General features: G+C 48.6%; 1 protein-coding gene across 1 annotated transcript; it reads right to left on the reverse strand.

Moving 5' to 3' along the window:
* Positions 1–3,060: 3,060 nt before the first annotated feature.
* MMAA (metabolism of cobalamin associated A) lies at positions 3,061–11,960 on the reverse strand. The gene is made up of 6 exons (XM_056119089.1): positions 11,559–11,960; positions 7,287–7,409; positions 5,954–6,124; positions 4,590–4,675; positions 4,001–4,150; positions 3,061–3,385 (listed from the first exon to the last, which is right to left on the reverse strand). The coding sequence occupies exons 1-6, from the start codon at positions 11,929–11,931 to the stop codon at positions 3,098–3,100; spliced, it is 1,191 nt and encodes a 396-aa protein (XP_055975064.1). The 5' UTR covers positions 11,932–11,960; the 3' UTR covers positions 3,061–3,097.
* Positions 11,961–59,678: the final 47,718 nt, after the last annotated feature.

Below are 59,678 nucleotides of genomic sequence, written 5' to 3' on the forward strand. Positions count from 1 at the left end.
TGTTTTGTTTCATTTTTGGCTTTTTGGGTCACACCCGGTGATGCTCAGGGGTTACTCCTGGTGGTACTCGGGGGACCATATGGGATATCAACCTGGGTTGGCTGCGTGCAAGGCAAAGGCCCGCCCCACCGCTCTATTGCTCTGCCCACCATGGGTTCCATATGTTAATGAGACTTGGTACATAAGTCTAGTGGCTTTATTGTCATCTGAAGGTATCTGGAGATTCCTGTCCACACCTCAATCAGGTGAATGTTCTAGAGAGCTTTATGATGCCCCATGATTTCCTGTTTAATGAAGAGCACCATTATTTATCTGTTTTTCTTCACCATTTTTATTGCAGTACTGTGTCTGAGAAGTTTATCAGACTGTCACGCACACATCATTCTAACACTGCATCCACGCCAGAGCGCCTGCTTCTGTCCACCGAACTCCCAAGGACCCTCCCCTCCACCGCCACCAACCCCCAGGGAAATCTCAATGAAAAGCAATGCGTGACAGAGATTAAGCACTAAGCCTTACTCACAGAGTAGGTTGGCTGACTTACCTGAGCTTTCATCCCATCAAGAGACTGCAGTGGCTAAACCAAACGAACTGCCCTCGGGTCACCTACTCATCCAGATTTCAAGTAAAGATGGCTTTCCTGTCATCCTACGATATCTGGAAATTCCGTATCAAGGGTCTAATGACAACAGGAGAGGACAAAGGAGCTGAGTGCTTTCTGCGTCTGTTTTCACACCGAATGGTTCCGAGGAGAAGCTGGAGACCCCGCTCCTTGGGCGGGAGCCCCACCATTGTGTGCAGGAGGCCGGGCTCCATCCTGGCACCACCTGGTCCCTGAAGACTGCCAGAAGTGACTCCTAAGAACAGATCCAGGGGTATCCCCTGAACACTGCCCCCCCCCTAAAAAAAATCAAAATCAAACTGAAAAGAAATGCACAACCATGGAGGGGCTAAGAAAAGCCACAATTTCTCCACCTTCTTCACAAGGAAGCACATGTGTTCTACTGCAATTTACACTATCACACACGGCAGGCTTGTTGCTGCCTGTCCTGGCTCATGAAGGGGGGAAAGACCCCTTCTCTGGAAAATACAAAGAAGTTTTTCATTGGATAGGATGGTTCCCTGGAGGCCCTAGAAGGATGAGAATCGATTTACCCTTTTCAAGTTTCTCTTAACCCTCAATATGAAAGAGCTGGGCTGGGGAGGTAGTACAGTGGGTAGGGCACTTGCCTTGCATGCAGCCGACCAAGATTTGATCCCCGACACCCCACATGGTCTCCTGAGGCCACCAGGAGTGATCCCTGAGTTCAGAGCCAGGAGGAAGCCCTGAGCACTTCCGGATATGACCGAAAAATCAAAAAGAAAAAATACACACACACACACACACACACACACACACACACACACACGAAGCACTGTGCCACTAGGTAGGCTTATTTTTTAAATATAAAGGTATATTTGCTAAAACAATATTTGAGATTCAATTCCAGATAGGAATGGCAGTCAAAATGAAAGCTAATATACCAAGTAAAAAATTCCCTAGGGTTGGGTTCAGAATTGAGCATGTTAGAAATTTCTGAGACAGTGTTTTGTGCACTGCAGAAATTTTATGGTTAGGAATACTACTCAAATGTATCCGGGTATATTCACCATCCAAAGCATAAAAGGCATCTGAAGAATTATCACGGAACGACATCATCAAATACCCTCAGAGCATGAATGTGGCCAGGCCCCAGAAGACTAGACCAAGTGAGTCTCACAGGTTCTTGCACCCGCAACACAAACACTGAATAAATAACTGCCAACAGAGTGAGTCTCCCAAACTGTCTCTTTCAATCATCACCGGACCTCAAAAGTTAGCATGCAGGCCCCACTTTATTAGGGTAGAGGCTGACACTGAGAGGTTTTTAATCTGTCCAAGTGAACACAGTTCATAATCTTGGGATCCAGATGTAAAGTCTACCTACACCTGCCCTGAGTTCAGAAAACACATTGAAAACTTTTTTTTTTTTTTTTTTGCTTCTGGCCGTGCGGAGTGACTTACTCTTAGTTCTGTGTCCAGGGATTCCTCCTGGCAAGGCTCAGGTGACCGTATATGGTACAGGAGACTGTATGTGGCACAGGTGATCTAAACCGGGTCACCTGTATGCAAGGCCGGGGCTTGCCCCTCGGGCCCCAGGACCCAAGAGATCTGAACTGCCACTGAGAAAGCCCCGGAGGCGGCTTCTGAGAGCACCTTACAGAGTAAGACTTCTGAGTGTGTCTTACAGAACACAGTCAATGCTGAAGATGCTAGTACAAAGTCATAGTAAAGGAGGAGAGAGAAAGAAAACCCCGACACGACAGTCCAGGGGGGGTGTCGCTGGGATCACTCTCATCTCCCGGGGCTCTTGGCTGGGCTGCCTCCGGCCACATTAACGGCAGTAGATTCCTCCAGCTCTGTGTGGGGTTTCTTTCGAGGCGGGAGAGCGACAGCCTGTACCACGTCGCTATTGGCTCTGTGTGGTGAACCTGGATGCTCGGGGACGCCCTCCAGCCGCAGGTGCTGTGAGGGGGCAGCCGAACCGCTCTGTTCCTGGGGGCCCACTGTGCACTGCGCGGGCGCCAGGAAGCACCTCGGAAATGTGTCCATCTCTGCTTAGGTTTGCTCTGGAAAACCCAGAGAATGTGGAAATCACAAGTTTTTGCACCACACCGGCAGTGCTCAGGACTTACCCTGGCTCTGAGCTCAGGGATCACTCCTGGTGGTGCTGGGAACGGAACCCGGGTGGGCTGTGTGCAAAACAAACGCCTTCCCTTGCTGCACTATGGCTCGGGTCCCCAAGGACGCACAATTAAGGCACATTCGAGCCTCAGCGTGCCTGGCCTGACCGGAAGGGAAGGGAAGCAGGAGCAGAGGGTCCGGGCAGTTCCCCCGCATGCCGGTCCAGCCGCTGCCAGGCGCGGCCTCCTCCTCGCGTTGGAGCCGGGGATGCGAGAAAGGAGGCCAAGGACACAGGTGAGCCTCTTTGAAAAGCAGACGCATCCGAGGGACTTTTAATACTTTTACGGGCCGGGGACCCGAGCCGCAGTCTCTGCCCTGCAACGCTTTGGGGCCTCAGTCTCTGCTCTGGAACGCTTTCAGCAGGAGGTCGGCGGCCAGCCCGGGGGCCAGCGCGCCGCTGAGCACCCGCTGCTCCAGGAGCGGGATCTGGCGGCGCACGGCGTCGTGCGCGCGGAAGTGCTCCAGCACGCTCTCCTGGATGAGCCGCCACATCCACACCTTCTGCTGCCGCTGCCGCCGGGCTGCCAGCTCGCCGCTGGCCAGCATCAGCCTCCGGAACTCCTGCATCGTGTCCCACATCTCCGTGATGCCCTCCCCGCTGCGGGCCGAGATACGGATCACCTGTGGGGACGGCAAGAAAGGGGTGAGGAATCGAACGTGGATCGATCCAGTCGGTCTCGTGCAAAAAAAAAAAAAAAAAAAAAAAAAAGGAAAGGTCATTTGGCAGCGCTGGGGTTCCAGCCCAGGGCCACGCACACTCGTCTGGCTGGTGCGCTATCACTGAACCCGGGCTCCGGCCCCAGACTCATGCTGGGCATAGGGTAGGGATGGGGGTGTGGAACGGGCAGGGGGGTGGGGTGGGGGTTGTGGACCCGGCAAGCACCAACCCAGCTGTTTGTGGCCGTGGGAACTCACGTACAAGCTCGGCTAGTCCAGAGCCCAGCAGTTCCTCTTGATTTCGTGTGTGTATGTGCATGCTTTCACAGGCATCTGGGAGGGCGTGGGAGCTCAAGAGAGCAGGGGAGAGCAAAGCGAGGGAGGCTCCCCAGAGGGCTGCGTAGGGGAAGAGGGAAGCCAAGGGCCCCGCCCTGGTCCTCATGCCTGGGACAGCTGCATTTAAAGTCCTGACGACCGAAGACGCACTTGGGGCCACGACTGTTTTTCTGTAGCTGCCGTCCCCCTCCCAGACCCGTTCTCTGTCCTGCGCAGGGCGTCAGGAAGGGGCTGTCGACTAACCTTGGGGCTCCACACCTGGGAGCGCTTGCGGAGCAGTTTCAGGGCACTCACGTACTCGGCCTGGATCCTGCGAGCCGGCACGACCAAGTCCCCGTCGGACTTGGTGATGGCCACCAGATCGGCCATCTCCACGATGCCCCTCTTGATGCCCTGCGGGGAGGAGAGAGGAGACAGGAGGAAGCGAGGAGCGGGGGGCAGTGACGTTTTGGCACCCTCAGACACACCAGAGCCCCGGCTATGCTAAAGGCGTGGCTGGGAGCCGGTTGCTGAGCTTCTCGGCGGGAGTTTTCAGTGAGGCCGGGGATGGCAGTGACTTAACAAGAAGGACACACACTGTCGAGGGAGTACCAAAGCCACCTGAAATATTCCTGCCAGAGGGCGGGCAGTCTCTGGACACACCGGGGCCAGTGCAGCACGAGGACAAGGACACAGCGTGGCCAGCGGCAGCAGGACACTGGCCTTATGTGCCTCAGCCAATCCTGATGCTACTGACTCCACTGCTGTGGACCCTTCTTACCCAGAACACTGGGCACACGGGTTCTCAGGCCCGGCCTAGGTGTGGGGGCGGCCAGCTGGCCAGAGCAGTTACCTGCAGCTCGTCTCCTCCCGCGGGTGGCAGCAGCAGGACGAACATGTCAACCATGTCGGCCACGGCGATCTCCGACTGACCCACACCTGGGACGGAAGGTCATAACTAGAAGCCGAAAAAGACACGCGCGTGCGTGCAAACACACACGTGTGAGCATGCACTCGTGTGCATGCACTCAGATGCGTGTACACACACGTGAGCCCATGCATATACACACGTGCACTCATGCACTCAAACGTGTGCACGCGCACACACGTGCGCCCATGCACACACACACATGGTCACACACATCTACATGCACACACACGAGTGTGCACTCGTACCCATGCACTCACGTGTGCACAGACGTGTGCGCACATACGAGCAAACATCTCTGCACTCATACGCACCCACACACCTGTGCATGCACACACATGATGGACACACATGGACACACACATACACCCACACGTACACTCACACATGTGCAGGCATATATACACACACGTATACTCACACGTGTGCAGGCATAAATACACACACACACACACACACACACACACACTTTCTCACAAATCTCAACCCCGTCTAGAGGTCCTTAGAAATAGGGACTTTGAGCAAAACAGTGAAATCAAGAAGGTGGTGCTTGTGGAACCAGCCTGCTCTGCTCTTGGCTGGGTGGGACTTTTTCTCATCAGCGTTAGGATGAGGCCACGAGGCCACGGGGTCTGAAGCCTTCCCTGTGGCCCTGCTGTCCGTGGGCCAGATCCGTCCTGCCACACTCACTCACCGGGCTCACCCCGCTTTCCAACCCTGCCACTGAAGCCGAGACCCAACATCCCGCCTGATTCCCAAGACCCGGTATCATTCCCTGAGCCCTGCCAGGAGAAAGCCCTGCTTCCTAAACAGACAAACAAAAACAACAAAAAAGTGAATTTCTTGGGGTTTCCATTTCAGCAGTTTTGTTGTGTGTTAACTTTATGCTGGGAATATAAAGAGGAAATTCCACATGGTTGTCCTCAAGAGGCACCTGACTACATGAATTTCCTACAGAGCACTGCGGACATGTGAGAAGTGCCTCAGCAAAACTGGACTTGGGTTCCTGTTTGGAAATATTTCAAACCACCTATGACATTATCGTTCCCACGGGCTTTTCTCTTGCTTAAGGTTCTCTTTGGCGCCTGCAACACACCACCTGTCTTAAAGGTTCGCAGCTACTTGCCTTCCTGTGGAAGGACATCTGATCTCCAATAAATTCTGACCCCATCTCTCGCATGTCATGACGCCTTTCGTGACCACCTGCCACACGAGCAGAATCGGCCTCTCCGGAACACAGGCGCCGCGAGAGTGTTCTCCAGCTCTGACACGGGAAGGCCACCACTCACCGACAGTCTCGATGAGGATGATGTCGTAGCCCCCGCCCTCACATAGCAGGATAGCCTCGTTGGTGGTGCGCGTCACGCCCCCCAGAGTGCCGCTCGTGGGGGATGGCCTGATGTAGGCATTCATGTCTCTGGACAGCTCGGTCATCCGCGTCTTGTCACCCAGGAGTGACCCTGAAATGCACGGTTCGCACCTTTTCCTCAGGCAGGACCCCAACCTCCTGGCCAGTTCCCTAGGGGAGGGGTCTGACACCAGTTCTCCCCACCGCTCCAGACTCAGTTCCAGTGACTGAGCTCTTCCCCATCAAGAAGACCCCTCTGCCCCTTCATAAACTGAATTGTTCAAGTCCCTCCGAGCCTGAAACAGCTTTGCACAGCCAGGAACTCCACCGAGATGGCAGCCTCGCCTTACAGCCTGAGAACACACCTGACACATGTGTCCCATGTCAGCGCCTGTGAGACCCTGGCAGGGACCCAAGCCCTGCTTTCAGCCAGGCTGTGATTTCTCCCCACCTGTCTTGAGACTGCTGTGTTGGCGGTTGGTTTGGTGATGTCTGGATTTTCATGGGTTGCTGGGAGGAGAGTGCGACTGCCATTTGGAAGAGGATGGAGACCAGGGGTACAGCTAAGCACCCCTCAAGGGGCAGGAGGGCTGCCCACCGCAGAGACGGCTGGCAGAGCGTGCCTGAAGGCAGTGGCGAGGAGCCCTGGGCTCACGGCTGACAAGGAAGCCAGATCCTCAAGAACAGGGAAGTTGCCAGGGATGATGCAGAGAGCAGGAAGGTCACCCCTAGGCCTGACAGTCGAAGGGCTGGAGTCGGCTTCTCATCACCTTCAACCGCTGCTCCCTGTCCCCGCCTGCTCCCTAAGGGTCCTCACTCTCCTGGGCTACCCACTGTCACTGTCACTGTCCTCCCGTTGTTCATCGATTTGCTCAAGTGGGCCCAGTAATGTCTCCGTTATGAGACTTGTTACTGTGTTTGGCATATCGAATACTCCATGGAGAGCTTGCCAGGCTCTGCCGTGCGGGTGGGATACTCTCGGTAGGGCTATCTGAGTGGGACAGAGGAATCGAACCCGGGTCGGCCGCATGCAAGGCAAACGCCCTACTGGCTGGACTATTGCTCCAGCCTGGGCTACCCACACCTGGACCATATTCCCGGGTTCCAGGGCCCCAAAGCACCTCCTTCGCCTCGTGCCACCTGCCCCCTCACCCCGTCCCCTTCCTTCAATGGGGCAGGCCCAGAGGCCGGAAGCCACGTGGCCATGCAGGTTCCCATTCAAGGGGGGCAGGGAGCCGACTGCCCGCTGCATGGGGGGCTGCAGGGATACTCACCCCCACTGGTGCACGAGGAGGGGTCGACAGCCAGCACGGACAGCCGGTGGCCACGCTCCGTGAGCATCTTCCCAAAGTATTCTATGAAGGTGGATTTCCCGGCCCCCGGGGGCCCCGACAGTCCTGAAAAGACCCGCAAACTTATTACTAAGTCAGCACGGAAGGAGTTTCGCTAAGCTCTCGCTCTCCCTGTCTGTGAAAACCACCATTCGTACAGTCACATTCATAGGGAGGAAAAGGAGGGCAGGAAAGCCGAGACAGGTCTTTACCTAGTTCCCAAGGACTGGGGATGTAGGAGTGATTCTGAGGACCTGTTCCAAGCTGCGAGATGCAGGGCTGGAGAGAGCCCACCCTGGACCCGGTCACCGACACCTCTTAGTGTCCCCCGAGCACCGCCAAGGCTCACCCCTGAGCATGACTGTGTGGCCCAAAAGCCGAAAGAAAAAGTTATGAAATGTGCTTTTGCCTTTTGGAACTTGTGGGGGGCTGCCCACGTGGTCTCAGGGGGCCTGAGAGCCAATCTCAGCTACCCTTGGCACCAGGGCCAGAGGGTTCAAAGCCAGAGCCCCAGGATAAGCTGATGGTCGGTTCTGCAGTGCCGGGGGGCAGGGGGTGGTGGCACCCAGCAGAACTCAGAGCCACACCCTCTGGGGACAAACAGCGCTCGGGCTCCTGCCTCTGTGCCTGTCCTCTCTCCCGTCCCTACTTCTGCCCTCTCACTGGAAGCGAGGTCTTTGGGGCCAGTTTCAGCTTCTGACGCTGTTTATGTGCTGAATTTCTACCTCTGCCCACTCTCAGTGTGATGGGCTGGGATGCTACCCACTTTGTAACGTGTTTTTTGTTGTTGGTGGTTTTTTTTTTTTTTTTTTGCTTTTTGGGTCACATCCGGCGATGCACATGGGGTTACTCCTGGCTCCACACTCAAGAATTACTCCTGGTGGTGCTCGGGGGACCATATGGGATGCTGGGAATCTGGGTTGGCCGCATGCAAGGCCTACCACTGTGCTATCACTCCAGCCCCTGTAACGTTTCTCTTCCCGTTGCAACAGCAACTCCTAAGTCTAGAAGTTCTCAGTGACTGAGAAAATCACTTTCCATTTATGAAGCATAAATGAAAACCTTTTCCCCTCCAACTCACACAGAACTCGAATATAAAGCGAATCCTGAGACGGGAGATGGGAGGAAAAAAAGTGTCTTAAGGAAGAAAATTCCCCTCCTTGAAAAATTCTGGAAGGCTTGCTTGAGAAGAGCAGAGTCCGGAACTGGCAGGCAAGCATCTATTTCAAGCTCTGCCTCGTACCACGCGTGGCATCCCGGGCGAGTCACTTAGCCATTCTGTACCTGAGCGTGCTGTGCAATGGAGCATGGGAACAGTTCTGAGCTCGTCATGTAGTTGTAAGGCTGAGTTAATATCTGCACTATTTTTAGAACTGAGCAAGGCATAGGAAAGAATATATGAAGTATCTGATCAATAAGGCATATAAAACACAGGCACTTCGTTGTAACTAAATTCAAAGGCTTGGGCTAGCACACGCTTGACTCCCTGCTGTGCCTTGCAGGGTGGACCCGCCTTAAACATCTGAATGGTTGCTGAACAAACGTGTTGGTTTTTATTGATGGGTGTGATAAAAACAACAACAACAACAACAACAAAAACCCCCCAAAACAAAAAAACAAAAATGACCACAACAGACACAGGTTCAGTGTTAGGAGCCAGGAATTGAACCCAGAACCTCATCCATCGGGGCACACACTTTTCCACACAGCTACGTGTCCAGCTCACGGAAGGTCCAGCTCAGCTGGGCCTCCTGGGGTCAGGACGAGTGGACCAGCCTCATGCCACACGTTTGTGAGCTATGGGTGAGCTGCCTAATGAACTCCAGACGTTTCTGGAACGTTTCCTCATCAAAAGATTCTCTGGAGCCTAATAAGTAAATACTTGATCATAACTGGAATTTCTCTGTGGAGCCTGCTATTTTGTCTGTCTACAGAACATAAAGATTATTAACACCCGGTGTCGCGCTCTCCGAATGAACAGTCCCCCGGCGAGGGCAGAAGAGGAAGATGGGTGAAAAACATACACATCAGCTGGTGGGTGATTTGGGGGAATTATCTTGAAAGCATTTATATCCTGTTACTCTAAAACCCAGGGGGTTTTGGTCTCCACGATACTAATGGATATCCAAGGCGAAGGTAATACTGAGTCACTTGTGAAGTGTATTTACTCATTCCTTATGAAATCTCTGCGCTCTGTCACTGTTTCAAGCTGTTTTTCAGGGGAGAGTGATTGGAATGACCTAATCGGCCACCGTGAACGGCTCTCCTTCCGGCCAAAATGCACTTGCGGAATTCCTGCTGGTCGCACACAGCTACGCACATGTAAGTTGTTTTAGAAGAATGCACAAGATCAAAAACATAACCTGCTGATTTGCAATTACAGAAATAGGGAAAATTCCAAAATAAAAATCAAGTGAGCATCTAGTAGTATGAATGAAATGGTCTCTCTATAAAATGCCAGGTTTTTTTTTTTCAGAGTGGGGAGGTGGAGAGAGGTGAGGGTGAGAAGTAGAGAGATAGTATAGGGGTAAGACTTGCCTTGCATGTATCTGATGCCAGTTCTGTCCCCAGAACCTCATGGGCCCCAAGCTGCATCATATCCTTAGGCCCAGCTGTAAGTGACCAGCCCAGAATCACTGGGAGTGACCTCCTTACGCACTGAAAACTTCTTGGGAGCCGCCCCCCTCTCCAGAAAAACAAAGAAACAAACAAAAAGATAAAATACCTTTTATATTGAGATGCCTGGGCTTAGAGTCCAGCCACCCCCAGAAAGTCTAGCAAACAACATCTGAAAAAATGTGTGATTTGCCTTGGAAAGCACTAAGGAAGATAGCAGAAATAGAAAAATTTTTTATGGGGGGTTAGTGAGGGGGAGGAGTCACACCTGACGGCAGTATTCAAGGCGTCCCTCTGGCTCTGCACTCAGGGATCACTCCTGGGGGGGGGGGGCTCCAATGGGGTGGGCCACATGCAAAGCAAGTACCCCACTGTCTACTATCACTCCAGCCCCAAGCAGAAGTTTGGAATCAGGCAAAAATAACGAGAGCTGACAGATCCTCAACAACTGGCAACCCAACTAAGAATATGACTGAGAAAAATGAGTCAGCTGGTTACTAGTTCTATGCACGCTTCTATTCTGAGAACCCTGGCAGGATTCATGCCCAAAACACAAATTCTACATTCTTCTCTTCAAATACACAAGCCTTGGTTCAAATAAATGCTCAGAGCAATTACTTTCTACCCAAGGTTAAAAGATATTTAAAATCCATCTCTGGGGCCAGAGAGTTAGTACAGTGGGTAGGGCACCTACCTAGCACACAGCCAATCTGGGTTCAACCCACAGCATCCCGTGTGGTTCCCCCAAGCCTGCTGGGAGTGATCCCTAAATGCAGCACCAGGAATAAGCCCTGAGCTCTGCTGTGGGTGGACCGAAACCCAGACCAAACACACCCGCTACACAGTTCATCTCCAAAGTCTGAAGATATTTTAGAAAATAGCCCAACAGATTATAAACTATATAGACCTATTTATTAGTATTTATTTTTTGCTTCTGGGGTCACAAGCGGCGATGCACAGGGGTTACTCCTGGCTCAAGAACTCAGGAATTACTCCTGGAGGTGCTCGGGGGACCATATTGGATGCTGGGAATTGAACTGGGTCAGCTGGGTGCCAGGAAAACACCCTACCCGCTGTGCTATCTCTCCAGCCCCAAGATGTATTTTGTTTTGTTTTGTTTTGCTTTTTAGGTCACACCTGGCTATGCTCAGGGGTACTCCTGCACTCAGGAATTACTCCTGGGGGTGCTCGGGGGACCATATGGGATGCCAGGAATCGAACCAGGGTCGGCAGTGTGCAAGGCAAATGTCCTACCCGCTGTGCTATTGCTCCAGCCCCCCAAGATGTATTTTTAACTTTATTTATTTTGCTTTTTGGGTCACACCCGGAGATGCTCAGGGGTTATTCCTGACTCTGCACTCAGGAATCACTCCTGGCGGTGCTCAGGGGACCATACCGGACGCTGGGGTTCGGACCTGCTGCATGCAATGCAAATGCCCTCCCCGCTGTGCTATCGCTCCAGCCCCCACCCCCCAAGATGTACTTTTAAGGGCACATTTAGAAAAATATTGATTGATGTACACGCCTCTCTCCCCAGCATCCCTCCACCTCCCTCTCCTCCCAAAGCCCAACCCACCCCAACCCAAAGGACCCACTCACCCACTCGGAAGGCTAGCGGCTTTCCTTGATTCAACCGCTCCTGCTCTCGGTGGTGCTCCAGGACCCTCTGCAGCAGCGCCTGGGCCAGGGCCTTCTTGCGGCTGTGCGTGGACTCCACCAGCGTGATGGCCTCGGCCAGGCTGGCCCGCTGCCCCCCGATGAGGCCGGTGTAGAGCTTCTCCACCAGCCTGCGCTCCTGCTCCGAGAGGCTCCCGTGCAGTTCCTGCAGGCCGTGGTGCGCGCACAGCCAGCGTCGGGCGCCGCGGGGGTCGGGGCCACTCGCGGGGCGCGGGCAGGGAGGTCGGCAGGGGGGTCGCCAACAGCAGCTCAGCGAGCGCGGGGGCAGGCGGTGCAGCAGTCCCGGGAGGCTCATGCTGCCGCACGCGCTCCTGGGATCTGCACCTACGGGGGCGAGAGAAACGCGTGTGTGTGCGCGCCCCGACGGGGACGAAACCCGGGGGCCAGGGAGACGACAGGCGCGGCTGGCCGGACAGCTGGCAGGGCCCCGCGACCAGCCAGGTCAGTGCCCGGGCCGCCTGCTCTGCCCGGGCAGGCGCGGCCAACAGCAAACGTTTCATCCCACTGGACCGCAAACGCTCCAGGCAACGATGGGTAACGAGAAGGGTGGTCATCCTGTTTTGCTTTTCTCCTTTCCGTGGGCCTTCCCCAAATCCTGACCCTCCCGTTAGGTCCAACAGGCCTTAGTGTGAAGCTCAAAGATAAAAAAAAAAAAAAAAAAAACCAACAAAATCATGGTCAGAATCCTCGCCCGACCTCACCACCATACCGGGCTTTTTACACACTCTGGTGTCCTGGGCACTGGAAACATCTCTTGATTTAACATATCTATTTCTTTGTTTTTTTCTTTTTGGCTTTTTGGGTCACACCTGGCAATGCTCAGGGGTTACTCCTGGCTCTGCACTCAGGAATTATCCCTAGCGGTGCTCAGGGGACCATATGGGATGCTGGGAATCAAACCCGAATTGGCGGCGTGCAAGGCAAACACCCTACCTACTGTACTACTGCTCCAGCCTCTTCTTTAGGGCTCTTAGAACCATCTTTATCACCAGTAATCCTTTCTCCCAAGTTTTCTGAGGAAGGACTGAGAGGTGGCACTGACCACTGAACTGGGCTCGTCTAATCTTGGGCCACAGCACATCTGCGGAACAACCAGAATCCCCTATCACGCAGCGACTGAAAATCCGGGAAAAGGCTTCAAGGCCTGACTGCCCCTCTTAGCGATGCCCTGCTAACTGGAGTCATGGCACCCCACCGAGGCCAGAAGCAGGCACCAGAGAGATGGGAAGAGGCTGGCCCTGAGTGGACCCTGAGGCCAAGGACCAGAACACAACTGCCCTGCTCCCGGTGGAAAAATGATGGAGCCCTTTGGGCTTGGCTTGGTCAGGGGAGGGTCTGGGGTCACTGCAGGCAATGCTTAGGAACTATTTCTGCCACCACAGTGAAGAATGACCCCTGGCGTAACTTGGGGCACCCTCTGCGGTGCTGAGGATGAGACCGGGGCGATGCCTGCCAGGTAAGCACCTGCTCTCCTGTGCCCTCTCTCCAGCCCGACAGAAGCCCTCCCTGGGGATGTGATGGTGACGTGATGAGCTCTGTGTTCTCAGTGAACGATACCAGGAGCAGGGGTGAGAGGTCAAGGTCATTCTGACGCTAGAGGGGCCCGAGAGGAGACAAGGGGAATTTGAGCCTACGTGCGTAGTAAGGAGACGTCACTGGGGCTGGAGTGATAGCACAGTGGGTAGGGTGTTTGCCTTGCACGCGGCCAACCCAGGTTTGATTCCCAGCATCCCATATGGTCCCCTGTCTGAATCCTCTGGAACAGGGAGGCTGGCGCTCTGCCACATCGAACAGATACCAGAGCAACCGACCTGGACTTATTTCCCTTGCCACCCTCTGTCACCTGGGAGCTTATCAATCATGCCCGAGGATGTCCCTTCATTTTTCTCCCCAACTGTCTATGACCATGCTCTTAACTTATAGTTAAGTATTATGGCACTTTGGCTTGGCCCGTTCAATGCCAGGGTAGCTCACTGCTTGCCCTGGGTCCACCCAGTCCCTCGTTAGGACCTGCTTTGGGGGTGCTAGGAAGTAAGGGCAACTGAGGCTTAAGCCGAGAGAACAGATGCCCAGGAGTGAATATTATTCGGAGTCAATTAACTCCCAAGTTACAAAAGCATAGCATTTACTGTTTTCCTGTGTCTATACAAAAAGAACTTTACTCTGAGTCAACTCTGCAAAGGACTTAAGGAGAAGAGAAAAGTAATATTTATAAGTTAACAGAGTCTGATTAGGAGATCAAAGTGATCGACTGTTTGGGGAAGCAGAGCACAAAGAAAGAAGTTACAGATAAACACAGAGGAATGGGAGTGCCTCAGGAGCACTGTGAATGGGTGCAACCCAATAAGCTTAAGCTCCCTGTGGCAAGGCAGAAAGGACAAACCAATGTTATCCTACACTGAGAACTCATGGACAGTTGCACACATGTTACTGAACAGAAGGGAAAACTAGGAGTGAAGTGAGGGTGGCTGGTCACAGTTACTGCAGGGCCACTTGGTGGCTTCACTTCAATGAGTCACCTTAGACTCCCAGGGCAGCTCCCTGGCCCAGAGGGAAATAGGCCTCTGTCCCTGCATACCTCCAGAGAAGTGATTCAGTGACACTCTGGAGAAGCCTTACACAGAGACAGAGGAAGCACTTCCTGGGATCAAGAACTTTCTGTCAAATCCAGATCATCCTCTTCTGAGTTTGCCACAGAGAAGATGACTCCACCTCACATCTGCCACTAAATACCTCAGTGCAGGGAAAAGATTTTACCACAGGCCCTTTTGGTGGGGATGGGGGTTGGAGGGGAGGAGTCTGACCCACCCCAGCCGTGCTCAGGGCTTCCTCCTGGCTCTGTGCTCAGGGATCACTCCTGGAGGTGCTCAGGGGATTGAACCCTATGGCTGCGTCATCACTTCAGCCTACCACAGGCCCTTTAAACGAATAACTTTTGCCCTGGCCATCCGTTACTCTCTGACCAAGCTGGATTCAAAGATGAGTGGTCACATACTGAGAGAAAATGGGGTCATATCGCCTGCCATCCACCAAGTCTCTGAGCAATTCCAACGTACTGCGCAGGGGCCCAGCTGGGGACACAGCAGGGGTTGCAAGAGAAGCCAACTTCTTGCCCCTCGCCCAGAAGCAAATAACCTACCCAGGGCAGAGGGACACAGACAACTGAGGCAGAAAGAAGTCAGCCTGCTGCAGCGGAACGAATAAGACCAAAAGGAAGTGAGGAGGGGCTGGAGCGATAGCACAGCGGGTAGGGCGTTTGCCTTGCTTGCGGCCAACCCAGGTTCGATTCCCAGCATCCCATATGGTCCCCGAGCACCTCCAGAAGTAATTCCTGAGTAGAGAGCCAGGAGTAACCCCTGAGCATTGCCAGGTGTGACCCCCCAAAAAAAAACAAAAAAAAAAAAAGAAGAGAGGAGGCCACGGCGGCTGGGGTCTGGGTGGGACAGAACCTACTAACCTGACTACTGTGTGACAGGGGGTAGGGGGTTGGTGGCGACTCGGGGCAGAACTCATCATGTGAAGAACACAGATGATGGAGGAAGAGGGCCAGAGTCTGGGGAGAGGGGGACATTCAGTCAGAACGTTCATTCTAGGCTGAATGTTCCTACTCAGTGAGACGGGGGGCACGTGAGCAGTCAGTGGTAGGGGTGCCCTTTCAGGAGAGGGGATCTGAGGAAGAATCAGGGCTCTAGTTTCCACTAAAAACCCAGAGGGCGTCTGAACCCGCAGCCGTGCCCCTCCGTCTGAGGGTCAGGTCGGGTTGGGCTGAGGTGCAAATGTGACCACGGCCAGGCTCTGGGTGTCATGTGAACCTCCGAGGCCCTGTGAGATCACCAGAGAAGTGACCGGAGAGGCCTGAGGGAGCAGGAGGAATAAGTTTCTCCTGAGGTTTTTCAGAGAAGGAACATGTGATGTCAGAACTTTCGTTTTGTGGCCGACTGGCATGATGTGGGTTTTTGGTTTTCTGTTGTTTTTTTTTTTGTGGCGGGACCATGATTTTCTGTTGTTCTGTTTATTTTGGTGGGGGGGGGGGGGAGGCTGGTGTGATAGCACAGCAGGTAGGGCATTTGCCTCGGACGCGGCTGACCCAGGTTCGATTCCTCCGCCCCTCTTGGAGAGCCCGGCAAGCTCCCAAGAGTATCCCTCCCACATGGCAGAGCCTGGCAAGCTCCACGTGGCATATCCGATATGCCAAACACAGTAACAGGTCTCACAATGGAGACGTTACTGGCGCACGCTTGAGCAAATCGATGAACAACGGGAGGACAGTGCTATACACAGTGCTGTTTATTTTTTCAAGCAGCAGATGTTGCTGTGGCGGGCAGGATAACGGCTCTGCCCTTCTCCCTGGGTCCCGTTGTGAATATGCTACTTGACGAGGGCTGAAAGGGGATTCAATTACGGCCAGAGTTAAGGTTGCTAATCAGCTGATCTCAGGATAAAGAGATCATCCTGGATTATCCAGGTGAACCTGAGGGTGATCACCGAGGCCTTTTAAAACAGAAGGGGGGTGCGGAGCTATACTCCAGAGGGGAGGGCGTTTGCCTTGCACGAAGCCAATGGGTTCAGATTCCCTTGCCCCCCCCCACCCCGCCCGCATCCCATATGGTCCCGCCCAAGCAGCGCCAGGAGTAATTCCTGAGTGCAGAGTCAGGAGTAACCCCTGGGCATCGCCAGGTGTGACCCAAGAAGCCAATAAATTAAATTATAAAATAAAAACCAGAAGAGGGTTTGGCAATGCGACACGTTCTCTATACGTCTCCTTCTTGCCCTTCTCTGCACACTGCGGGTGAGGGGGGGGCCTGCAGGACCCGTCCTCCTCCCTCTGACTTATTTCTCTCAGTGCGACACCCCGAGGGTCCGTCCACGCTGCATGGAAACAAAAATCTCAGATTAAGGAGTCGGGGGGTGGGGATTGGTGTCAGGGATGAAGAGCGACGGGAAAGGGACTGGGGTGGAGAGTCTTGGCCGCTTTGATGGTGGGCTGTGGTATTGTAACTGTAACACTGCGACCTTGTCACACTGGCATTGCTCACAGGATTATAAACAAGCTACCGAACCCCTAATTAAAATTTTTTTTTTTTTTGCTTTTTGGGTCACACCTGGTGATGCACAGGAGTTACTCCTGGTTCATGCATTCAGGAATTACTCCTGGCGGTGCTCAGGGGACCATACGGGATGCTGGGAATCAACCCCCCCCCCCCCGGGTCGGCCACGTGCAAGGCAAATTGCTCTGCCTGCTATGCCATTGCTCCAGCCCCAATTTAAAAATTCTTGGAAAAAAAATTGTTTTTCAAATAAAACAGATTTATTTGAGAAATAAAGGGAGAGTAAAAGGAAGTGGAGAGGGAATACAGGCTTCTCCATTGCGGGAAGCAATAGTGCTCACCCCAAGTAGGGATGTGGACAAATGCACCCTGAAGTCTGTATCGCAAGCAGATGTGGGCCAGAGACACAACATAAAGTCAATTTTTTTTTCTTTTTGGGTCACACCTGGCGATGCTCAGGGGTTCCTCCGGGTTTTGCACTCAGGAATTATTCCTGGCGGTGCTCAGGGGACCATATGGGATGCTGGGAATCGAACCTGGGTTGGCCTCGTGCAAGGCAAATGCCCTACCTGCTGTGCTATCGCTCCAGCTCCAGTCATCTTTATTTAAAGATGCGCAAGAAAACTCCCCAGCAGCATCCAGGACTCAGTGGAAAGGGAGTAAGGCACTGATGTTAGCCCGGAGAGGCCCCGGTCAGACTCCCAAACACAGAACCCTGAAAAATTAAGTTTGTGTGGCTTAAGCTACTGGAGTCCCTTATAGCAAAATCCAATTGCAACCACAACACAGGCAGTTGCTATGCTGTAAAAAAGGCCTTTGAGAATGGGTTAGAAAGTTTAGAATTTTGATAGGAAACACCTAATAATGATTTATTACTTAGTTATCTGGGCCATACACTGTGCCTAGTTCATGCTGCATCTAGATTTCTTTTCCTCATAGGGAAAGCACACTTTAACCAGTACTTTATGTAAGTGGGTTTTGTGACCATCAATGTTCCACATATATTCACATGTCACGATCAAAATTTGACTCATCGTCAGCATTTATACTCACAAACCTAGTAAAAATGATGACTGGTGGAAAAAGGTCATCACGCATTAGTTAGTTGCGCTGCATACCCAAGATTCTACCGGAATCTCCTGCAATGCCTCATACTCCCAAACTCTGCCGTGTAAGTGGGACTATCACCACTTCTGAGCAGATTGGAGCTTTTATTTATTATTTATTTATTTACTTATTTATGCTTTTTGGGTCACACCCGGCGATGCACAGGGGATACTCCTGGCTCTGCACTCAGCAATTACCCCTGGCAGTGCGAGGGGAACCATATGGGATGCTGGGAATTGAACCCAGCCGGGTCGGCCGCGTGCAAGGCAAACGCCCTACCCGCTGTGCTATTGCTCCAGCCGCCCCCAGTCGATTCTTGGCACCACACAGTTCCCGAGAGCTGCCAGCAACGAAGCCTGAGCACAGAGCTGGGCATCTCCAGGGGCGGCACAAGCCTTCTCCCGAAACTGAGGTGTCCAGAAAGTCCATCTTCCACCGTGCTGCTCGACCAACCTCCCTGGGTCCACTGTCACCTCCTTACCCTACCTTCTGGCTGGCAACGGGGTCCCCCACCTGGCCGGCTTGCTTTCTGATTTGCTGATTTATAGACAGCACTCCACCAACCCGCGTCCCCCCTCCCGACTCACATCCCCCCCAAAGGAAGCAGCGCCAGCCTCCCTTCAGTCCTCAGAGTCCGGCAGGACATGGGGACCTTTCCAGAATTTCTTAAGGCCTCCAAGTATGGACCCCATCTACCTGATTTTGCTGAGCAAATCAATTCAAAAGAAAAGTTTGGGCAATAATCCTCATTGGTGCAGCCCACCTTCGACCCCCCCCCCCCCATTCTGAATCAAGGGACCTCTGACAGCAAAGCAACCTTCTGGAACAACACCAGAGAGACAGGGTTGCAAGGGCTCAAACCCAGCCGCCCTGGCTCACCTGGACGCGAAGGTGTCCACTTGAAGGAACGCGGGCATCCAGGCCTCACACAGAGGAGGTGAATAAAAATGAGCTAATGGATTAGAGACGGCTAGAACCCTTAGAACTGCGATTTCTCACAACTCAATGGCAGTCTCTCTCCAAAAACCCACACCAGCTCATCTTCCTCTCACTGCCAAAACCAAGTACCTACCCACATCGCTACATGCATATGTCTACGTTTTTAAATCCTGAAATCCCCCTCAACAACCTCCCCACCCTGAGGTTGGCTTTCATGGTCCCCCTCCATCCCCTGAGTTTTCTTTTTTCTTTTAATTAGTGAAACACCATGAGGTACAGTTGTTGACCTTACAAGTTTCTGTATTTGGATTTCAGTTATACAATGATGGTGTACCCATCCCTCCACCAGTGCCCATTCTCCACCACCACTAATCCCAGTATCCCTCCCACCCCCCATTCACCCCATCCCACGCTGCCTCTGTGTTCTCTGCCTTTTGTTCTCTCTCTCCTTTTGGGTGCTGAGGTTTGCAAAAGAGGCATTGAGTGGCAATCATGTTCGGTCTATAGTCTACTTTCAGCATGCATCTACCATCCTGGGAGGATCCTCCCAACACCCTTTACTTGGTGTTCCCTTCTCTGTCTGAGCTGCCCTTTCCCGTAGAATGTGCGGCTGGCCTTCAAGTCATGGAGTAAACCTCCTGTAACTTATCTTGACTATTCTAGGATGTTAGTCTCCTATGCCCCCGAGTTTTCTGGATGGCAAGAATGGCAGAGCCACAGCCGTGGCCTCTGGAAGAATGTCCACTATGAGTGGGCAGCACGCAGAAAGGAGCCCGCCAGGTCAGAGCCTCGGAACCAGCAGCAGAACACAGGAACGGGATTTTGTTAGTCTAGACGCACACGGAATCAGCTCTGGGCTGTTGGATAAAGAGGGACTGGTTGGCACCAGGGCCCCAAACTGTCCTTTCAGCTGTACATTTGTACAGCCAGAAATGCTGGTGCCAGGTGGTTTCTACCTTTGCTGTGCCAACCTTGTCAACAGGCGACCCAGCGATGGCTAAGAGGATAGAAAAGACCAGGTCTTTTAGCTGCTTGAAACGTATTTCAACTCCATAGTGAATTAACTCAACCTGGATAACTAAGGGCATAGGGTATCTACAACCACACTAATTTATCAGATCAACCAAGTTTTATGGTAGGCATTCCTGGTGCTCAGGGGTCACGCCTAGTGGTGCTCAGGGGTGCCATCTGCCATGCCCGGAATGGAAATGGGGCCAGCTGCATGCATGGCCGGTGCCTACACCTGTACAATCTTTCCAGCTATGTCCGTGCGTTTTTAAAAAATCGCCACAGTACCCCATTAACCTGGTATGGGCAACTTTATATCTCAGATATATGTCAAAACGCAGGAGAGATGAAGTCCATCAGAATGACATTTCTGCCATTTGGGATGGGTGTGGGGAGTTAGGGGAAGGACTGGCCACACCCAGTGTGTCTCACCTCACCTGGCCTTACCATCTTTCCAGCCTCATCCCTATTTTTTGATGGGGAAAAAAAGTCACCTACAAGGCCAAGAGTCATGTTAAACTGCTTCATAGTTTTTCATAATTTCTGAGAGTATGTTTTTTATCCTGCCCTTTACCAAAGCACTACCAAAATACAACAGGTCTATAGCATTTACAACCTTTAGCGAGACATCAAAGCACTTCCATGAGTATCAGCTTATTAACATAGGATGAAAACATCAAGTGAAGACAAATACTGAAGTGGGTTGGCAAGTCTGTCTCTTCCCATGCCAGAAGGTTGGGAAGAGCATCTGAAGGTCCACATCACAAGGCCCAGAACTCGTGGTTCGGTGGTGGGGTATCTATCTTGAGACCCTGTGTCCAATCCCCAGCCCTGCCCACTGTGCTGGACCACACTGCCTGGTGCGGCCAAAAGTGTGCATTCACGACAATAAAATGGGGCTAAAAGTGTGCATTTGTGACAACAGAGTTGGGGCAGGGTAAAGATTCTCACTGATTTCCCTCAAATATCTTTCGTTTGTTATTTATTTATTGGGCTAAGGGTGATGGTTTGGGTCACACCCGGGAATGCTCAGGGCTTACTCCTGGCTCTGTGATCGGGGGCCATATGGGGTGCCGGGGATTGAACCCGGGTCAGTCACATGCAAGGCAAGTGCCCCACCCACTGTACTTTCGCTCCAGCCCCCTTTTAAATCTACTTCCTCCTTTCCACTCTCATCCCCACATCTTTGAGCACGGTTTTCAAGTCTTGATAAAATCCACACGAAGAAATCCACTGGCAACAGTCAACACACATGCCTAATGATGGAACCAACGCCACACAGAATAAAATCCACCTTTACTACTTGAGCAACTCTGGCACCTTCTTGTCCTTCCTATGTTTTAAATCCAATCTGCAACCTGCCAGTGGGTTTGAATAAAAAAAAAAACTCCAGTCTATCTCTAGGATGATTATTATCTTCCATACACATCAAATGCAACTTAACTCTATAACTCTTCTACTTAAAATACTTAGGTAGTTCCTTTTGCCTGACCGACCTAAACAAAAACACCACCATGGTTTCCTGCGATTAGGCCCTCGCACTCCCGAGTACTCTTAGGCAGGGAACCTCTTACGCTCTTGAGCACTGCGCCTGGCCTTGGAACACACCAGCATATGGGTCAGTCATGGCTCTGGACATGATGTTTACCAGCTGGCCGAGGAGTTCTAGGAATTTCATACTGGCGGATGCTCCTATCCACTTCTCTAACTTCAACATATTCCTTTTATGACGTTGCTCTAATTATTCTGATCCACGGAGGTCCCGGGAAAAGGCCTTGGGGAAGCCCCGGAAGCATCACTGTGATGTACCTTCGAGATGTACCTTCTGGCGGGACTGCTCGCCTCCTTTTCCCGGTTCACATACTCCTTTTCTGCCTTCAAGAACCAACTCACATCTCCTCCACAAACAGTCTCTCTTCCGAGTTGTTCAGGGACCACTCTGACCTCTGCTAAGTACGTACTGGTCACCTCCTTCCACAATGGTGCTGATTGCACTGTGCTGCGATCATTTTTAAGGCGTCAGTCTCGCCAAGACCAGGCATTATCTCTGTCTCCACAGCCTCGTTTACTGCGCACAGAATAAAGGAATCCATGTGTGCTCTGATTTGGGGACGGGTCATTCAATCCATTTTGCTGATTACATAGTGAAGCACGTTCGAAAACACATTCCCCCCCCCCGCCTCCCCCCCCGGCCTGGGTTTTATAATAAATATATTATTTGTTTTTTAAAACTTTCTTTCCTTGAAGCCTGATTTCAATATATGGATGTTTCTCTTTGTTAAAATTTTGCTCAGCAGCAGCCGCCTGTCTGACTTGGGATATTTGTCTTGAAATTGATCCAAGGAATATTCTCAATTTCAATAACTACTCTGGCAAGAAAAATCGGGCAGGATTTCCAAAATCAATATGTTAGGTCAGTGTCTGCGGTGCAGTGCGCCTCACCCAGACCACGTGGTGCTGCACCAAGAGTTTCCATTTCTCAATGCTAATTTCTTTTGATTTGAAGATAAGCTGTCAGATGCCACTGATCCCTTTACCATCTCCCACCCCCCCCTGCAGAGAGCTCTCCTTTCTCCGGTTCGAATAATTTCAGGAAATTCGGGTAGAGTAAAAGACATTTTAAATAAGCCATTTGAAACTGAACTTTCAACTAGGCCACTGTGGTATCACAGAACACATAGTGAATTCATGCAGGAAACTTCTCTGCCCAATTTGTCTTTTATCCCTTTGCCAAAAAGACTCAGATGTCCCAATTTTTTTTTCTTTTTTTGGGTTTTGGGGCCACACCCAGTGCTCAGGGCTGATTCCTGGCTCTGCACTCAGGCCTCGCTCCTGCCAGTGCTCAGGGGCCCCCTGCAGTGTGCATGATAGAATCAGGTCAGCTATAAGCAAGGCAAATGCCTTACCCCATGAACTCTCTCTCTGGTCCCTTGTTTGTTTTTTAAATCTTTAAGGGGGGGGGGGGGGGGGAAGGGGGCCCACTCTCTGTGCTCACCCCCCAGGCTGCTCAGGGAACCCTACATAGTGCCAGGGATGGAAGTGGGATTAAACGTATGCAAAGCAGGCACCTTACCATCCCCCCCCCCCCCCCCCCCCCCCCCCCCCCCGGGACTATCTCTCAGGCCAGAGATGTCCCAATTTCTATTTTGAGGCGTCACTCTGCTAGGGAAGTCTCCATTTCTCCATATTACATCACCATGAGACATTTTCTTTTTTCATTCATTGCCACTGCAAATGCTCTAGTTCATCTTCCGAGCTAATCTCAGGAGCTCTGAATCCCGGCGGTCTCCACGCCTTCTCTTGGTGTGAACAGGAGCACATCACATCAGGATGAATGAAAGGGAGCGAGGACGAAACGGTGTGCAGATGAGCCTGGCACTGAGCAGGCACTAAAGGATGGCCAAGAACCTCCCTCTTCTTCCTCTTCTCTTCCTCTCCCCAGGCCTTGAATGACAGGATGACTCAGATTGAACCTTAACTATGATGTTATTAAAAACTCCAAGACCCGGGTTGGAGTGATATAGCACAGCAGGTAGGGCACTTGCTTTGCTGAGCCGGGTACAACTGGCTGAGCCGGGTTCAATTCCCAGCATCCCATATGGTCCCCCGAGCATCACCAGGAGTAATTCCTGAGTGCAGAACCTGGAGTAACCCCTGAACATTGCTGGGTGTAACCCCAAAGGCAAAAAAAAAAAAAAATCCCAGGCAGGTGGTTCCCAGGTGGGCAGGATCAGCTTGGACTGAAAATGTATGAGAAAGTGGCTGCCCTAGCTCTCTCTTTCGATGCCCTCCAAGTGTCGAAAGAGTTAAGTTAAAGGCTCAGACGTAAGGAGCATCACGTGCAGGGTGGTTTGGGCGGTTTGGCTCTGAAGCGTTTCGCAAGCCAGTTTTCGCACATTTACTACATGGCCTTCCCAGCCCTCCTCCTCGAGCTGGTGGTTCACTTTCCCAGCTGAGATTTCACTCCGTCCGAAGATGCCCGTCCTCTCCCAACCAGCTTCAACCCAGTTTTCTTAAATTCGATCAGTCCCAGAAAGTTTCCACTCTTCAAAAAATTTTGTTTTGGGGCGACACCTGGCTTACTTCTGAAGCTGCACTCAGAGATCTCTCCTGGACAGGTCAGGGGACTTTGATGGGGTGCCAGGGACTGAATCCGGATCAGGCGTGGACAAGGCAGATGCCCTACCCACTGCATTACTGCTCTGGCCCTATTTTTCACTTGTTAAATTCCAATTATCCGGGGGCTAGAAAGGCACGAGTGGCTAAGGCATTTGCCTTGCACACAGCCAAGCTGGGTCCAAACCCCAGCATCACACACGGCCCCCTGAGCCTCACGAAGCACAGTCCCTGAGCACAGAGCCAGGAGTAAGTGCTGAGCACAGTCAAGGGTGACCCCCAAACTAACAATTATCATAATAAATTCCAGTCAGTTTGAAAACTGAGGCCACACCCAGATATGACCATACCTGGCCCATAGGTGTGTGACTATGTAACTGAGACCGTTGTAAATACCATGAAAAAAGAAAACTTATTTTTAAATCAAATGGCTGAGAAGCCAGAGTGATAGTACAGCAATTAGGGTGCTTGCCTCGCACATGGCCAACTTGGGCTTTAACCAATCCCAGCATCCCACATGGTCCCCCCGAGCACTGCCAGGACTAATTCCTAAGTGCAGAGCTAGGAGTGACCCCTGAGCACAACTGGCATGTGATCCCAAATCCAAAACAAACAAACAAAAACCAAATGCCTGAGTCTTTGTTGGAGAAATCAGGCAAGCCCTGTTCCCATGTCCCCACACGGCACCAATCATATTCCCAGTACTTCCGGGGCCAAGCTTTTCAAGTTTAAGACACGTTCCAGTACAGCCACACTGATTTACATCACGCCTTATATCACCTGTTGTGTTTGTCTTCCTTCCAAATAGAATCTGGCCCTGAAAAGAATAGTCCTGAATTTTTTTTTCTTTTTGGGTCACACCTGTCGATGCACAGGGGTTATATTCCTGGCTCACGCACTCAGAAACTACTCCTGGCGGTGCTCGGGGGACCATATGGGATGCTGGGAATTGAACATGGGCTAGCCGCCTGCAAGGTAAATGCCCTATCTGCTGTGCTATAGCTCCAGCCCCAAGAACAGTCCTGAATTTTGCTTTTAAAAGTTACCTTGCACCCGACCAGGAGGATTACTCCATGGCTTTGAAGCCAGCCGCACACGCTAGGGGAAAAGGCAGTTCAGATAGAGAAGGGAGCACCAAATAAAGGGTGTTGGGAGGTTCCTCTCAGGATGGGAGATGCATGATGAGAGTAGACTATAGACCCAACATGATTACCACTCAATGTCTCTTTTGCAAACCCCAGCACTCAAAAGGAGAAAACAAAACGGAATGCCCTGCCACAGAGGTAGGGTGGGATGGGGGAGATGGGGGGGCGGGAGGGATACTGGGATCCGTGGTGGTGGAGAATGGGCACTGGTGGAGGGATGGGTATTTGATCATTGTATAACTGAAATCCAAGCACAAAAATTTCTCAGTCTACAACTGTACCTCATGGTGTTTCACTAATAAAAATTTAAGGGAAAAAAAGTCACCTTGCACCCGAAACGATATGAAGTATTTCCTATAATAATGAATAACCTGGACACCTTGGATGCCTGCCCGGTCCCCCTAGAGGGGATCAAGACTCTGCAAAGCTCTTCTGGCAATTGCTTCTCTACCGTCTGGGCAATGTGTTACCTGCTCTGTGGTGCAAAATACACGGAGGCGGGTCTGAAGCTGGGTAGCCTAAGAAGTGGTACCGTGCCAGGGGACTTCTGCCTTGCTTTTGTCTTTTCCTCTCCTAAGGAGAAGAACAAATCACGCGATCACCGGACCTGCCCGGGAAGGGCCCCCCCGAGTGCGTGCTGGGGACAGTGTTGGGGTCTTTGCCAGCGTGGATTCCTCCCGGCCTGAGAAGGTGAGTCTTAATTCCACTCCGGGCTGATTCTCGGACCCAAGCCCGGGGCCAAGCATTTGCATGCATTCCGGGACTCTGCTCGCAAGCCCGCCCGAGCCACGAAAACTTGCAAGCCCGCAAGTTTTCTTCTAAGAAAGGTGGCAATTGAGGTGGCAATTTCCCAGCCTGACAGAGAGTTTTTATAAGAGAAAAAAAAAAGAAAAAGAAAAAAAAGAAACCACAATCACGAGCTTTTTTTTTTTCTTCCCCCTTTGATCCCATTCTGCCAACGCAACGCCTGCCAGGCCGCTCGGAGTCCGCACCCGCCACGGGAGCCAATGAACATTATTCTCCTTCTTCCCGTCCCCCACTCGGGATCCTCCAGGGGGCGCCCCCGACGCCGAGGTGGGCGCCCCCGGGGCGGCCCCGGGAGGCTGGAACCCGCGTCCAGCTCCCGGCTCCGCGTGCAACGCCCGCCCCGTACTCACCCGCCCGAGGCCGCGGAAGTACCGCCCCCCAAGCCCCGCCCCTTCCGCCGGGCCGCCGGAGCCCCGCCCCGGCCGCCGCGCGCACGCGCAGTGCCCGCCAGCGGCGCTCCCGGAGCGGCCGGGGGCGGAGCCGGGGGCGTGGTCAGGGCCGGGGCCGAGGCGGGGCGGGGCGCGGCGGACGTGGCCGCGGGGGTACCCAGTGGGGCCGCGAGTGCTGGAGAGCGAAGGTGTCCCCCGTGCGGCGGGCTGGGGGAATGGTCTGGGCGAGTCGCAGAGGGCAGGTGGTTGCAGGGACCCTTAGGTCCTCTCAGCCTTGCTCCCGGGTCCCCCCGTGATGCCCAGGGCCAGGCGGTAGGGTGCAGCCCGCATGCAGTGCCCTAGGTTCTTGCATCCTGGATGAGGTGGCTGTGGGCTAGCTATATACACACTCGCCCAGTTCCCAGCCTGACCAATTTGGTTCAGAGAGCCGCGCAGGTACAAGTTTTTGTTTGTTTAGTTTTTTTTTTATAAAGTTGTTCACACTATTTGATTATCTTTAATATTCAAACACCAGTTCCACCACTAGTACACCTTTCCACCACTATATTTCCATTCCCAAACCCTGTCCCCCCCAGGCAGAATGGAAATCATTTATTTTGTGTTGCTTGTTATGAATAATCTGCTAAAAATGAGACCAAAAAAAGGTTTCTTAGAGGAAAGTATGTGAAGATTGTTGTAGTTTACCCAGGAGCCATTAAGCCCTTCTATAAGAGATTAGTAACATGGTGTTAAAGGTTGAGACTTATGTGTGTATATATCATGATCACGGCCCTCCCGTTATTCATCGATTTGCTCGAGCGGGCCCAGTAACGTCTCCATCATGAGACTTGTTGTTACTGTGTTTGACATATCGAATACGTCATGGGGAGCTTGCCAGGCTCTGCTGTGCGGGCGAGATATTCTCGGTAGCTTGCCGGGCTCTCCGAGAGGGGCGGAGGAATCGAACCCGCTCAGCCAGGCTGGCTGCGTGCCCTACCGCTGTGCTATCACTCCAGCCCATATATATATATATATGTTTCCCCCTATGATAGGTTTCCTTCCCAATCAAATGTAGTGTGCTACTCTTGGTATATTGGTGGCAAAAAGTATGAGATGTTGCTAAGGAGAGGGCACACGTTTTTGAAACCCAATGCGTAGTTATTTTAGTGGCTGAAGGACCCTCTGCAGATTTTTCCTCCTAAAAGTTACCATTACTTGAGTGGATTACCACTGTCTTACACCTCCACGGGGCGCTTTTTAATTTTCTTTTCTTTTCTCTTTGCTTTCCTTTTCCTTTTCTTTTCTTTGCAATAAACAGATTGGTGTTTACTAATTTAACAACTTTTCGGTGCTAGAAACTCAGGTACCAGTGCCTAGGCCAGCACTGGGCCAGGGCCATGTGGAACACTGGGGACAGAACCCGGGTCAGCAGGTCAAGGCAAACACCTCCCTGCTCTATTACTATCTGTCTGGCCCTGACTTCCGGCTACTTGGATTTCACTTAAGTTGAACTCTCTTTCCAGCCACTGACCGGCCACTCTCTTCACTGAAGGATGAGTCCATAGTGTTCCCAAGGGTGGCCGGTCAGAACATTCCACCTGGACCCTTTCTGGGCTCAGGCTCGTGGACAGCATGGATGATGCCTGGGAAACAGAAATGCAACCACTTATCTCAGCACAGCGGCAAAGATTCTCCTACGTGGTTTTGTGACTTCTAGTTCAGCACAGAGATCAAGCAGTGCTTCTGTGAGGGGCGGAGAATGCTTCCACTCTGGCCTCCCTCCGGCCATGGTTTGAAATCCAGAGGAATGTGCTCTTTGATCCTTTCACCCCTCCTATGAACTCTGTACACAGTGGAGGCAGGGCCATGTTCTAGCAAGTCCATGGGACACATTTTTTCCCCTTTTATTTATTTATTATTTTTTAAAATTGAATCACCGTGAGATAGAGTTACAGAACTTTCATATTTGAGTTTCATACAATGATCCATGATACAATGACCCATCCCTCCACCAGTGCACATTCTCCACCACCAATGTTCCCAATATACCCTCCCCACGCATTTTCCAACCCTCTTCTTGCCATCTTCCAGTAGGCAGGGGTCACAACTACCAACTAGACCCCGCCCCCCCATGCCGTGTAATCCCATCAACGGCCAAGACCCAGAGACTATAAAACCCAGCTCCCGAAAGAGAACAGTGCAGAGTCTCCTGCCCCCGTGCCTGGCTGTCCTCGCCGGGGCCCTTGGAGTGGGGCGGGTTGAGTTTCCCTCCCTGCCCCAAGCAGAGCTCTGGCAACCGAAGACCTCTAGAACCAGCCACAACCATGCTGAGACCACTCTCCACACGAATGAAGGTACTGGCAGAGGAACAAAGGCATGCGGGTCCGGGGGCTGAGATCTCCAAGCCTGCTCGGGGCTGAGCATCCTCCACCCAGATCCTCCTTGCTTTGGACAACCTGGCAGGCTACCGAATGTAACCTGCCCACATGGCAGAGTCTGGCAAACTCCTGTGGCGTATCCAATATGTCAAATACTAGTAACAATGATGGGTCTCATTCTCCTAACCCTGGAAGAGCCTCGAATATGGCACTTTTGAAAATCTCAGTGCTAGGACGAAGGAGACGTTACTGGTGCCTGCTCAAAGAAATCGATGAACAACAGGATGATCGTGATCATGATCTCCTTGCCTCTATGGCATACAATTTCTGTCATACTCTCTCTCTCTACTTTTAAGCATTATAGTTTGCAATATAAATACTGACAGGCTATCACGATTGGTCCTTTATCTACTTTCAGCACACATCTCCCATTCTGAATAATTCCTCCAACCATCACTGATTTAGTAATCCCTTCTCTATCCCAGCTGCCTTCTCCCCCAGCTCATGAGACTGGCCTCCAACTTTTCATTGGGACAATAATATTCCTGACCCTTGTGTCTTCTGTCCTTGGGTATCAATCTCATTTTATTTTATTTTATATTCCACAAATGAGTGCAGTCCTTCTATGTCTGTCCCTCTCTTTCTTTTTTTTAAAATTTATTTATTCATTTTTTTTTATTAGTGAAGCACCATGAGGTACAGTTGTAGACTTTATCCCTCTCTTTCTGACTCATTTCACTTAGCATGATACTCCCCATGACCATCCACTTATAAGCAAATTTTGTAACTTCATCTTTCCTAACAGCTGCGTAGTATTCCATTATGTAGATGTACCAAAGTTTCTTTAACCAGTCATTTGTTCTCGGGCACTCAAGTTGTTTCCGATTCTGGCTATTGTGAACAGTGCTGCAGTGAACATACAGGTGAAAATGTCATTTCTACTGTGGTTTTTTTGCACCCTCAGAATATATTCCCAGAAGTGGTATTGTAGGGTCATATGGAGCTCAATTTCTGGGACAACAGCGACATCGGTCAGGCAAAACTGTCGATTGAATATGATGTGGTCTATTTCGTTGTGGAATCGTCCACCGGGAGACTCCCATGTCCAACGTTTAGATTCTGCCTTCTGGAACTGTGAGTTACCATGGATGGTCTTGGTCGACATGATGAACTCAGACAGTCTCTCACCCTGTTCGTTCCATTCTAGGCCAGGGGGCCCGATGTGAAGTTCTTCAGCTGATCTTCTCGGTCCTATCTTGGCATTAAAATCACCCACAATGATCTTGTAGAAGGTGTGGTCTTCTTTATAGAACTTCTCCAGCTCCACATAGAACTTCTCGATTTCTCTTTCATCATAATGAGATGTTGGTGCGTAGACAACGAAGATAGAAACTGCCGGCAGTGAGCCACATCTATTCAAATGTAAACGTCCGATTCGGGTTGTTAGGCATTCGAATGAATCAATGCTCATGGCCAAGTTTGTGTTGACAAGGACACCGACGCCTCGACACCTCTTGTATCGCATGTTCCGAGGAACAATTCTTCTCCAGTGTCGAAAACGGCATGGCGAGATTCGTGCCTTCTTGTCTCGGTCAGACCAATGATGTCGTACTTGATCTTTTGCGCTTGTACCATCAGGTCCTCGATGGATGCATGTGATGCTAGCGTTCGTGCATTGAAAGTACAGATGATCATTTTTGTCTTCCTTCGTTGTGGCAGCCTAGTTTGGCCTTGAGGTTTTATCGGCCTCTCCTTTCTCATCCTTCTCAGTGCTGCCATGTCAGTGAAGCCTTCAGGGTCAGGTGAATGAGACCAGTTGTAATTACTGGTTTTGGCATATCGAGTACACAACGGATAGCTTGCCAGGCTCTGCCATGCGGGCGGAATACTCTCGGTAGTTTGCCAGTCTTTCCGAGAGGGATAGAGGCTTTTGGGGCGACCTCTAATTGCCCTGGTAGGTGTTACCATATTTGAACCCTATTCTACAAAGAAGTAATCATCGATGTCAAGAGAGGGGTTCAGCAGGGTGATACCATTTCACCAAAACTCTTCAGTGCCACCCTCGAGAACATCATGCGACTACTGGAATGGGAAGGAATGGGAGTGAAGATAGATGGTCGGCAACTACACCACCTCCGCTTTGCTAATGACATTGTTTTAATAGCACCAAACATCAGCCAAGCGGCACAAATGCTGGCCGACTTTGACCGTGAGTGTGGAAAGGTAGGACTACAGCTGAATCTTACGAAGACAATATTTATGAGAAACATTCTCGTTCCTGACGCCCCATTTGCTCTCAATGGAATGACCATCTCCGAATGCAACAGCTATGTGTACCTAGGTCGAAAAGTCAACATGACTAATGACCTGGCACTTGAGCTGCGCAGGAGGAAGAGAGCAGCTTGGAATGCCTTCAAGAGCATGGAAGAAATAGCTAAGAGGACGAAGAACTTCCGGCTCCGGGCACATCTCTTTGATTCCACGGTTCTTCCTGCATTAACATATGCCTCAGAGACCTGGGCCCTACCCAAACAGGATGAGAATGCTATTCGGGTCTCCCAAAGAGGAATTGAAAGAGCTATGCTTGGAATATCACGTTTCACTCAAATGAGAGAAAGAATCCGGAGTTCTGACATCTGTCGACAATCAAGAATCAGGGACGCTGTCTCGTTTGCCAAGGTGTCAAAAATCAGATGGGCTGGTCACGTAATGAGATTTAAAGACGACTGCTGGACTAGAGCTGTTACTGACTGGATTCCACGGGATGTCAAAAGACCGCGTGGCCGCCCACCTACCAGATGGTCAGACTTCTTCATCAAGATCATGAACGATCGCTTTGAGGCTCTTGATGTTCCTAGAGCGAACAGACGCCATTGGGCTACACTAGCACGTGACAGGGACAAATGGAGACGTTACTGGCGCCCGCTCGAGCAAATCGCCGATTAACGGGAAGTTAAGCGATTAAATGATGGAGCTCAATTTCTAGTTTTTAAAGGAAAGTCCTTATTGTTTTCCAAAAAGACTGGAGTAGTTGACATTCCCACCAACAATGAAAGAGCATCCCTTTCTCCCCACATTCACGCCCGCACTGGTTACTTTTGTTCGTTTGAATGTGTGCCAGTATCTGTGGTGTGAGATGATATCTAGTTGTTTTGATTTGCATCTCCCTGATGATTAGGGATGTGAAGCATTTTTTTCATGTGCCTTTTGGCCATTTGTGTTCCTTTTTTGAGAAAGCTTCTTTGCATTTCTTCTCCCCATTTTTTGATGGGGTTGGAGGTTTTTGTCTTGTACAATTCTACTAGTGTCTTGTATATCCTGGATATTAATCCCATATCAGATGGGTATTGGGTAACTATTCTTTCCCATTCTATGGGCTCTCTCTGTATTTTGGTCACTGTTTCTTTTAGGGTGGACACCTTTTCTGATGACTTCTGTTTGATTGGGGGCAATGCCCAGGGGTGCTAAGGGCTTAATTCAGGATCTGCACTCAAGAATTACTCCTGGCGGTGTTCCTGATGCACAGACCAGACCTGGGTCATTGGGTGCAAGGCAAACACCTACCTGCTGTCCTGCTATCTCTGACTTTCAGGTACTTGGATTTCACTAAGTTGAACTTCTAGAATAGCAGTTCCCGAAACTATTACATAGAACATTCACGCTCTCAGTATCTTCACCTGTTATAAATTGCCATCTGCAATACCAAATTTAATATTTGTTTTGCTTTGTTTTGGGCTGGCCATACCTAGCAGTTCTTACTCCTGGCCTGTCCTCAAATATCACTCCTGATGGGACTTAGGGGACCATATGTAGTTGTTGGCGATTGAACCCGGGTCCGCCTTGTGGGAGGCAAGCCTCCTACCCATTGTACTATAGTGCTGGCCCCCACTTAATTTTTTAAAACTTGGCTCTGTTTTGTATCTTGGTTTTTTTTGGGGTCAGAGTTAAATTTATTTATTTATTAATGAAACACCATAAGGTACAGTTATAGACTTACAAATTTTTATTCTTGGGTTTCAGTTATACAATGATCAAGTACCCATCCCTCCACCAGTGCCCATTTTCCACCACCACGGGTCCCAGTATCCCTCCCACCCCCCATCCCCCCCTGCCTCTGTGGCAGGGCATTCCCTTTTGTTCCCTTTCTCTCCTTTTGGGTCCTGTGGTTTGCAAGAGAGGCATTGAGTGGCAATCATGTTTGGTCTATAGTCTACTTTCAGTGTGCTTCTCCCATCCTGGGAGGATCCTCGCAACACCCTTTATTTGGGGCTCCCTTCTCTATCTGAGCTTCCTTTTCCCCTAGCACGTGTGCCTGGCCTCCTTATGAAAGTTCGGTTTGAGTTATTTAAGAAAATAAAGTGTAAAAGAAAGAAAAAGATTTGAATTCGCACCTGCCTTTTATTCCACAATCTCTTAAACACCTTTAGTGTATTTTACTCTTTCTTCTTAAAAACCAGATGTTCCCTCCTTCGGCAGGAACATCAGTCCCCTGCAAAATATCAAGCGATGCAGCATGGAAAACATTTCTAGCACCCGGGTGCTGGGGTGCAGCCGCCAGTAACTGTGAGCATATTAAAGTCTGCACAGACAGTGAGGTGGTTAACATAAGCTGGTGGGGAGATGCTTTGCTTAATCCCCATATCTGCAAGGCCTGCTGTGCCGAGTCCTCTCTAAGACAATCAGCTGTGCCCAGAACACTCTATAAACCTGTCACTCAGTTGTCATTCAGTTTCCAGAATTGGCTCTGCCAGTTCCTTCGCGCAGACATTTTGCGCAGACCCTCCCCTGCTCAGTTCCTAGGACGGGTCCAGGCTTTCCTCTTCCCAGAGGACCTCAAAGTTTTTCATAGACATTTCAACCTGTTTCATGATGGGCTCGCATCACTTAATCTACAACTCGCTCCCTTCCAGGAATTAGCCGCCTCGTTCTCGCATCTGGCGAATCTCTAAGAAACGGAGATGCTGGAGTCATAGTCCAGAGGTTAAGGCGCTTGCCTTGCACTGCATATGGGCCCTGAGCACTGCAAGGAGTGATCCCTGAGCATCACTGGGTTGGCCCAAGCCCCTCCCCTCCCCCACAAAAAAAGGTTAGAAACCAGAAACTTCCCACGTAAGTAGCCCAGAGACACACCATTATTGCCTCTCCCATATCAGTTTTTTATTGAAAGTGCACTTTCAATAACTGACTTTGCTCTTATCTATACCACCTTGTTCTGGTAACTTCTCTTTCATTTACCTGCTGGCTCAGACCCCACGGGGCCCCAGATATGAGCTCCACCCCCATCAGCATTGCCCAAAATGGAAGAAACATTCAGATAACGTCCAAATATGCTCTGCTTGGACTTTTCAATAATATCAATAGCCTGAAATCCAGAAACAAATGGATTGATCTGATTGAAAGCAACTAGAAACTAGATAGGATTGTGATTTTTTTTTTTGAAGCAACAAGGCATGTTTTATAGACAATCAGGACATTTGAAAGTGCAGACAAAGGCCTATTGTTGAGTTCAGTCTGTCAGGTATGATAATGAGATAGTTACTAGAAGGGTCCTTTTGTTCTAGAAGATACCGAGTTCATAACATCCCCAAACTTGTTTCAGATAGTTTAGGGCTAAAAAAGGGGAAAAAAATGTACATAAGAGAGAAAATGGGCACCACATTCATTGTGGTCCATGCTTTGTAAGTATTCTTACAGCTTTCCTATGGTTTTCAAATTTCTCATGATAAAAAGTTTTGGGGAGGACAGATTGAAGATTGCAGTTCTTTTAAAAATAAGATGTATGTGTGAGGCGGAGGGCAGCTAAGATAGGGAAGAGACCAGTATGACATGAGAATGATCATGCTGGACAAGAACTAAGTGTTAAAAGTAGGTAAGGGGATATTTTTGATAACCTTACAGTATCAATTTCGCAAACCACAATGCCCAAAGGGGGGTTAGAGAGAGAGGGGGAGAGAGAGAGAAAGAGAGAAAGAGAAAGAGAGAGAGAGAAAGAGAAAGAGAAGGAAAGCGTTCGCCAAAGAGCTCTTCATTAAAGCCAGCATTGTTTCTTGCTAATCTTCAATTAGTGATTCTTGTTTGTTTGTATTGGGGCCATAACCAGCGGTGTTCAGGGCTTACTCCTGGTTCTGTGCTCAGAGGTCACTCCTGATGGCGTTCAGGGAACCATATGTATTGCCAGGGGTCAAACTGGGATTGACAGCATGCAAGGCAAGTGCCTGGACCCCTGAAACCTCTCTCCAGACCAGTGCACTTTCTTTACATCTTCAGTTGCTCCATTAGCCTAGAATGACCAGACCCTGGTGCTGCCTTAAATGTAAGTGTAAATATGCTACCACCTATCTTCTTCATTTTTTCATTTTTTCATCATCCTGTTATTCGTCGATTGCCTCGAGCAGGCCCCAGTAACGTCTCTTTCATCCTAGCCCTGAGATTATATTCAAGGCTCTTTAGGAGAATGAGACCCATCATTGTTACTGGTATTTGGCATATTGGGTACGCCACGGGGAGTTTGCCAGACTCTGCCCTGTGGGCAGGCTACATTCGATAGCCTGCAAGTTTGTCCAAAGTAGGAATGAGATAACAAGATGTCATAAAAAGATGACACCTATCTTCTGGGAGGTGGAAAATCACACCCTTCCCTTTTGTAATGTGCCAGTCAGATTTCCCTGGAAGGAAGTTCATTTGTTGTTGTTTTTTTTTTCTTTTTGGGTCACACCTGGCGATGCACAGGGGTTACTCCTGGCTCTGTGCTCAGGAATTACCCCTGGCAGTGCTCAGGGGACCATATGGGATGCTGGGAATTGAACCCGGGTCGGCCACATGCAAGGCAAACGCCCTACCCGCTGTGCTATTGCTCCAGCCCCGGAAGTTCATTTGTTTTATAGTTATTGATTTATCTCAGCCACCAGGGTTTCATCTTGTGGGCTAAGAAAAGTCGTGCTACTCCCAGGGTCTGTAGTCTTCCCTCCAAGGACACCAGCCACCCATTTCTGCCCCCGGCAGGTGGCAGCAGAGAGAAGGTGCTGTGGAGTTCCATCCCTCCGTCCCTGGTCCTGGCTAATGCCTTTCCTGTATCTTCAGGCTTGCCACAAAAGAAATGATGCTGTCAGATTGTAAGGATATGTCCTTGTCATCTGGTGGAAAGAAAATTTGTAATAAGTATAACTGGATTTTCCTATATTGTTCTGTTAATCTTTGTTTTGTCTTAAGGCTGCACCAGGCAGTGCTCAGTACTTACTTTTGGCTCTGTGCTCAGGGATCACTCCTACCCAGGCTTGGAATGATCCTATAAGGTGCCAGGGATCGAACCCAGGTCGACCGCATGCAAGGAAAATGCCCGACCCGCTGTACTATCCCTCCAGTTCCCGTTATATTAATCTTATCCTTCATTGCTCGTCTCTCACAGAACCAAAAGGCTGTGCAAGAGGATTTCATGATGTCACGATAATGATCATATTTATCTACATGGATAAATAATACTGTCCGGAGCCAGACACTGGCACGGGTCCATCAGCACAACACGGCCTTTCAAGAGTGATGGAATACTGATAACTGATTCTGTGAGAAAATGTAGCTTTTGCAATTCCTTTCTTCGAAACTATTCACCGAATCAATCCAAAGAGGCAGATGCTAAGTGTCTGTAATGAGGGTTCACTCAGGGTCCCACAGATGCAAGAACATTAGCTCTCAACCGGAGGTGTTTTATTCCTGGGATCGGATGGCACGAGTTGGTGATTTTCTGGGTGGTCACAGCTGGGGAGCTAAAATCACCCCCTTTGTGGGTAGGACAGGAGGTTGCTAAGCTTTCTGTACCCCCAGCAAGGTCCTCAACAGCAACTCCCTCTCCCCAACACAAGAAGGATACTAATGAACATGATAAAAAGAGAGAATGAAGAGAGTGTAAGGAGTCCGGCCACTTATCCCCCTCCCCTGCACTCGATTCCTATACCACAGGGTCCCCCAGCATCGCTGGGTATAGCTCTGGAGCCCCTATGCACCACCGGTGGCCTGGGTACCACCAGCACAGCAGGACCCAAGCAGCATCTCATTGCCAGGCCCTTGTTTTGAAGTATCCACTGAGACTCGCCGGGGGTGCTCCTGACCTCCTGAGAACCGCCTGGCTGTAGGGGGTGGCGGGAGGGCCAACAAACTATAAAAGGAGAATGTTATGGGGTTGGAGCGATAGCACAGCAGGTAGGGCATTTGCCTTGCACGCGCGGCCAACCCGGGTTCGATTCCCAGCATCCCATATGGTCCCCTGAGCACTGCCAGGGGTGACTCCTGGGTGCAGAGCCAGGAGTAACCCCTGTGAGTCGCTGGGTGTAACCCGAAAAGCAAAAAACATAAATAAATAAAATAAAAAAGAGAGGCCAGGAGCACTGTACATTTAAAAAAAAGAGAGAGAATGTTATATGTCTCAGCCAATACACTTTGAGAGGGAAAATGAAAAAAAAAATTCTTTGAGAAACAAAACTCAGCAAAGCTGACTGAAGAAATTCAACTCAGCAGTTGAACATTCATACCTGAGTTCACAGTCAGAAACCACTTTATAAAAATGATGCAGTGGTTTCACCAGTCGATTCTACCAACATTTGTTTATTTTTTTCACTTTAAAAAAATTATTGATTGAAGGTCTGTGATTCACAGTATTGCTAATGTTCGCTTCCTGTAATTCTACCAGCATTTAAAGCACACAGTGTCCGCCTGATGTAGAGTCAACACGTAGTGTCAAGCTTTCTCAAGCCTTTGAGAAAGGGGAGGAGACAATACTCTTAATTGAATAACGACAGCAGAATTGCTGAAAGCAATATCTGACATTGATAAACACTGTCAAACACTGTCCTCCCGTTGTTCATCGATTTGCTCGAGTGGGCCCAGTAATGTCTCCATTTTGAGACCTGTTGTTACTGTGTTTGGCATATTGAGTACTTCACGGATGGCTTGCCAGGCTCTCCGAGAGGGGTGGAGGAATCGAATCCAACTTGGCTGGGCTGGCTGTGTGCAAGGCAAACGCCCTACCACTGTGCTATCGCTCCAAAGGAAAGCATCCTCTGCTCAGTAGTGCTCATGAAAATAGATACAGAACACTAGCAAGTTGAACACAACAATATAGAAAAAGGACAAATAGAAGGTGAAGGAGGGCCAGAGAGATAGTTCAGGTCTTAAGGCACTGGCCTTGCATGCAGCTGACGGGTTTGACCTCGGCACCACATCTAATCCCCAAGCCCTGAGCCCTGCCAGGATGATCTCTGAGCACAGCAGTGGGTGTGGCATTCCCTTCCCAAAAGATACAATGTGGAGTTTCCCCAGAATGCAGGTTTGCACAATGTTAAATAAAACAAAAAATGTAACAGCCACATTAATAACATATTTTTAGGCCTCACTCTCAAAAAATTCAGAACAAGAACTTGAAATAATTTACTGTTAAGTCTTGACAAAAACACCTACAGCACTGAAAACTTTTTTCTTCTTCTTTTTTTTTTTGTCTTGTTTTTTTTTTTTCGGGTCATACCTGGTGATGCTCACCGGGTTACTCCTGGCGGTGCTCAGGGGACCATATGGAATGCTGGGGATCGAACCTGGGTCAGTCACGTGCAAGGCAAACACCCAACCCATTGTACTATTGCTCCGCTTCTTTCTTCATTTTATAACCTCAGTGAGAGTCGGCAGTTAGCTGTCATGCTTAGTGGGGACGTATTTAATCCTAGGATGGGAAACAATGCAAAAACATCTGTTCTCACAACTTCTCTTGTCTACTCAACTTTGTGTTAGAGGTTCTAAAAGTGATCTAGTCAATACTAGGAAGAGTGAAACAATTCATTTACCACGTTCCATGCAGAAAACCTCCTTTTCAAAATCTTATCTTTTAATTAGAGGAGCGATAGCACAGTGGTAGGGTGTTTGCCTTGCGCACAGCCAGCCCAGCAGAGCCGGGTTCGATTCCTCCGCCGCCCCTCTTGAAGAGCCCGGCAAGCTACCAAGAGTGTCTCGCCCGCGCGGCAAAGTCTGGCAAGCTCCCTGTGACGTATTCGATATGCCAAATACAGTAACAACAAGTCTCAAAATGGAGACGTTACTGGTGCCCGCTCGAGCAAATCAATGAACAACGGGAGGACAGTGTGTGTTTGACACGTTGTCTTTTTTTTTGTTTTTTGCTTTTTGGGTCACACCGGTGATGCACAGGAGTTACTCCTGGTTCATGCACTCAGGAATTACTCCTGGCGGTGCTCAGGGGACCATATGGGATGCTGGGAATCGAACCTAGGTCAGCTGAGGGCAAGGCAAAAGCGCTACCCGCTGTGCTATTGCTCCAGCCCTGACAAATTGTCTTTGGATTACAAAAATATTCAGATAGAAAATCCTGAAATGAATCACAAATTAGTGAGCTCCTAGAGTCAACGTATTTAAAAAGCAGCATTCAGAAAAGGTGAAGTTTAACATAGGTCAGTTGTACTAGTCTTACAAATACCCAAGAAAAGATCTACGAAAGGTTTTTGAGAGCAGAATTCGTTACAAAATACTGCTGTAAACGGAAGTTATGGATAAATGAAGAGAGAGTCCTTTCTTCCCCCAGAACTTTCCACCAAGTAAGACCACATTGTGGGCTAAATCAAACCGATCTCAGGCTAGAGTCATAGCACCGTGAATAGGGCGTTTGCTTTGCACATGACCCACCTGCTTTGACCCCTGGCATCCCATAGGGTCCCCAGAGCCCTGCCAAGAGTGACCCCAGAGCCAGGAGTGACCCCCTGAGCATTTGGGTTTGGAGGTGGGTGTGGCCGCCCCAAGACAACACAAAACAAAGAGTCCCAATTCACTCGTAAGGACTCAATCCTACAAAATACACCCTCTGGTCCCACTGAAATTCAAATAGAAATCAATCACAGACTTCTGGAACATTCCCAAATCATAATCCTTGTAACCCTAGATTTTTCTAGACTGCTGTCCCCCCCAGGAATCCAGGTTGATGCTAAAGACATTGTTCTCCGCATGCCCAGTTGATTGGCGTGGGAACTGACTGAACCGCTCAGTGCCACATTCTAAACCTCCGTGCCCACGGGGCACTGCCCTGAGCCGAGGCAGGCAGTGAGAAGGCACGAGGCAGCGGAACTGTGACAGCGTATTTGAATTTCATGAAGCCCTTCCCCTCGCCTGCTCTCCTTCCCTCACCGCCTGAAATTACTGAGGCAAGATCTGGGAGCAGGATTGTGGGTGTAGTTGACAAAACAGAAAATCTGTTCCTGGACAGCTTTTGATGAATTTAATAAGTAGGAAGATAATGAATGAGGACGGCATTTGCATAAGCCGTAACGAGACTCACTGAATGACACCAGCTCCCCGAGAAAGGAGTGTGTGGAAGTCTGGTTCTAGCAAGACCGTCCATTCCTTTTCGTGAGATGGCATGGTGTCAAAAGCGGGGGGCCGCAGTACCCCACAAGCCGTCCAGACTGGACCTAAGTGTATCTTTCCCAAGGCCTTATAAATGCATAGATTTCTCTGCAATAGAAATGGGTCTAAGACGAACTGATTTTCGTATTCTTTTTTGACCCTGGATAAGGATATTCATTTACCCTCACATTTATTTCAGCTGTCAATCATGATAAATTTAACCACATGATTTTCAAATGTCACTTTGAGAGAAGAGTGTAGAAAACCTCTTCCAACCCCCCTTAGAAGTTTCTTTCTTTTTTTCTAGAACACCATTTTCATTGACACAATTTTTCAGTATCTGCCATTTGCAGTTTTAACTTCATGGCTCTTTTGATCATTCTGAAAGTAGTGACCTGCTTTTGGTACCATTTTCTTTTTTCTTTCTTCCTTTTTTTTTTTTTTATAAGTTTTTGGCTATGCCCAACAGTGCTCAGGGCTTGCTCCTGGCTCTGTGCTCAAGGATCACTCCTGGTAGGGCTCAGGAGACCATATTGAGTGCTAGGGATTTTAAGCGCTGGGTTAAGTGCAAGCAAAGCTAGTACCCTACCAGCTATACTATTGCTCCAACCCAGTACAACTTTCTAAAATACCAGGAGACATGTTTTCTTCTGACATCCTTCCATTTGGGGTGAAAAGCCAAAGAGAAAAGTCAAATTTGATGGTTCGGGACCAGCTCATCAAAGCTGATATTGACAAACAATCTGACGGTCACTGTGGTAACCGTCATGTTCATTGATCCTCTCAATATCTTTGTGAGGTAGATGCTCTTGGCATCCCTATACTTCTTGTAAGGAAACTGAGGCTCAAGGTGAGTCACCCAAGTTTCCAAGGTGACATGATAATATATGTGGAAGCTTGCATTATTGGCTGTGATACCAATGCCTCTATGCTTTGTCACTGCTGTTTGTTCCTTCCCATTTGTCTGTGATTTTAGTAAAAGAAGAAACTATTTCAGATACCCGCAGCTTACTATGACCTCTTCCACCAATTTCCGTGGTTTCCGTATGTGGGGGTGTCAGGGCACCTGGTCTCACTGGAACGGATTTTCCCATCGATACCCAGTTCCACCGTTTCACCACACGGTGGCGCCCGCGAGGTGAGAAGCCACGTGCCGCTGGGATTTGACATTAGGCTCAGCCCTAAATATAAACGGCAACAGAATGCAATTAAAGGTGTTAGAAAATAAGATTAGGAATAGCAGCCCTAGAGACTTCGTCTAGAGTGTCTTTTAAAACATAAGGAATGAAAAGATCACAACTATAAAAAGGGTAAGAGTAATTGACTCCTGAGAGTTAAAAATAAAAAGATAAAAGATGAGCCTTTGTATTCACAAAGAAATATGTGGGACAGATGTCAGTGACTTCCTGCAGGAAGGAAAGCACCAAAGGAAATGAATTAAACGCGAGCAGGTGACTTACCAAAAAAGAGAGCGAATGAAAGAGACCAGCTGCATTGTGCGGTGTGGTGCAGCGGGGTCAAACTGACAAGTGTTCCAGTAAGATTCCATCGTTAAGGACAAAGGGGTTAGCGAACGCCAGCGACGGCAAGATTTTAGAGACCCTTTTAATAAACTTGCCACTTCCTCTCCTAGCCAGGCGAAGCTTGACTATTATTTTTCCCCCCTGCAAAATCAAAGATGCAGCCCTCCTGCGGAAGGAAGCAGCATTGTTTTGTGTGTGTGTGTGTGTGTGTGTGTGTGTGTGTGTGTGTGTGTGTATTTGTTTTTTATTTTTTTTAGATTTTTTTTTTTTGCTTTTTGGGTCACACCTGGCAATGCACAGGGGTTACTCCTGGCTCTGCACTCAGGAATTACCCCGGCCGTGCTCAGGGGGCCATATGGGATGCTGGGAATCGAACCCGGGTCAGCCGCATGCCAGGCAAACGCCCTGCCCGTTGTGCTATTGCTCCAGCCCTAGAGATGTATTAAAGCAAATTCTTAGCACATCCTTTGAACTAGAGCAGGGATAGTCAACTGCTGGTCCACGGGTTGGTGCTGGTCCAGCGCCGCAAAGAAGTTGCAAAGCAACAGGCCACTGCTTTGGCTCTAACTCAAGTCTGGGGACCCGGGTGGGGGGCAGGCTCTGCTTTAAAGGTACCTAAAGGGTAAACCGCACTGAACTTGGAGTGTCTATCAAAACACAATCCCTGGGCCAGAAGCACCAGCTGAAGTTGTCAGAAAAACACACTCTAGAGGCTGGAGAGAGAGTCCAGGAGTCCAGGAGGAAAGACTCTTGCTTTATCCATTGTCACCACTGGTTCGAATCCTCAGCGCCACATATGGTCCCTCCAGCATGGCCAGGGGTCACTCCTGAGTACAGAGCTAGGAATAGACCCTGGCTGGGTGTGCCCCCACTCCCATCCCCCGCAAGGAAAGCACCACTTGATCACTTGACTTCCCGTTAATTGGAGATTTGCTCGAGCGGGCGCCAGTAACATCTCCATTTGTCCCTGTCGTGTGCTAGTGTAGCCCAATGGCATCTGTTCGTTCTAGGAATACGAAGAGCCTCAAACTGATGTTCATGATCTTGATGAAGAAGTCTGACCATCTGGTAGGTGGGCAGCCACGTGGCCTTTTGACGTCCCGTGGAATCCAGTCAGTCCACTGGCTCTAGTCCAGTGGTCGTGTCTAAATCTCATTATGTGTCCAGTCTATAAGGTAATTAAGGAAAGCATATTCTTTGGCATTCCCCTAACCTACCGAGTCACCAGCTCTGGGCCCATAGATACTCTGTGTGTTTCCAATGCACTTTCAAGTTTGGGGTCCCCCGTATCACAGAAGGAGAAGAAGGGGTGGAGCACCTGGGCTGCAGGCAGGAGGCTGAGAGATCAGTCCCTGCTGTTTGGGGGTGCTCAGTGTCCTGACAGAGTGATTCTGGCATGCCATAGCCAAGTGTGGCGTATCCCCACCACACCGCAAAGCACCAAGGGCCAACCAGGAGGGAGAAGCTGGGAAGGAACCCAGAGCAGTATTGTGGGGAGACAAAGGCAGTGAAAATGGCATTCAAGGGGCTGGAGCAATAGCACAGTGGGTAGGACGTTTGCCTTGCACGCGGTCGACCCGGGTTCGATTCCCAGCGTCCCATATGGGCCCCCGAGCACCGCCAGGAGTAATTCCTGAGTGCATGAGCCAGGAGTAACCCCTGTGCATTGCCAGGTGTGACCCAAAAACCAAAACAAACAAACAAACAAAACTAGCATTGAAGTCTTGAAAAGAGAGCAGGTAAATATAGATGAATAGTAAATTGCAGTTATCAGACACTTAAACAGAATGTTAGTGAATTCAGAGAAATGACTAATGACACCATAGGGTAAAAATCAAAAGTCAGACTACAACAGTCTCAACTATGTAAAAACAATTCTGGGAGGGAAATAGGAGGAAACAAAATGGGTTACTCGGGTTGCCTGGGGCACACATGGCTTTGGCTGGTTAATTTGTTTGCTTTTGTAGTTCCAGCTTAAAATTCAGGGCCTCATGCACGAGGCGTGTGCTCTACCCCTGACTAAGACGCCTCGTTTCTTACGCACCTTTCCCCTCCTGGTTCTTTGTATGCAGATGCTATTTTCAAATTTTCCATAAGGAGACTTTGATTTTTGTTTTTTGGGTCACACCCATGCCTGGTGGAGCTCCAGGACTACTCCCAGTTTAGTGCTCAGAAATGATTCTAAGGGGCTGGAGCAATAGCACAACAGGTAGGGCATTTGCCTTGCACGTGGCAGACCCAGGTTCAATTTCCAGCATCCCATATGGTCCCCTGAGCACAGCCAGGAGTAATTCCTGAGTGCATGAGCCAGGAGTAACCCTTGTGCATTGCTGGGTGTGACCCAAAAAGCAAAAAAAAAAAAAAAAAAAAAGAAAGAAAGAAATGATTCCATGCAGTGTTGAGGAGACCATGAAGTCTGGGTGTCACGGAATATGCTATAGCCTTCTGAATCATCACGCAGACCCAAGAGCCAGTTAATTTTTATTAAAAAGAATAAATCTTATGGAGTTCATGTTCAATTCAATCAGCTTAATCAATGGGTGAATAAATGTTGCACTCCCACATTAAAAAAAAAAGGAATAAATCTTGAGCCAGATAGATCGTACAGCTGGTAAGACACTTGTTTGCATGCAGTCATCTGGGTTTGATCCCTGGCACCACATACGATCCCCCAGCCCTGTCAGGAGTGATCCCTGAGGACAGAGCCAGGGGGAAGCCCCCCTCCTCCAGCATCACAGCAGGTGGCCCCCAAACCAAACAAAACTTCATTCACGATAGCGATTAAGAAAGAAATAAAAAGAGAGAAAAACTTTTCAAAGTCAAGATAAATTTAGAGATCACGCTCATTTTGTTTTTGAAATATCTGGAGATGAAGTGGAAACTGACACAGTGACAGGCCAAAGCAGAGCAAACAGCAGACACCAAGTGGTGTTCGCCGGGAGGGCAGAGACGAGATGGGTTGCTAGGTATCGGCGCTGAGAGAGGCCTGGTGCCTAGAACCTTACAGCCCGAGAAATTAATCCAGCCACACACCTAAGCATGTGCTTCAGTCTTTCGAGTGTACTTAAAGAGAAACTATTAAGAGTTCTGAAATCACAGAAAGGAAAATGTTTTTGCATTTAGTGATAAATAGGCAGAGATATGCGAACCCTAAGAAGGATCCCTATTTCATACTTAGGTCAATCGAATGAATGAGCCGGCAAATCAATGACCTTAGAAGGCTATCATTTTTGTTTTGTTTTGGGGCCAATCCGGACCGTGTTCAGAGCTTCCTAGCTCCATGCGGAGGGGTCACTCCAGGCAGTGCTCTGGAGACCGTATGCATCAGTGAGGCGCAAGCCTAGGATGGTGTGTGCAGTGAAAGTGCCTTACCTGCTGTACATCTCTCTGATCCCGAGACTGTGATTTTTTTTATTGTGTGTGTGTGTGTGTTTTTGTTTTTGTTTTTGTGTTTGTTTTTTGGGTCACACCCAGCGATGCACAGGGGTTACTCCTGGCTCTGCACTCAGGAATCACTCCTGGCGGTGCTCAGGAGACCATATGGGATGCTGGGAATCGAACCCGGGTCGGCCGCGTGCAAGGCAAACGCCCTACCCACTGTGCTATTTCACTCCAGTCCCGAGACTGTTACTTTAAAGCTTGATATCTGCATTTGAAATAATGTTAGAAAAATAAATCTTTGTAACTTTTCCCACAGTGTTTCAATAAATAAATATAAGAAGGAAAAAATAAATAAAATTATGGAAAAAAAGTAAGGTGGAGTTCATGCCCAACATAAAAAAATAATAATAATAATAAAATAAAAAATAAAAATAGCAATATCTGTCTATCGTCTAGCTATCTACCTGTCATGTTTATACATATCCTGAGTCCTAAGACTATGTATGACTCTTTTGGTGGGCAAGGAAGCATATAGGTCATACTTGATGTGCTCAGGTTTTTTTCTGATGGTGACAGGGACCATGTGGTGTCGGGGGTTGACCTTGGGACCCCGCAAGCAAAGCCTATGCCCCAGCCCTCTGAGCCATCATCACCTGACCCATCTCTGATCTCTAACAAAGATCTGCAGAACGGCTGTCAAGACTGATAATATTTTTAGATCACAAAAATAACTCAGTATGTTTTAACAAAAATTCTGAAACTACACAGGCTAAATTCTCTGCAAATAATAGAAGACATTAACAATAACAAATGACATTCAAGAGAGAAGAAGTAATCATTTGGAAGCTAAGGAGGAAAATTGTTCCAAATAAGGTTTAGCACAAAAAAGAAAATCAAAATTATAATTAGAGATCCTCTGGAAAGAGAGGACATGCAATAATAAAGCTACTGGCATGCATCCAAAGATGAACTTAAAAGTTTGTTTGACTTAAAAATTAACCTAAACTCCTCATTTAAATATCTTCATTATTTGGGAAGGAAATCTTAAAAGGAAATCAAACAAACATTCAGCTCAATAAGTTCAAAAGAACATAAAAAAAGAAGATACCTTCAAGGGTAGAGCACAGGATTTGCATAAAAGAGCCGAGGGTCCACCCCCAGCACTGCAGGGTCCCCCAATCACCACTAAGTGTGACCCCAAAGCAGAGCCGGGGTAGCCTACCCCCAGTTTTTTAAATCAGGAGAAAAGAGCCTGGAGATATAACTAGCAGTACGGCAGTGGCCTTGCTCATGTGAGATCCTGGGTGTGATCCTTGTCACCACACCCCAAACAAACAAAAGCCCCCTCCTCTCAAAGAAAGCAGGAGAAAGAAGATGGAGATCAAAACATACATTGAAGATTCAAAATTTAAAAACTGGGGCTAGAGCAATAGCACAGCAGGTAGGGCGTTTGCCTTGCACCCGGCCAACCCGGGTTCAATTCCCAGCATCCCATATGGTCTCCCGAGCACCGCCAGGAGTAATTCCTGAGTGTAAAGCCAGGAGTAACCCCTGTGTATCGCCCGGTGTGACCCAGAAAAGCAGGGGGAAAAAAAGTCATTAAAAAATTTTTAAAACTACTAGAGTTATAAGTGAGTCAGAAGTTTTGAGTTGGGACAAAACAGAATCCCAAAATATCATTTTTATGTTTTCTCCAGGGGGGGAAATGTCCTGAGAATTTCTAATTAAGAAACTCATCCGTATACAGACATGGACAACCCCACACAAACATGATAGAAATGAGAGGTAAACAGCACAGCTTGACTACAATTTTCCAATTACAAACAGTCTCTTGTGTCCAATTGCATGACAGGAGTCGGTTCTGAAGAGCTGCAGGACGTCCAAAGCACCAGTTCTGAGAAGCAGTGGGGACCAGAGGAGTTGGTAAGGAATTTCCAGGGTAAGTTCCAGGGGCAGAGCAATAGTATAGTGGGTAGGGAGCTTGCCTTGCACGTGACTGACCTGAGCTTGATGTCCAGCATCTCATATGTGAGCCTGCCAGGTATGATTATGATTCCCGAGCACAGAGCCAAGAGTCAGCCCTGAGCCCTGTCGAGTGTGGTTCCAAAACAAAAATGAAAGGACTGGAGAGATAGCACAGTAGGTAGGGCACTTGCCTTGCATGCGGCCAACCCCTGTTTGATCCCTGGCACCCCATATGGTCCCTTGAGTTCACCTGGAGTGATCCCTGAGTGCAAGCCAGGAGTAGGATCTGAGCACAGCTAGTTATGACCCCAAACATCATCATCATCGTCGTCGTCGTCGTCGTCATTGTCGACGTCGTCATCATCATCATCATCACCATCATCACCATCAAATAGACCAGAGAGTACAGGGGTAAAGGCTATGGATCTTAAAGACCCCAGTTTGATCCCTGCCACCACGTATGGTACCTAGAACATTGCCAGGGGTCACTCCTCAGCAGAGTCAGGAATAGCCTCTGAGTATAACTGGGTGTGGTACAAAAACCAAAGAGAAAATGAGAGGGAGGGAAGAAAAGAGGGAGGGAGGGACGGAGGAAGGGAGGGAGGAAGGAAGGTATGAAGGGAGGGAGGGATGGAGGGAGGGAGAAAGGGAAGGAGAAAGGGAGAGAGGGAGGAAGGTAGAAAGAGAGGGAGGGAGGGAGGGAGGGAGGGAGGGAGGAGGGATGGAGGAAGGTATGAAGTGAGGGAGGGATGGAGGGAGGGAGAAAGGGAAGGAGAAAGGGAGAGAGGGAGGAAGGTAGAAAGGGAGGGAGGGAGGGAAGGAGGGAGGGAGGGAGGGAGGGAGGGAGGGAGGAGCCCAAGTCCTTGGCCTGACATTCATGTCTGGGTCATAAATCCTGTTTGTGTCATGTCACCAGATTTTTGCCTAAATACGGCCTCATCAAAAGAAAGGCATAATGGTTTATAAATCTAACAAACTTTTTGAACAGAAAGGCCATCAAGGAAACAAAAAAGAGATGCTTGATAAACACTAGTATCTTTACAACAGTCCAACCTGCTATACGTGGCAATCTACAAGAGCCCTTGGAGAAGATTTAGAAGAGGCGCTGTCATTTCTCTGGGCATGGGGTGTGGGGTGGGAGGGAGATGATTTAATAAATGATTTAGGAGAAACTGGTGATTCTGGCAGGAAAGTGAGAGCAAAGGCATTTGGTGACCACCCCCAAGCCACAGGCTTGAGGGTTTTGCCCCATTATCAAATCAAATGCCGCTATCTTCCTGTCCCCAGATGTCAGGAGGACATATACAGCAGCAGGCTCTGTACCCCTCAGTGTCCTGGGGTTTCAACAGAACATGCCAAGGACACTGATTTCTTTTTGGGTCACACCTGGCAATGCACAGGGGTTACTCCTGGCTTATGCACTCCAAAATTACTCCTGGCGGACCATGTGGGATGCTGGGAATCCAACTCCCATTGACCGCGTGCAAGGCAAACACCCTACCTGCTGTGCTATCTCTCCAGTCCCAAATTTCTTTCTTTCTTTCTTTCTTTCTTTCTTTCTTTCTTTCTTTCTTTCTTTCTTTCTTTCTTTTTGCTTTTTGGGTCATACCCAGTGATGCTCAGGGGTTCCTCCTGGCTCTGCACTCAGGAATTACTCCTGGCAGTGCTCAGGGGACCATATGGCATGCTGGGAATCAAACCCGGGTCAGCCGAGTGCAAGGCAAATGCCCTACCTGCTGTGCTATCGCTCCAGCCCCCCAAGGACACTTTTGAATAATAGAAGAGACAGTCATTTAGAAATGGCAGCAGATATCTCATCCTCCCGGGGTCCCCAGCAAGATGGTGTCCTTATGGTTCCCTCCCTCCCTCCCTGCTAAGGCAGCCACTGATCCTGGACACCGTGCCAGGCATATCCAAAGGAAAACTCAGAAACGGCCAAGAGAAGATGAATTAAGGACCCCGGTATGGGAGAACAGTCAAGTCTCAAGCAAAGGTGTTCATCTCCACGGTAATTGTGTGCTGTTCTCAGATGACTGGTTAAAGAACCTTTGGTACATCTACACAATGGAGTACTATGCAGCTGTTAGAAAAGATGAAATCATGAAATTTACATACAAGTGGTACTACATGGAAAGTGTCATACTAAGCGAAATGAGTCAGAAAGAGAGGGACAGACATAGAAAGATCGCATTCATCTGGGGAACATAAAGTAACAAAATAGGAGACTAACACCCAGGAGTGGCCGAGATTAGTACCAGGAGGTTTACTCCATGGCTTGGAGGCCAGCCACACATGCTCGGGGAAAAGACAGCTCAGATAGAGAAGGGAGCACCAAATAAAGGGTGTTGGGAGGATCCTCCCAGGATGGTAGAAGCATGCTGAAAGTAGACTATAGACCAAACATGATTGCCACTCATTGCCTCTTTTGCAAACCACAACACCCAATAGAAAAGAGAGAACAAAAGGGAATGCACTGCCACAGAGGCAGGGTGGGATGGGGGGGATTGAGGGTGGGAGGGATACTGGGAGCACTGGAGGAGGAGAATGGGCACTGGTGGAAGGATGAGTACTTGATCATTGTATAATTGAAACCCAAGCACAAAAATTTGTAAGTCTACAACTGTACCTCATGGTGTTTCACTAATAAAAATTAAAAAAAAATGCGTGCTGTTCTCAAAATGCAGAGTCATCAGCTTCTAGCTCCATTGTCCCCTTTTTGTCTTCAGAGGGTGGCATCGTGACCCTGAGCAAAAGCTGCATCAGAGCAGAAATGGGGTCTCTCCTGGGCAACTGTCCCAGAGTCTAGAACAGTGCCTGTCACGTCATAAGCATAACTACTGCTGCTCTGCCCTCTACTCCTAATAACCAAACACGGGAGTGAGCACCATTGCTAGTTATTCTGGCACTGCACAGACAGAGGATACGCCAAGCACCCGTGGATTAATACCCTTTGTGAGAATCTCAAAGGAAACAGTTCACACAGCACTTGCCTTCAACCCAGCAATTTAGATCAGACCTCCCCTCAACCCCCCTCACATGACTTTTTTCTCTCTCATCTCTGTTTATTCTCTTAGATCTGACTCTGTAAGCTCCGAAGGCAGCCTTTGCAGCCATGTGGTGCCTTGCCTAGATTCCTAAGTCTGTTCCTAAGTCAATGCCGTTGGCTTCGTGATGTTTAATAAAAATCACCTTGTGTCTTATGCGCCAGCTCTCTTTTAGAGCTCCCCAAGGAATAACGGATGATTTGGGGGAACTTGGGGTTTCCTTCAGGGGGGTGAGCTGTTTCAGGTGCAGGGTGTTGTCTTAGCATCCCCAAATCACATCCTTTAGGGAAGGGCTGCCCCAGGCAGACCATGGATCATGGGGGTCCGCAAGCTTCCAGGAGATGGAAAAAGCGAGAAGGCAATTTTGTTCTTGCTCATTTTGTCAGTTCAACAGTGAAGATTCATTTCGCACATGCCACAGAAATCTACTCGCACACTTAATAATACCCGGGTTCCTGGAGGTTGTTCCTCTCAGCTAATGGTCAATGGCAACCTCTGCTTCAGCTACTGAATTTAGTATATTTATTAGACCGGACTAATTAGACTGGACTCTGTGCCAGGCTGTTTCCACTCGGGGCGCTCCAGAAGGGGGCAGATGAGAGCCCTCCCCCCCCAAGGGACCCAACCCCTGCTGCCGACCTCCACTACCCAACTACCGCCATGGACCGCGCAGTTCCTACCCATTGTCCATAATTACCGCAGCATGTTCGATAGAGTTCAGACAGTAGGCAACAGATCATAGAGAGAAATATATATGTGTGTGTATATATATATATATATATATATATATATATCACTATCCTCCCATTGTTCATCGATTTGCTCAAGCAGGCTCAGTAACATTGTGAAACTTGTTACTGTGTTTGGCATATGGAATACATCACGGGTAGCTTGCCAGGTTTTGCCATGTGGGCAAGATACTCTCGGTAGCTTGCTGGTCTCTCTGAGAGGAGGGAGGAATTGAACTCGGGTCGGCCATGCTGGCTGCATGCAAGGCAAACGCCCTACCCGCTGTGCTATCGCTCTCTCTCTCTCTCTCTCTCTCTCTCTATATATATATATATATATATATATATATATATATATATGAGCGCCCAGCAAGCTACGAAGAGTATCCCGCCCACACAGGCAGAGCCTGGCAAACTACTCGTGTCATATTCAATATGCCAAAACCAGTAACTATAATGGATCTCATTCCCCTGACCCTGAAAGAGCCTCCAGTCGTTGGAAAAGACGAGTAAGGAGAGGCTGTGAAAATCTCAGGACTGGGATGAATAGAGACGTTACTGGTGCCTGCTCGAGTAAATTGACAAAAACGAGATGACAGTGATACAGTGACAGTGACAGATGCTAATTACACCTGTACATTTTACATTTGTATTGTGCGTAGTGATCCCCAAGTCACAGAAGCAAAGCAATTGCTTGAAAGCAGTAAAACTAGCCCAAAGGGACAGTACAATGGGTGAGGTGCTTGCCTTGCATGTGGCTGACCTGAGTTCGATCCCTGGCACTGCAAATGGTTCCCCCAGTACCATCAGGATTGATCCCTGAATACAGAGCCAGGAGGGAACCCTGAGCACAACTGGGTGTGGCCCCCAACTACCCCCTCCCCCCAGAAGAACTAGTTAAGTGAGGAACACAGTAATATATACCAGAACAAACCTATAAATCTAATGTGGACAGAACCGAGCCTGATGTGAATATTGAAGGTGAAGCTATGAATTCCAGAACAAGCGATCTTGATGAATATGTGAAAATTGGATTTTATCAGTCCAGCAATCAATTTGCCTCTGGTCTCCATTGCATTGTCTGTGGGACAACTTGGTTAAAGAATGGCAAGAAGCCACAGAAGCTTTTGCATCGCTTTCAACGTACTGTGACCTTTTGGATAAGCCAATTGAGGTTTGTTTTTTTTTTCCCTGAACAAGCACAAAGTAATGTTTTCAAATTTGAAATTCATAAATGCTGTCATTTAGGGGAGAAGAGATGAGAGTTAAAGGCATCATTCAAAGAGTCTCGCCAAAACTTCCGGCACCACTACAAACACGGAAAAAAGTCACACCTTTGCCCAAAAGTAGTTTACAAAGCCAGCCCTAAGGAGGCACAGGGCAGTTGTGGCTGTCGTGAGCACAAGCAAGCAGATATTCTTAGAGATGAGCAGGGTTGATGGACACTTGGCAGAAACGTGCCCCAAGTCACAGAAGCAATTGGGCAAAGGGAGAACGTCATCACTTATGGGATGGTCCAACGCTTCACCCACGCTAGAGGTGACTGTTTTTATTTGCTTGGGGGCTACCTTTGGCTATGTTTGGGGGTTACTCCCAGTTCAGTGCTTGGGGGTTGCTTCCAGCCAAGCCTGGGGGACGACATGGCACCAAGGACTGGACACTGGCACCCGGCACGCAAAGTCTGCGCTTAGCCCTTTGAGGTCTCTCTGCAGCTCTGACAGGAGATTGTTCTTGGAGTTGGCAATTCTTTAGGGATCCATGATACAGGTGAGAAAGATTCAGATAGCCCTTGGGTTCAACAAGAAAGTGGGGAATCCTCTCTGGATTAAATGGTGGCCCCGTTGCTACTACATCATCCTGTAGCATTGTAGCACTGTTCTCCCGTTGTTCATAAATTTGCTCGAGCAGGCCCAGTAATGTCTCCATTGTGAGACTTGTTGTTACTGTGTTTGGCATATCGAATACGTCATGGGTAGCTTGCCAGGCTGTGCCGTGCAAGCGAGATACTTGCCGGGCTCTCCGAGAAGGGCGGAGAAATCGAACTTGGGTCGGCCGGGTAGGCCGCGTGCAAGGCAAACGCCCTACTGGCTGTGCTAGGATGATGCAGTGTACTATCACTGCATCATCCTAGGAACCACACAATCACTTACTAAACCCCACTGCCCAGCCAGGGTTTCTCTTCTACCCATGGTTTGTGAGACTGGCAGTAAGGACAAACCCCTCTGGCTCTGTGCTCAGGGATCTCTCTGGGCAGAGTTCTAGGGATGCTGTGTGGTCCTGGGGATTGAACTTGGGTCAGCTGCATGCAAGGCAAGCAACAGAGGCTGTTCTTACTGAGGTTGAGGAGTGACTCTGTGGTGTTTGGTGGGGCCATTTGTGGCGTCAGGATTTGAACTAGGGGCGAGAGGATGAAGGCAAGTACCTTAACCCTTGTACCATCTCTCCGACTCTAAGACTGATATTTTATTTATTAATTTATTTAATTTTTTTATTTTATAAAGTAGTTCACAGTATTTCATTACATTTAATATTAAAACAACAATCCCTCCACCATGACACCTTCCCACCACCATATTTCAGATGTTTCCATGCTGAACCCCAATCCCTGCCCCAAAGCAAAACCAAAATAATATATTTTGTATTGTTTGTTATGAAAAACCGCTGAAAATGCTACAAAAAAGTATCCTTAGAGGAAAGAGTGTGGAGGTTGTTGTATTTCACCCAGGGGCCATTAAGTCCTTCTATAAGAGATCACTAACATGTTGTTAAAGGTTGAGCCTTATGTGCTATATATATCTCACTGTCCTCCCGTTGTTCATTGATTTGCTCGAGCGGGCCCAGTAACATTGTGAGACTTGTTGCATATTGAATATGTCACGGGTAGCTTGCCAGGCTGTGCCATGCGGGCGAGATACTCTTAGTAGCTTGCCAGGCTCTCCGAGAGGGGTGGAGGAATTGAACTCGGGTTGGCCATGTTGGCTGCTTGCAAGGCAAGTGCCTACCCGCTGTGTTATCGCTCCAGTTATATATATATATATATTTCCCTCTAAGATTGGTTGCCTCCTACTTTGAACCCTATCAAATGTGGTACGGTACTCTTGGAGTATGGGTAGAGTGTGTGGTTTGAAGGTCTGGAATAGATTCACTCGTGGGTAAAGCTCGGCAGTGATGTGGAGAGTGGCTGTGAGCATGGTGGTGGCTGGGTTCTAGAGGTTTTTGGCTGCTGGGGCTGGGTTCCTTGGGGGAGGGGGTTAAAAAAGTCAAGGGGATGATCAAAAAGGGGGTTTGTTGAAATAACTTTCTAGGCCCAGTTGCTCCAGTCCTGGGCACTGTGTCAGCAAAGTGAAAGTTCGATCATGTCCCCCTGGAATGTTCTGCTTGACCAGACCCATGGTTGGGCTAAATCAGCAAATCCTCAAACACCAAGCCAGCTCCACACCTTCTCATCCCAAATGGTGACCACTCCGTGGCCTAAGACTATCAGGAGTTTTCTTTTCTTTCTCCTCTAATCTCTCCTTTAATCTTTATTCTTGGTCTCAGAGATACTTTGCCTTCTGCCTTCTACTTTTTTGCAGTTCTCTGAACGGATTATATAACCACTTCATTTCAAACCGTGTTTGTTTCAGTAACTTTTCTAAAAAAAGAAGCGAGCCAAATAATCTTAAATGTTAGTTTGCTTTTTATTTGGACTATTTTTTTGTTTTTGTCTAGAAGATCCAAATAAATCAAAAGAAGAATTCATCAAACTTGGTTGTAGACCCATTTTCCACTGAGGGACACAGCTATGACACTGAAGCACAAAGCAGTGAGGGTGATGGGAACTCGGTACCCGCTCCCAGTGGCTTCTTTTTACCTAGAGTAGCGAGAATGCTGCTGATTGACCGGAAATGATTTTAGAGGTGAGCTGGGAGAAGGTCACGGGAGGCCTGACTCTATGTTTAAGGAAGGCGGCATAAATGCCATCGACCTGGGCATTGTACGAAGGGTTCAGATTACAAGGCTGGAAGGAGAGGTTGAGGGTAAACTGAAGGAAAAAGAATCACAAAATTGCTAGACTGGGAGGAAGCGGGAGGAGGATGTGGGAGCCATATAATTTAGCTAAATCCTCTATCAAAGGCAGGAATCAATAAACAAGGTCTACAATGGCTAAGTCAAGAAACAGAGGTAAGTGGAAGCTTATTACTTAGAGACGTGGAGAAGACAACCGGGAGAAAAACAACGGCAACAGAAGTTTCCTCAGGGCAACAGAAAAGGTGTGTTGGGTTATTGTGGTGCAATTATGAAGCCTTCCAAACAAGTGGAATGTTCATGAATCATGCTGCCTTTATAAGAGACCTACATGATTTGGGCCAGAGAGATATACAGTGGGTCCATCACTTGCCCTGCTTGCAGATGACCCTGGTTCAATCCCTGGCACACTTAGACTGAACCCTGAGTGCAGAGCAAGGAGTGACCCCTGAGGACCACCAAGGGCGGCCACTCTGCCCTCCCCACTAAAACCCAACATAATTATTTTGTGAAAAACAAAAACTCAAGACAAAAATAAAGAGCCATGAGCAATAGGTAGAAGATGAAGGTGAAAGGCAGAACAGAGAGCACTGAAGTAATTATGTGTTCAGTGAGAATTCAGAACCAACACTCCCTAGTCTTCTCCTGACTGATCTCCTGAAGCCACCCAAGAAGCATGTTTGGGGACCAGTGGTCGGTGTGTTAGTACACATAGCCAGCCTGGAGCATGGGAGAGAATTCTAGGCCATGCCAAGTATGAGGTAAGGGAACAACTGAGTCTCAATCCACATCAGTGGACCTTCTGCCTTTGGCTACACCCCATCCGTCAGCTCTGAAAAGACAGCAACTGGACAGGCAGGTGATGGCACGAGGGGACGGGGTCCTGTGCTGGTGACCCCCATTCTATTGAAGTGTAACTAATGTACACTGGAAAAGAGAAAATAATCCATTTTGCTCTGCTGGAAATCTCTCCTCCACCCAAACAGGGTGATCTCCAAGGACCACCTCTGAGGCCAGACTAGGGTTTTGCGTGCCTGAAAGGGTTCCACGAGGAACAGGGAAGGAGACACAGGAGGAGAAGCTGGTGTGAGAGTCAGTGTAGGTCCACCAGCTGCTGTAAGAGCAGGAGGAGATAAAGACCTGGCTGTCTGGGGACTCTCCACAGGAGCAGAGGCACAAATCTCCCCCGGTCGCCAAACACATGCAGCTGTGGTCCAATTGGCTAGGCAAGAGCCAGGGATGGCTTCAAAGTTCCCAGTAACGCTTCCCAGTTCAGCCTGTATACTCGCTCCTTCTATTGGATGGTACCCCTAGGGGACCCTCGAGTCCCTGATCACAGTAGCTGTCCAAATTGGACCCCACATGTGAGGCTAATCACTGACTCTGATCCCCAATCCCTGACTCTGTTTTAAACTCTCCACTCCACCTGCCTTTAGTTTTGTCTCTCTGAAGTAAACCATGTGAAGTAAGGAAGGAGACATCCAAGGTTCGAGGGGACGGGACTCAAATAACCACACTTGCCCCAGCATTCCCCAATGAAACACACTAAATGGAGTGTTTGGGGGCTGTGCTAGGGGCTCATTCCTGGCTCTGCATTCGGAGATCACTCCTGGCAGTAAAGAGGAGAATCATATGTAGGGGTCAAATTTGGGTTGGCCAGCGGTAAGGCGGGCATCCTAGCCCCTGTACTGTCTCTCTGACCAAAGGGGAGATATCACACAATGAAATCCCACAATGAAATGGCCCACTGGGCAACAAACCCCAAAGGGTGTTTCTATATACACAGGTGAAGAGAGAGGGAGCTTGGAAATTTGGGTGGAATAAGAATTCAGGGTGGCATTCTGACTTTCTTTCCTGAGGAACGACAAGGACTTTTTGCTAAAGTCAAATTAGGTGAACCATACCGAGAGCATCTCTCAACTCAGGGGCTAGTTTATGTCTAATTGCAGGCTCTTGAGAACTCTCTTGAAATTGATGCATGTCTTCTCATAGATATGACATTATTTCACCTCTATGTATTACTAAAAGTTGTAGCTGACTTATAAAAATCACCATGTTTATATCCTAAGTGCAGAGCCAGGAGTAACCCATAAATATCACTGGGTACGGTCCCAAAACAAAATGAAACCAACAAACAAAAAACCCCTCAGATGCATAAAGAATGCCCCAAATGTTACTCAAAATAATTTCATCTAGAGTACATTCTCTTGTAGATTAAAAGCTAAAGCAATGGTTTAATATTAACATATGTGTCTTAAGAGTAACAACATTGGGTGTAATACTTAGGCTTATTGATGAGAATTAGCTCACCTTATCTAACTAAAATTTTTTTAGAGGGAAGAAACTCCTTTCATCTCAAAAAAAATTATGACTAGTAACAACAGCAACAACAAAACAGACCCAAGAGAACATCCTTTACACAGCCCCCACGTCAACAAATCTAACTTTGACCCAATAAAGTCAGCCTGGAATTTCCTGATCAGATAAACCTATTTGAGAAAGAAAAGGATGAAATCAACAAGGCAGGAATCTCTTAAATTAATGCTTATTTGCCTCTTAAATATTTTAATAAATCAAAACTTTGAAGCATTATTAAATTCATTATCTAACTTTGAAGCATTCTTATATTCATTATACTGAATAATGAAAGTCATTAAGTAAAAAAATCATCTACTACAATAGCGATCACTAAGCTTAGGCTTACTTTTTACTTTACATCATAGTCTCCCTCAAAACTGGAATGGATGGCAGGTATAAAACATGCCTTAATAAACATGTCTTACATCACCTAGAACAATGAAAACATGTCCTAAGAGTCAGAATTCCTGTGAGTCTTCCAATCCTAAAAAAACAAAAATGGCATAACAATCATTGCAGTTATATATGATTCAAAATTTAAGGTTTTATGGGTTAAAACTCAGATTGGGGGCTGAAGTGATAGCACAGTGGGTAGGGTGTTTGCCTTGCACGCGGCCGACTCGGGTTCTATTCCCAGCATCTCATATGGTCCCCCGAGCACCGCCAGGAGTGATTCCTGAGTGCAAAGCCAGGAGTAACCCCTGTGCATCACCAGGTGTGACCCAAAAAGCCAAAAAAAAAAAAACCAAACAAAAAACAAAACCCAACTCAGATTGACATATAAAATCAATAATAAGAAAAATAATTCTTGGTAAGACAGAAAATGAGTGTATAGTAAAAAAGGTACGAAAAGAAAAATATTTTATGTTGACGTAAAATTTAGTTTTATGACTGACAACGCTTGAATGCTACAAAAGAAAGATATGAGATGATATGAAACTTTTTAATGTGTAAAAGGTCTGTGAGAAAGAAATCTGAGAGGAACTCTCTGTGGTTTAGTGGAATAAAATCAAACACATTATTTTAGAATGTAAAATTAAGCCTTAATATCAGTAATATATATTATTAGTACAGCAAGTGAGGCATTTGCCTTGCTTGCAGTTAACCAGGTGTGATTCCTGCACGGTCCCCAGTGTGGACCCTGAGCACGGAACCAGGAGCAGGCCTTGAGCACTGTGGGTGTAGTACTCCCCCAAAACAAATAAATTAAAAATAATTTAATTTGTTTTGACAACTAAGGGACCAAAGGTGTTTAAAATTTGGTTTTGATTTCATCATAGTTTAACTAGTTTGCCTAGAAAGCAAAGATGTGTATATTATCAAAGTAACTTCATGGACTTCATGACATTTCTTTCTTCATCAACTCCTTACTGGCCTTACACAAGCCTAGAGGTCTTGATCTTGAAGAATCTAAGTTTGGGAGTCAGGGCCGAAGGGCCAGAGTGTGTGTCTACACGGCTGCACTGGGCAGGCCTGGACTCAAGCCCTCAGCACTAGGAGGTTCCGAAGGACCACCTGAAGTCGCCCTGCATGTGGGTCCCAGAGTAGAAACAAACACACTATGTTTTATTTACATGGTCACCTTGGTTAATAAATAAGTACCGTTTCATAATATTCTGTGATCTGATTTGGACCAAATGGTTTAAAACTTTCAATATTTCTGACAAATTTCTCAAAATCAAAAAGTGCGAGAGAGAGAGAGAGAGAGAAAGAGAGAGAGAGAGAGAGAGAGAGAGAGAAAGAGAGAGAGAGAGAGAGAGAGAGAGATTAGGGCCAAAACAACAGTATAGCAGGTAAGATGCTTGCCTTGCAAGTGGCTGACCAGGGTTCGATCCCTGGCACCCCATAGATTCTCCCAGGGCCCCATCAGGAGTGATATCTGAGTGCAGAGCCAGGAATAAGTCCTGAGCACCTCTAGGTATCACTCAAATGCAAATAGAAAAAAAAAGGAAAAGAAAGATAAATAAATTTAACATATCTAATATGTTAAATATATCCAATTAAAAAATTCAACCTCCTGATGTTTTATATTTATATGTAAAGCATATCTAACATAAAATTTCTAAAATGCCAGACTTAAAATGCCCTGGTATAATACTTTTTAAAAAAATGCTAAAAATTAAGTTAGGAAAACTATAATAGAAAAAAAGCATTAATAATGTTAAATGTAACTTTTAAAAAAAAATTTTATTAGTGAAACACCATGAGGTACAGTTGTAGACTTACAAATTTTTGTGCTTGGGTTTCAGTTATACAATGATCCAGTACCCATCCCTCCACTGTGCCCATTCTCCATCATTTACATTTTTTAAAAAAATTTTTGTTAGTGAAACACCATGAGGTACAGTTGTAGATTTACAAATTTTTGTGCTTGGGTTTCAATTGTACAATATTCAAACACCCATCCCTCCACCAGTGCCCATTTTCCACCACCACAGGTCCCAGTATCCCTCCCACCAGGGGGACAGTATGCTTTGCTCCCCTCCCCACCCCGCCCCCCATTCAATCACAGCACTTTTGTTTCCTCAAGTACTCTCAGAAGGAACCAGTGAGCAAATGCACCTCAGAGTGTGGCCCGAGACCAAGAAAACAAAAGGAAAAGGAAACAACATTTGAATATAGAAAACCATTTTGGAGCGATAGCACAGAGGGTAGGGTGTTTGCTTTGCACACGGCTCGGGGTTCAATTCCCAGCATCCCATATGGTCCCCCGAACACCGCCAGGAGTAAT

This window comes from Sorex fumeus, unplaced genomic scaffold (genome assembly GCF_029834395.1).
Source record: "Sorex fumeus unplaced genomic scaffold, SorFum_2.1 ptg000039l, whole genome shotgun sequence".
NCBI classification, from domain to species: Eukaryota; Metazoa; Chordata; class Mammalia; order Eulipotyphla; family Soricidae; genus Sorex; species Sorex fumeus.

Excerpts from the sequence above, each read along its gene's own strand:
- MMAA (XM_056119089.1), bottom strand. The coding sequence starts at position 11,931 with ATGAGCCTCCCGGGACTGCTGCACCGCCTGCCCCCGCGCTCGCTGAGC. Across the intron at positions 7,410-11,558 it reads GCCGCTAGCCTTCCGAGTGG|GACTGTCGGGGCCCCCGGGG; the intron begins GTGAGTGGGTCC and ends GGGTCTTTTCAG. Across the intron at positions 4,151-4,589 it reads CGGGAGGAGACGAGCTGCAG|GGCATCAAGAGGGGCATCGT; the intron begins GTAACTGCTCTG and ends TCCTCCCCGCAG.